The sequence below is a fragment of the Mesoplodon mirus genome, assembly GCF_964341445.2.
Source record: "Mesoplodon mirus genome assembly, chromosome: 1".
Classification (NCBI taxonomy): domain Eukaryota; kingdom Metazoa; phylum Chordata; class Mammalia; order Artiodactyla; family Ziphiidae; genus Mesoplodon; species Mesoplodon mirus.
Window position 1 is genome coordinate 90,372,383 of NC_138976.1, and position 72,089 is coordinate 90,444,471.

At 41.0% G+C, this 72,089-nt stretch overlaps 1 pseudogene across 1 annotated transcript; it reads right to left on the reverse strand.

Annotated features, from left to right (window-relative positions):
• Positions 1 to 23,526: 23,526 nt before the first annotated feature.
• LOC309801831 (3-hydroxyisobutyrate dehydrogenase, mitochondrial-like) lies at positions 23,527 to 34,343 on the reverse strand (annotated as a pseudogene). Its single transcript has 2 exons — positions 34,195 to 34,343; positions 23,527 to 26,339 (listed from the first exon to the last, which is right to left on the reverse strand). The product of its transcript is annotated as a 3-hydroxyisobutyrate dehydrogenase, mitochondrial-like (transcript).
• Positions 34,344 to 72,089: the final 37,746 nt, after the last annotated feature.

Here is a 72,089-nt window from a genome sequence, read left to right on the forward strand (position 1 = left end):
ATCCACCTTTCACCATAGAAGCTAAAGATCTCAAGTACTTGTTTTCTCAGCCTCCTTTGAAACTAGGGCAGTAGCGCAAAAACGGAATTCTATCAGTTGGATGCATATGCCCCAGATTTGCAATTAAAAGCTGCCAGTGAGTGAGTGGAAAACAGCAATTGTAGAATCTATTCTGGTCACACAAAAGAACCCTAGTGGAAGCAATATCCTCTTTCCAGCAGCATCTAACGTTCTGTGTTTGTGAGCTCAGCATTACAATCTGCAGAGTAATCAAGTAATCCAGCAGTAGTGGCAATCTCATCTTCACCACATCAGACCATGAAATAAGTTTAGACATTTCTCCTGGCTGATAGTTTACACCCACGGTTCTCTGACTCTCCAAACCATTCTGTGAGCTACTCTATATCATTGTAATAAATTCATTTTCTTAAAGTTATCTAAGTTATATCATGTTGCTTAAAACCAAGAGTTCTGCTGATACACCAATTAGCATTTAGTAAGCATCTTCAACTGGCCTTATCAGACCCTAAAGGAAACTAGATAAATAGGATACAAACTCTGTTAGTGCATATGCTTGTGGGGGAAACTGTGATGGTGTTAGAGTACACACATATATAGTAAACCATGGGAGTATACCTAAAATTTTGCTTTTCTTATGCTAATTGTGATTTCTACTTTGTGGATTATTTAAGTAAAATGCTTAATTCCTGAACATTTGGATCTATTTTAAAATAATTTTGGTTACTGATTTCTAACTCAACATCTCAATGGTCAGAAAGCATATTTTATTGTATTTCAGTCTTTGAAATATGTTGAGACTTGCTTTTGTACAACCATATAATTAATTTTGTAATATAGTCTATATATATACTTGTTAAAAGTGTGATTTCCATCATTGTTGCGTAGAGCGTTTTATATATTTCAAATTGATCAAGTTTGGTATTTGTGTTAAAAATCTTCCATGGACTTTTGGCTGGTTGTTCTACCTACTACTGAGAGAGTTGTGTTAAAATCTCCCATAATGATTGTGGATTTACATATTTATTCTTCTTTTCCTGTCAATTTTTGCTGTATGAATTTTTAAAAACATTATTGTTTGTATGAAATCTTAGATTTATTACATTGTTTTAGAGAATTGATCTTTTAATCATTATGGTATTTGAAATAAATTCTACAGGTAAGCCATTTGAATAAGATAATTTAACAAGGTTGCTGAATCCAAGGTCAGTATTTTTAAAAATCAATTGTATTTGTACAGACCAACAACAAATAGGATATTCAGAAAACGATGCTCTTGATGGTAATATCTAAAAAGCGAAACACATAAAAATAAATCTAATGAGAGATATGGAGATTTCTATATGCAAAATTATGAAACACTACTGAGAAAAATTAAAGAATACCTAAATAAAGGGATATAGCATGTTCATGGACTGAGGGAATCGACTTATTAGAGAAATCAATACTTCACATATTAATCTCAGTTTCAACATAGTCAAGTCCCATTAATTTGGGGTTTTTTTATTTTTGTTTTTGTGTTTGGCTGTTATATTTGTTGCATATTTGTTTGTTTGGCTTTTGTTTCTTTGTGGAGATTAACAATGGTTTTAAAATCACTGGGAAGTGTGTTCTCCTACAATTTAATACTGCTACTCTCTTCCTCATTGATGCTTAAAATTTCGTATTTAGATATATATTCTCTAACTTTACCTTTCTTTGAACCTCTTAAATCTCACTCCTCACACTTCCCTGGGAGAGGCAGCACCTTAAGGCTTGTAAGCCATTTACATTTCAGTACAAGTTTGATATAAGCTTCCTAGAAGAAGTTTTGGTAGGAGAAGGAGAGAACAGAGATAAGAGGCACCTAAAAGGGCAAAGAAAAAAGAAAATGAGTTCAATAAAGACAACCACAGATTGGAGAAAGACCAGCCTTTTGCTATTTCTCAATCCTTCTTAGAACAGCTCTGTTTATTGACATTCAGAAAAACAGATGACTACAGTATTTCTGCTTATTGATTTACTTTATATTCCAGTATAAGACACTACCAATCAAGCAGTCATCATCTGCTTAATCCAAAGTTTTATTTTAAAATTGTTTTTTATGTTGCTTTTTAAGTTGATATGACATCTGGGTTCTAAAACATGACATTCTGTTCTCTTTTGGATACAGGAAAAGATATTTTGATGTTTGAGACTGTATGATTAATTTTCCAAGTGGTGGAAAGAGTATTGGATTGAGAACAGAGATTTTAATACTTCTTAATATTTAGTATTCAATCATCTATCTTTGGTAAATTGCTTAGCTAAGCAGGCTCATAGTTTTCTCATTTGTAAAATGAAGGGACTAAAATATCTCATGAACAACGTGTTCTCAACCCCTTTAAGGGTACATGACTCTTAGTCACATGTTCATTGGATTACTCCGGAAATTCTTTGTAAGAATAAGACAGTATAATTTTAGATGACACCTTTCTTTTAATAACATCAATTAATTTTTTTCTCAAAAATTTCCAGTTAAGCAGTAGAGATAAATATCTTTTAGATATGGGGATATCAATAAAGTCTGAAGTTTTACTAAGCTTACAGATTTGAAAGTAAAAGGATAAGTATTGTTAATATCAATATTATCATTTAGAAAATGGTTTCTACATCTTTTAGGCTTACTTCAGAAACAAATAATGTTTTAAGTCATCTCCAAATGCTCAAAGGCCAAATAATCTATTCTATATATGACAACCATAATAACACAATACTTTGATTCCTTAAATATGATTTCTAATTCAAACTTACCCCTCATTTATTATTAAAAAGTTCATTCTTTTGATCTAAATTAATTTACTAAAATAGATATAAATTGTCTGTGCTAGATAATATTTTCAAATGTAACTTCCTTGTCTTACAATAACCTCATTTGAGACAGGAATATAATAGATGCATTATTAAAATGCCTGCTCTTTCTACAATCTACTGGTTTTCAAAATGACTTAGTCAATCAGTAAATACTTATATCAAAAGTTACTGAGACCAGGGACTTCCCTGGTGGTCCAGTGGGTAACACTCTGTGCTCCCAATGCAGGGGGCCCGGGTTCAATACCTGGTCAGGGAACTAGATCCTGCATGCATGCTGCAACTAAGAGTCCACATGCTGCAAGTAAGATTCCGCATGCCACAACTAAGTAGTTTGCATGCCACAACTAAGACCCAGTGCAGCCAAATAAATAAATATTTAAAAAAAAGTTACTGAGACTAGTGGTTTTTAAATTGTAGTTCTTGGAGTTTGAGGATTTTGTCAAGGACACTTATGAGTTTATGAAAGAGCGGAGGATACAAATAATCAAAGCCACACTTATTTTGTATTTCATAAAGTTATTGGGATTACATGTAAAATTTTGTTTGAAAGATGGGATATGTTGTATTAAACATTTGGATGTCACTGACTGTACAGACGCTTTTCAAATGTAGAGGTTAATAATAATAGTAATAATGCATATTGAGCATTCATTAAATACCAGGCACTGTTTGAGTGCTTAAGAGGAACTAAGTTATTTCATCCTAACATCAATCCAATGATCATTATCTCAGTTTTACAGACGTGGAAATCAAGGCACAGAAAAATTAAATATCTGTCCCAGTTAGTAAATGAAAGAACAATAATCAAACTCAGGCTGTTTAACTCCAGTACGTTCACTCTTACCCACAACACTAATTCACTTTCTTAGGACCTCCTTGCAATAGAAAAATGGACAATCTTAAAAGTCAGAAAAAAAGAGACAAAATAGACTAAATGAAGTTTCTGATCAGAAAAGCAGCAATACAAAAGTGGTATTAAAAATATTCATCTGGTAATTAAAGTAAAATAAATAACAGGAGAACCTAACTTTGGGTATTTGGGCTCATTCATTTATTAATGAATATTAATTGAGCTAGTTATCATCCTTTGTGATTAGGTTACATTAATGAACAAAGCATAAAGAAAATTCTGCCCCCTTGGGCTTTCTAATGGATTCAGAAACCAGTTACCTTGGCCTAAAGACCTGGCCTAGGAGGATAGCAAGGAGCCTACAGAGTGTTAGTTGAAAAAACATTCAAATTTTTTTGTATCTAAACGCTATGGCAGAGATAGAAGAATGAGAAAATCAGAAAGGGGGACTAGGCTTGGAGAGAAAAATGATTTTGAATAGCTATCTTTCAAGGAATAGCAAGACATCCATTTATGAATATTTAGAAGGCAATTAGCAATACAAAGTTGGGGCTTTAGTGAGAGTACATTACATGGATACCATAGCCATTTCCCACTGAGGTAATAGCCAATCCAATGGCAGGTTTTAGCTGGAAACATAAAATTGAATCAATAGTCTGATAGAGGAGAACCAGCACACAAAATACAGAAGTATGGTGAATTCCCAAAATAATGGAATGGGAAAAATCAAAAAGAAGCACCCAAAGTAACAAACTGATTTGCTAAACATGTAAAAAGAGTAACAGATAGTACATAGTCAACACAATTACAGCAAAAAGATAAGAGTCATCTGTGAGGAGCAAAAAATCAAAAGCAATTGAGATTTTAAAGTAAATGAGACAAGAAAAACCTTTGAATTTGGAAATTATAAAGCCACTACTGATGTGGAAAATAAAATCTTGGTGCAATGTGGAATGAAAGCAGGGTGAAAAGAGAACATAAAGAGTTCGTATATGTCATTTGTTTTGCACATATAGTACAAGGAAGGGGAGGAGTAGACCATTAGGAAGAAGGGCATGCTTCATGTTGGTGGTAACTGCATCAAGAACACTACAGGATTTTGAAACCACAAATCAGCTGATGATTAGAGAAAACTGTACTTAGCTTTGGAAAAGCTGTGCTTCAAATAGCTTACAGAGAGCCCAACTAATTCCTTAGTCTTTCCACTACTATATGCTACTTCCAATAGAGTAATACAAACCTGTCACTGGTTTTTAATAATGCTTGCTCATTTCCCCAGCAGTTTTCTGTTAATCTTCTATCTTTGACTTCCTTGCCTTAGCTTACAGTAACATTTCTATTTATTTATTTATTTATTTTGCGGTACACGGGCCTCTCACTGTTGTGGCCTCTCCCGTTGCGGGGCACAGGCTCCGGACACGCAGGCTCAGCGGCCATGGCTCACAGGCCCAGCCGCTCCGCGGCATGTGGGAGCCTCCCGGACCGGGGCACGAACCCGCGTCCTCTGCATCAGCAGGCGGACTCTCAACCACTGCGCCACCAGGGAAGCCCTTACAGTAACATTTTAATACAGGGACTATAACAATAATGCTGGACTCATTTATAATTCCATCTCTTCAAACACATTTTCCCACATGAAATGTTGTTAGGATTAATTAAAAAGAAAGTAAAGTGACAAATAAGAAAACCCTCTTTTAAAAAGATTTTTTAAAAAACCTTTGCTCTGAAAGGCAGATATGAATCACTGACAGCACACATTTGGGTATTAGCTAGGTATAATAAAGTTCTCACACACTTTCACTCAAGCTTTGTTTCAGTCCAACTGTGCCCTCTACAGTCTTATCAAGTGAATGAAGGTGACTTTAGCTTGAAAGGAATCTGATAAGTCTCTGATACTCAGTCCACACTTTTCAGACAGGAAAGCAATATTTGATTCTATATAAAAATTTCCGGCCTATTTAATTTGGGGGAACTCTCTAAGATAAAAGGTAATTAAATTTAACAAGTGGATACATTTGCTTGGCTGCGTGATGACCACTGGAAAAGAAAATAAAGGTTTTTTTTTTTTTTTTTTGGTGGTACGCGGGCCTCTCACTGTTGTGGCCTCTCCCGTTGCAGAGCACAGTCTCCGGACACCCAGGCTCAGCAGCCATGGCTCACGGGCCCAGCCGCTCCTTCCCGGACCGGGGCACGAACCCATGTCCCCTGCATCGGCAGGCGGACTCTCAACCACTGCGCCACCAGGGAGGCCCCGAAAATAAAGTTTTATATAGTCTAATTGTGTCCTTCGATACTGAAAACTATTATTAGTGACAATGTTGAATTTTACCTGAGCCCTCGAATCCTGGAAAACAGCAAAAGTTAAGATATCTCTCTGCCCTTTGTGTTGTGGAAAACAGCTTATTCCTAAGAACCACCACAGATGCCTCCTCTTGTTTACCTATGGCAATGCCAGACAAAGTTATTCCAAATTGCCATTTTTTTTTGGTCTCATAAATTATCATCTGAAGTGTTTATTCCTACTAATCAATTGGAACAAACTGCTTATTAATCAAACTGTAAAGTTTCACTCCTTCCTCCAGGCTCCAGAACTCTGACTCACTGTCAGACTGAGTCAACATATAATCTCTCCTAAGAACAGGCTGAGCTCAGGGTAAAATATTCTCTGATCTACCATCCACTCAAGCTACTCTTTTATCCCATTTTCCCTCACCCTACCCTTAATACCCTTGTTACTTCCTCTCAAGAGAAGAAAAACCCCTTTTGATTAACCACTGAGAGGCTTGCAGATCGTAGGGTCACAGCCTTCTCCCTAATGCAATAGTTCTCCTCCCCCAATTGCAATAGACCCCTCCTCACACTTACCCTTTTGAGTAAAGTTTCTTCTTACTATGCTGGTATCGTTTGGTTTCTTTTAGTTGACATTGGCAACTGATAGAAGAAGTAAATATTGCTGCATCTGGATATATGTGATAATGGGGGATTGAAAACTCTAAAATTTTTAATTGATTTTTATTGGAGTATAGTTCTTTGACAATGTTGTGTTAGTTTCTTGCTGTACAGCAAAGTGAATCAGTCATACATATACATATATCTGCTCTTTTTTAGATTTCCTTCCCATTTAGGTCACCACAGAGCACTGAGTAGAGTTCCCTGTGATATACAGTAGGTTCTCATTAGCTACCTATTTTATACATAGTAGTTATATATGTCAGTCCCAATCTCCCAATTCATCCCACCCACCCCTTCCCTCCTTGGTAACCGTAAGGTTGTTCTCTACATCTGTGACTCTATTTCTGCTTTGCAAATAAGTACATCTCTACCATTTTTCTAGATTCCACACATAAATGGTACTATATACAATATTTGTTTTTCTCTGTCTGACTTACTTCACTCTGTATGACAATCTCTAGCTCCAACCACATCTCTGCAAATGGCACTATTTCCTTCCTTTTTATGGCTGAGTAATATTCCATTGTATATATGTACCACGTCTTCTTTATCCATTCTTCTGTTGATGGACATTTAGGTTCCTTCCACATGCTGGCTATTATAAATAGTGCTGCAGTGAACACTGGGGTGCATTCATCCTTTCGAATTATGGTTTTCTCTGGATATATGCCTAGGAGTGGGATTGCTAGGTCATATGGTAGCTCTATCTTTAGTTTTTTAAGGAAGCTCCATACTGTTCTCCATAGTGGCTATACCAATTTACAGTTCCACCAGCAGTGTAGGAGGGTTCCCTTTTCTCCACACCCTCTCCAGCATTTATTGTCTGTAGATTTTTTGATGATGGCCATTCTGACTGGTATGAGGTGATACTTCACTGTCATTTTGATTTGCATTTCTCTAATGCTTAGTGATGTTGAGCATCTTTTCATGTGTTTGTTGGCCACCTGTATGTCTTCTTTGGAGAAATGTCTATTTAGGTCTTCCACCCATTTTTTGATTGGGTTGTTTGACTTTTGGATATTGAGCTGAATGAGCTGTTTGTATATTTTGGAGATTAATCCCTTGTCAGTTGCTTTGTTTGCAAATATTTTCTCCCATTCCGAGGGTTGTCTTTTCATTTTGTTTACGGTTTCCTTTGCTGTGCAAAAGCTTTTAAGTTTCATTAGGTCCCATTTATTTATTTTTGTTTTTATTTTCATTACTCTAGGCGGTGGGTCGAAAAAGATCTTGCTGTGGAAAACTGTAAATATTAAATGATTTGGTTCATTCAGTGAATTGTGAGTGTTAATGAATACATTAAACAGTCCACAAAGAGCGAGTCCTTTAAGCATCTGCTGTGTGCTAGGGTTTCCTCTACTAGGCCACAATTAGAAAAATCTGTTTGCTCAAAAAGCACATAGGTCAGTACAGAAGACTAACATAAATCCATCATGAGATGCATTGATAGAAATGTACACAAAGTGCTATGTTTACATTTGATAAAGTCATTTACTATGAGTGCCTAGGGCCTATGGCAAGAAAATGATGTGACCAGAAAAGTTTTAGAGTAAAGGTGATATCTGAGAAGAGCATCAAAGAATAAACACAACTTTGTCAGACGAACAAACTGTGAAGAATCTGTATTTGGCATTGGGAACGAAGTGATCACAAAAAGCCCAAGTAATACCATGGTTCCTCTGGAGAGCAAAAGTAGTTGGAACTGACTCAACTGTAGCTCACATATGTAAGACAACTGAAGGGGAGCTGGAAAGATGAGCAGATACAAAGCAGCACAGCCTTTTACAACTATGAAAGTTGGGGACTCCACAATTCCAGGGGGTACCATTCATAATAATGTCAATGTGAATGACACATGCTGGAGTTGTGTACAGCCCTGAGCAAGACCTCTGAGCAGGTACCAAATTAGTAGAGTATTTTTATGCCAAGTGTGTAAGTTAGGATGCTTTTGGTAGCAAAAAATGGAAACCAAATCTGTCTGTCCTCAACTTTAAGAGGATTTTGGAAAAAACATCAGGGCTCATGTAACAGAGAAGAACCCTATGGGGCCTTCCTAGGATAGACCCCTCCCCCATATCCTCTACTTTAGCTCCTCTCTGAAGTACATAGATCACAGTATTTGATGCACATTTCCTGCTTTACAGATGCTAAAACCCCCACCAAATGGAAGGTTAACTACTTAATGACCATGAGCACATAGCCCCCAGGCCTACTGGAGCCAAAGAATTGATGACCTTAACCGCTGGGACACTGTCCTGTAACCTCACCATCAACCAAACAGAGAACTGTGCACAAACTGATCACATACCTTGGGACTCCCCTCCCTCACCTTGCCTTTAAAAACACTTTGCTGAAACCCATCAGGAAAATGAGGCTTTTTGAGTACTAGCTGTCCCGGACTCTTTGTATGGCGCCTTACAATAAAACACTGCACTTTCTTTCACCACAACCCAGTGTCAGTAGATTGGGTTTACTGCATGTGGATAAGTGGACCCAAGTTTGCTTCAGTGACACTCACAGTACTGCTATGGGGCTTTTGCACAACAATGGAAACCATAAACAAGACGAAAAGACAACCCTCAGAATGGGGGAAAATATTTGCAAATGAAGCAACTGACAAAGGATTCATCTCCAAAATTTGCAAGCAGCACATACAGCTCAATATCAAAAAAAACCAAACAACCCAATCCAAAAATGGGCAGAAGACCTAAATAGACGTTTCTCCAAAGAAGACATACAGATTGCCAACAAACACATGAAAGGATGCTCAGCATCACTAATCATTCGAGAAATGCAAATCAAAACTACAGTGAGGCCGGAATGGCCATCATCAAAAAATCTACAGACAATAAATGCTGGAGAGGGTGTGGAGAAAAGGGAACCCTCCTACACTGTTGGTGGGACTGTAAATTGGTATAGCCACTATGGAGAACAGTATGGAGGTTCCTTAAGAAACTAAAAAGGACAACTACCATACGACCCAGCAATCCCACTACTGGACATATACACTGAGAAAACCATAATTCAAAAAGAGACATGGACCACAATGTTCATTGCAGGTGTATTTACAATAGCCAGGACATGGAAGCAACCTAAATGTCCATCAACAGATGAAATGGATAAAGAAGATGTGGCACATTATATACAATGGAATATTACTCAGCCATAAAAAGAAACGAAATTGAGTTATTTGTAGTGAGGTGGATGGACCTAGAGTCTGTCATACAGAGTGAAGTAAGTCAGAAAGAGAAAAACAAATACTGTATGCTAACAAATATACATGGAATCTAAAAAAAAAAAAAGGTTCTGATGAACCTAGGAGCAGGACAGGAATAAACACAAAGACATAGAGAATGGACTTGAGGACACAAGGAAGGGGGAAGGTTAGGCTGGGACGATGTGAGAGAGTAGCATGGACATGTATACACTACCAAATATAAAATAATAGAGAGCTAGTGGGAAGCAGCCGCATAGCACAGGGAGATCAGCTGGGTGCTTTGTGACCACCTAGAGGCGTGGAATAGGGAGGGTGGGAGGGAGACGCAAGAGGGAGGGTATATGGGGATATATGTATACATATAGCTGATTCACTTTGTTATACAGCAGAAACTAACACACCATTGTAAAGCAATTATACTCCAATAAAGATGTTTAAAAAAAATAAAAAGAAAATAATGGAGGGTTTGTAAAGAAAAGGGAAAAGCCAAAAAGTGCTGGATATAATTGAGGATTTCTGCATTAGACAGTCTGCAGCACTGAAGTACAAGAAAATTGAGTAGGGGGATGAAGATTTAAGAATGTTCAACTTCTTATGAATTTAATTCCTTTCTCCTTTTTTTAATGAGTAATGGTTAAAATTTGAATTCCTTTATTAATTACTTTTGGGTGATTAACTGTGGTTTTTAAAATGCATCTCTGTACAAAGACTCTCTCTGAAATTTATTACGGTGGCCTAAATAAATTAATACATCTTGAAGGTCTTAGTGGTAAATCACCATGTTTAATTCCAAGAGAATTTAAAAGGTAAAGAAAATTAGTTTCAAAAATATTTTCAACAAGTTGAAATTTATGAAAAAATTTGAAAGATGAGCAGCTATGGGCATACCACCTTATTTTAGCTGATGAACTAATGAATATAGACTTCACACATTTTCAAAGTACTGAACTGCCTTTTCTTCTGTAGCAATCCTCAACATATACCAGGTTAAAAAAAACTAAGAATCTTAAATCATGATTTCTTCCCTAAAATCCCCTTTCTACTCATTTATAAATCCTCCTTAACATTATTTTTTCCTAGCGTATTTCTTAGCATTGATTATTTCATGTATTTGATGTACAAATGTACTGAACACTTACAATATGTACAAGATACTTTTTTTTAAAGCTACATATTAGTTGACTCTTTTGTGCTTGGCACTGGAAGATACACTGTTGGAAGATTCAGCCCCTGCACTCAATTTTCTCACAGATTAAAGAAGATTCAGACAAGTAAATCCAGAATTCAACACTCTGCTATAAAAGGTATGAGAAAGGGTTGCCCAGGGGGTTTGGATTGTAAAGAGCAGGAGAAACTATCTTTTCCTGGGTATGGGAGGATTCCTAGAGGAGATGTTACCTGAGAAAAGGAAGATGAAAAGAAATTGTCAGGTGAATAAGGGATATTTTTTAGCTTTTATTTCTATTCAATTCTCACACAAAAAGAAAAACTCAAAAAATAAATGAAGGTATATGACTCTCAGAGCTCCTTAGGCTCTTTGGTATCTATATTTGTAGCTGGAGATACATGTGCCACAATTACGTTCTAAGTTAAGGGAGTCTGCGTGTGTCATGCATCAAGCATGTAGCGCAAGCTCATGTTAATAAAAATAGCCATTCAGGCATAATCAAGGTAGAAAAGCAACAACTCACTACATATTCACTGATACCTTTCCTCTAGTCCCCTCTCCTGTGTTCCTTTCACCCACCCAAATGTTTTGGTGTGTAAGCTTTCCTCTCAAGACAATGGAGTCCACAGCATGGCCATCACAAGTTTGAGTGTTGAACAATAGGTGAGATCCCTAGTGAATAATTATACCCAGTTGGAGAAGACTAAACAGTGCTTGGAGCCAGGTGAGAGAAATAGCGTTTGGCTTATCTGCTCTGAAATAATATGTGAAAGACTCAATCCATAAAGTTTCCATATGGTTGAAAGCAAGTTGAAGAGTGAACCCTGGGTCTTAACATTGTGTGTGTGTGTGTGTGTGTGTGTGTGTGTGTGTGTGTGTGTGTGTGTGTGTGTGTGTGTGTGTGTGTGTGTTCGTTCTGATTCATCAAATGTTAGGGAGAAACATTTTATGATAGAAAGAGCATTGGCCCCAGAGGCAAGGGTTTAAAGTTCTATATCTGTCACTCTCTTGCCAGGAGGCTTTTATAGAAGCTCATTTAATGACTCAGTTAATGCTTTTTTACATTTGAAAAAGAATGAGCCTTTTTCAAACTTTAAAGTTTGATGATTTTATGGTCACTGTTAGTTGCAGCTTTTTAAGACTCCCCATCTAAATAAACTCTTAGGCTCCATGACGTGTGCCCAACCAAGACATGCCAAAGTGGCTTTGAAATCCTGGCCTGCTTTCAGCCAACTTTATCATTTATATCAGCTGATTTGTTACTTGATAAAAATGTTCAGGATAATGCAGTCACTTTTTTAAATGCTGTAGAAAAGAACACTTCAGAAACAGATTAGAACAGCCATGATAATGGACCAGAGTCCTGAGCCATTGAGCTGAGAATTCCATCTCCCCCTGCATGAGAGAGGCAGGTCGTTACCCTCTACAGCATCTGAAGTTGGGGATTTGCTTCCTACCCCCCTAACTCTGGCTAACAGCTTCCCATCGGCTGGCTTACCATCTGTGAATGAATGTGGACCTGCAGATTTATAGTCTCAGTTGGTACCGTGTCTTAGGATGTGGAGGACAGCTTGCTTATTATTCCCTAATGCTGCTTCTTCTCAATCTTAAGAGCTAACTCAAGATTTAGTGAATAATCTATACACACGTTACATGAGCTACTCAGATTCCCTCCCACATCGTGTCTTCCAGACTAAGGAGTTCTTCCAACTGCCTATTCTCAAACCCCTAACCTCAACCTCACCCTCAGCTGAGGACCTGCTTCCTCCGTTGCAATGGAAGGGGGAGGCTTCTGGAAGCCTTCCAGTGCCAAAGGATGCAGGGGAGAGGGGTTCATGCTCCAGTCCAGGAGGATCCCACATGCCGTGGATCGGCTGGGCCCTTGAGCCATGGCTGCTGAGCCTGCACGTCTGGAGGCTGTGATCCGCGGCGGGAGAGGCCACAACAGTGAGAGGCCTGCGTACAGCAGAAAACAAAAACAAAAAGAAAAACAAGAAAGTATTGGGGCAGTAAGACAGGCAGTGGACATGAACAGGCCCTTCATATAAAAACAGAAATACACCAGTCTGAAAACACCACAGAATGAAGGATTCCAACTATGTGACATTCTGGAAAGGGCAAAAATACACACACAGTAACAAGACCAGCAGCTGTCGGGGGCTTGGGGGCACTCGGCGGGTGAACAGGTGGCCCCCAGGGATGTTTCGGGCAGTGAAATGGTTCTGGGTGGCACTGCAGTGGTGGCTGCAGGTCATCACACCTGTCCAAACCTGAACAGTAGGACACAGAGAGTGAGCCTTAATATAAACTACAGACTCCAGGGGAGAATTAGGTGTCAGTGCCGATCCATCACTGAGATGACACGCCACACAGGCGAGAGATGTTACCAAGGGAGGGAACCCAGAGGGACGGGTGTAGGAAACTGCTGTCTGCTCGATTCTCCTGGAACCCTAAAACTGCTCTAAACACTGTCTATCAATTAAAAAGAAGAAACAGCTTCTAAGCACGTGAAAATACTCTCAACCTCATTCACGATTCAGAAAACCCCAAGGGAACGTCCATACTGCTTACCGGGGCCTAGGATGAGCGGGAACACGCCGCGGCCTCGCCCCTTCCTGTCGGGCATCACGCTGGAGCTCAGAGTACCCCTGACTTGACCCACCGCACCCCACCCCACGTTTCATGCCGTCCACAGTCTCTACACATGACATCTTTTGATCAGATGACTCACTGTCCCAATTACAAGGTTTCAGTTTCTCCACAGGATGAAACCAAAACCAGCACAGAGGGGAGGCTCTTCAGTCAACCTCAGGGTCTGCCTGCCTTCACGTCCCGCTCTTCCTGACGGGAGGCCCACATCCTAAGGAAGGAGGTCCTTACCAGCACCTCAGGAGCCTCATCCAGTCCACCTCACGCTGCTCTGAGAGCCTTGCCAACCTCTGCAGCTACCCAAGTCCTGGTCACTTCAGGGCCGTCCCCCTTCCCCGAGTCACTGAGCCACGTGCTCTGACAATGCATTTAAAACCAGGCTCTCGGACTCCCCTGGTGGCACACTGGTTAAGAATCCGCCTGCCAATGGGGGGCACATGGGTTCGAACCCTGGTCCGGGAAGATCCCACATGCTGCAGAGCAACTAAGCCCGTGCACCACAATTACTGAGCCTGCGCTCTAGAGCCCGCGTGCCACAACTACTGAGCCCGGGACCCGCAACTACTGAAGCCCACATGCCTAGAAGCCGTGCTCCGCAATAAGAGAAACCACCGCAATGAGAAGCCCACGCACCGCCACAAAGAGTAGCCCCCGCTCGCCGCAACTAGAGAACAAAGCCCGCACACAGCAACAGAGACCCAACGCAGCCAAAACTGAATAAGTTAAGTAGTAAACAAATAAAAAATTAAAATGAATAAATAAATAAATAAATAAATAAAAGCAGGCTCTGCTTTGTCAGCACTCTGGAGTTCCCTACGTAGCGACGGGCAGGATTCCTGTCCTCTCCTGTAATTACGTCTGTGAAGTGCCTTTCCCGAGGAGAACAGAAGCTCCTGGAAGCAGGGAATTGCTCCTTAAGATCACATGCACAACCTGAAGACATTTGATGTTTATGTTTAAGATAAAAGACACAACACTAGATGGTGTGAAGGGTCCTCGAGGCCAAGGGCCAGGCAAGCAGGACACTTCCTCTGGGGACCCTTCCATCAGCAGAGCAGAAAATGTCCGTGGCCAGAACTGGCACTCAATTCGCTTTGAGCTGAGAAGCACCCATGTAATTACATAGGCTCCCCAAAGAGTAATTACTCCCACATTTAAGAAAGGAGATGACTTTTCAGGCAGGGAAGGCAAGTACAGTCTTCCCAGCTGGCTGGACTGTGTGTGCTGATGGTCACGATGGAGCTGGGCCCCAGAGCTCTGCTCTCCCCTCAAAGCCCCAACCTCACCCTCACCCTCAGCTGAGGAGCTGCTTCCCTAAGAACAGAGAAGCCATCGGAGGGCTTCCCCACCTGCAACCCAGCTCTGCCATCCCCTCCCCACTCCAGGACCCTGGCCAGCAGCTCTCCCCTCCCCCACATGCATCTACTGGATCATTCCCACTGTTATTTCTCCCATCACAACACAACACAACACAACACAACATCCTCCCCGGACCTCAGCTCCTACCCCAGCTACTGTCCAGTTTCTATTTTCCCCGTCACAGCAAAACGTCTTGAAAAAGTTGGGAACAGAACAAACCCAATTCTCCCACTCCTCTCTCCTAAGCCTCTCCGATCAGGATTTTACCTCACAGATCCATCCAAACGCATCATTGGCGAGGTACGACCTCCCCCCAGTGCTGGGCTCGATGGTTAATGGCTCCGCAGAACGGCAACCTCGTTTGTCCAGTCACCCAGGGAACCTCTAAAGTGCTTCCCACATGCAGACAAAACGCTGTGATTAATATTTTAGGAGAAATACTCAGCGTGGAGAATACACTTGAGCTGCTGGAGGAAAGAGGTAGCGGCACAGAAAAAAAGTTTCTGTAACTACAGGAATGAACAGATAAGCTGTTTTAATGGTAGCAAGTATGGGATGAAGGAGAACGAATAAAAACCATTTAGAATACGACATTAACAAGCCTCATACTACAACGTGGTAACAGAGGATGGAGAAGGACTTTAGAATGAACTCATTTTTCTGGGCAGGTGACAGGCTTGATGATGCAACGATGAGCTGCCAGAGACAACAGGACAAGGCAAGAGGCAGGGGAGCTGTAAATAATCATTTCTGGATCTACTGGATCGAGTAATCCGAGGTGCCCTTTGGACAAACTCCATAGAGATGCTGGCAAGTGGCTGGACAGAGGCATCTATCTGGTCCAGGTAGTAGAACTGACAGAGTTGGAGGTGAAAAGCACCAGAGGGTGAGATCAGACGGGTTGAAGAGTCATGAACCAAGGGTGAAAAGACAACACACAAAGTGGGCGGAAGAAAGAATCAGTCAGGAAGACAGCAAGGAGAGATCTGTCACAGAAACCCACATAGCAGACTCTGCAGATGGCAAGGCGACAGTGGTCTGAGGTGACGACTGGCAAATCTCCACTGGTTTGTATGCTGGATGCCAGGTCACCTCAACCAGATCAGGTTCCGTGGAGGGGCAGAACCAAGACCGCAGGCTGCACGATACAATTCAGCTGGGAAACAAGGAATCTTTGCCAGAGACCTCACTGCATGGTGTGTAACGCGAACCTCTGAGATTGTAAGAGACAAAGAGCGAAATTTACTGGAAGGGTGGCAAGGCTGTTCTTCCAGATGATCCTCATTGCATCCCTCGACTGAGCACTGAAAACAATGTACCTATGTGACAACGGTGTTCTACTGAACCGACAAGTTATATGCACTGAGTGCTCCCTGGACAGCACGCTCTCAGCTTACATGAAGCACAAGGAAGGCACCAACATCAACACGTTAGGGGCTGTCGCTCAGGAAGGCTCACGGCCTACAGCAGGATCCTCAGGGAAACCTTTTAACGCCCGAGAACAAAAGTGCTTCGGCAGGACAATGTAAGTCGAGCAAGGGATGGTGTTTTGCCACAAATGTCAAGAATACGAGGCTTGTACTGTGGCTCTAAGAGGATCGTGGGATCTACACGTAGAACTTGCCAGAAACACTTGGTGCTGACCTGCTCCTCTACGCTTTGTCTAACCACATCTTTTACCTACTCCTACTTTCCCATTTTAAATTTTGAACTATTCGCCTCCCAAGGTGTTATCACAAAGGAACAGCAGCAGATAAATACGAAAACAGCAAAACTCACCAGAGGCTGATTCACTTTCCGCTGCTCTTAGAACAACGTGCAGGACTGTGATAGTGGAGGCGGACCTGGAGAAGGAAAACGCAGGCAGTGAAGCTACGACTGAAGCGGCTCGGGGTGCATGAGCACCCGCCCCGTGCTCCACAGGGGACACCTGTGGGAGACCCGTCCTTTCACCTTCAGAAGGGCCTGTGAGAATAAGGAGGGAGCAACCACCCTCAGGTCTGTAACTCCCACGTGACTGTGGTACCTGAGGGGATACATTTTTTTCAGTAGCGAGTGTACACTGAATCCTATTAAAATAAACCTCCGTCATTAAATATGAAATTAAAAAACGCTTATAGTTTCTCTCTTCCAAGCCTGTTAACAACTTAAATCAGAACGTCCACAGGATACCCAGAATAAAGGGACACACTCAGGTGCGTTTCAGTCTTGCAATGATTTGTACAAACTTTACAAACTTAAGTGTGACGCTCAAAAACATCTTTTATTAAAACTGACTTTAAGTGGACAGAACACCTGCCCTAGGAGTTTGGAGTCCTGTGAGCGACCCCACGTGCACACCCGGTGAGGATCTAGGACAAGTCATCTCCCTTCTCAGGCCCAATCGCTTCCTTCCTCGCCCGAGGCAGCAGGACAGAAGCCCTGCAGACTCATCCTGCACCGATTACACTGGGCGACTCCACAGGGCACCACCCAGGGGGACAGCGGACGCTTACATTAGACAACCAAGCTGCTGACGCGCCTTGAGACACACATGCGAGATGCCGAGACGGCGACAGGAGGGGGAGGAGGAGGAGGAGGTGGAGGATCGGGGTTGGACGGAGGGGAGGACGTGGCATGTCCCGGCCGAGCCTGTGGACCCTGCTCCCCCAGGACACCCGGAGCTCACAAGTCCCAGGGGAGCCCCATCAGGAGCAGCAGGCCCTGTCCTCCAGCCCGGCCCCTCCACCTCCGGGAAGCGGTCAAACCCTCCCGGTGGCTCTACTGCGGGCCCTGGGGCGGGCAAAGCCAAGCCCCGGGGCGGGCCAAGCCCCGTTCTCCAAGCCCCGCTCTCCCAAGCCCTGCTCTCCAAGGGCCGCAGGCTCCACAACCGCCTGCAGACCTGCAGACGCAACACCTACCCCGTGGGGACTCGCTCACCGGCCCCGGGCTCCCGAGGCTCCGGTCCGGGGGCTGCTCCTCGGGCGCGCTCCTCTCTCGGGGTCTCTATTTTTTTTTTTTTTTCTTTTGTAGTACGCGGGCCTCTCACTGTTGTGGCCTCTCCCGTTGCGGAGCACAGGCTCCAGACGCGCAGGCCCAGCGGCCATGGCCCATGGGCCCAGCCGCTCCGCGGCATGTGGGATCTTCCCGGACCGGGACACGAACCCGTGTTCCCTGCATCGGCAGGCGGACTCTCAACCACTGCGCCACCAGGGAAGCCCGAGGGTCTCTATTTTTAAAATATTTATAAGTAACCCATTTTGTAGAAAACACCTATCTTTCATCATAAGAATTATGACACTTTATACTTTCATTCCAGCCTAACTTTTATACTCTATTTTCTACCATTTGGCAACTTATACCCTACGCTCTAGTCAAACAAAAATCTTCTTTACAATCACTGAAATATACTGTGTTGGTTCTCAAGTCCAGGATGTTCCTTCTGCCTGGTATGCCCCTGACCTTCTCTCCACGTGGAACATACCTACTGACATTCAAAACCTAATTCCAAGACCCCCTCATTGTTGGCATTCTCTTTAATATCCCCTAGAAGGGTTACTGACTCCGAGTTCTGTTTTACAAATTTATATTTTTATGATTTATTTAATAGCCTATCTCTATTCGATTGTAATGAGTTGTTCATGCATCTCTCACACTCTCTTTTGAGTTCCTCTGGCCTTTATTTTTTCTTTTATCTCTTACCCGTAAGCACAGTGCTTGCCCCATAGTACGTGCTCAACGTGTTGGCTGAGTGAAAAAAGACACCTTTTAGCTCTAATCATTTGTGAAATTTCATTTAAAATGACATCAGATTACCCTTTGTTTCCTAACTTAATTTCTAGTACTATAGAATGTACACTCAGAACACGGTCAGTGGCCTACAGGAACAGTGTTCTCACTGGACTTCATGCATATAGTCAACCCCCTTATAACTTTCTCTGGCATACAACTGCCAGACATGTTATTAAGAAAAAAAAAACAAAAAAAGATGTACCAACCCCTCACCTATTAGAAAACTTCCAGAAGCTCTCCATTCCTTATGGTATCTTTTCTACTTGATTTTTCAAATACCTCTGTCTTACTTAATCTATTCAGAACTGCCTTTTCTACCTTTGGCTTTCATTTTCAATTTCATTCATATCATTATCTGCACTTACCCATAGAACCTAAGCATATTTCAGTGTCTTATGCAAGTTTCCTCACTAGAGGTCAAAGGGGCAAGGACTATTGTGATAAAATATTAAATAAATAGACGATAGAACTTTGTTCTATTCGTCTGGGAAAATTACTACCTGAAACAAAATAATTCTGGAAACTGAAGGGATCAGACCAGTCAGCTTTGTTTACTTCAGACTCAAATCAATGTCTTGTCTTTACCTGAGCTCTGGTTACATTTAGAAAAAAGTACTGTAAATACAGTGAATGAGCAAGGCCACTATCTGAGACATGTCTGGGTCCTTAGTATAGTAACTGGGGGAATGGTAAGCGTTGGTCAAGGTTTGCTGATTGATGACTCAATAGATCTGGTTAAGCCTCACCATCAGAATTCCAGATTTTTTAACAAGCTTCTCAGTCTTTTCAACCCAAAGAAAAAACTAAAGAAAACCAGATGACAAGAATTTCAAATTGTAAAATATCCTGGTTGTCAAATTTAAATAGGGATATCCTGTGCAATGGAGAGGCTGGCTGGTGCCAATTTCACATTTTGTTCTCTAGTGTCCGGACGAAGCCTGCTCTGCCAGTGAGCTGACAGGTCGAGAGCACTCCAGCTTCCACAGACACCCGAGAACTTTCTATTTTTCATGGTGTTCCTGCCTTACCTAAGGGAAGGACTGTATTCACAATGAAAAGAGTTATGATTAATCACCAATAGAGAGATTCTTCCACTTTCTGGGTGCCCACGTTAAAAGTCTGGTATAGTCAACACTCCCTCTAACATAGATCGTGTATTGAAATGAGAAAACTATCACCTAATATGGCCAGAGAGATGAAGGGACTTGGCCCAGCTGAGCCCAGGAGACACCTCTAATTCAAAACCTCAACCATTAACATAGTGATTGTGATCAAGGAGACTTGCAGCACGTAAGAGATTCAAAAAGCATATTAATCCACCTCCGGCAACACTGCCAGTTTAAAAGAACGATTAACCTTCTCTCCCACTTGATTCAACCTGGCTATGTATTATACCACTCTAAATGCTAGCAGACTCTATGCTTATGGCTTCCATTAGGTAGCACTTAGTATACACGAAAACTTTCTTCAAGAAGTAATTACTTTTGAAACCATAAACATTTCAGTTGGGAAAAGAGAAAAAGAAAGGAGGTGCAAGTAAAAGGAACTAGGAAAAAATAAGAAAATACCCTCAAATATAAACATGTTGATTCAAAAAATAATTTAAAGGGGATTTAAACGATACTAGGTGAGCATTATTCTGTTTCTGCTTTAAATAAAGCATTCTGTTTTATTTGTTAGGTGTTGTACTTGTTTAGTATCTAATGTCTGTTAAAAACCTCTCGAAAGAGATGTATTCATTCTGGTATCCTAAGCACCTATCTGGATGAACAGCACAAGCAATGGGAAGTCATGGGGCATAATGGACCTTACAGAGGCTCTGGAATCCATCTCTTACTTATGGTCTTTGAGACTCAGGCTCCTCCTCTATGTAGTGTTCATAAAACTTAGTGGAGATAGAACACTAGGGACACAGAAGGTCAAAGCAGGTATTTACTACGACTTTTCAAATATCTTCCTTTAGGAAAACAAATATATTTTATTTGCAATGAGGCTTTCTTGTGAATTTTATTCTTCTAAAGAAAAATATTTTTAGTAAACAATTGATTCGTTTGCCTCCCTGTGCTACTTTATTGACAATACTCAGGTAGGGGTGGTTTTCTCTCAAGCAGTTAACTCCATGTGATTTGTATTTCAGACCTTCCTAAAAGCATGTTTTCCTGCTCTTTCTTTCCACCCCATCCCAGCTCTACTTAAAATATTGTGATCCTCTATTAAAATGCACAGAACCCTGGGAAAATAAGGAGAAGCAAAATGTTTGTCACTGCCAGCTCTGGTATGCATATATCAGAGAATAAATTATAACTGATGAAGACAGAAATGGGACCCATATCTGTCTGACTTCAGAAACCAGAAGTGTAGCTACTACAAGCTGATGAATTGGAACTCAGATCAAGGCCTAGAGTGGAGAGGAGTCTTCTGATCAGAAGGGGAAAGTAAACAAAGGGCAGCGTTTAATTATTTAATAATAAGTAAGAGAATGACTATGGTGTTTTTACAGAACAGGATATAATATTGAAATGAAACCCCCCAAAGTGACACAGAAACATAATGCAATCCTCTTAAGCTACAACCTTTCCTAAACCAAACCATACCATTCTCTTCACACAGCCTGGAAAGTCAAAAGAATGGGGATACTGATCTGCATCACACTGGCATTAGAAGCAGATCCAGTTTTAATGAAGTTTTACTTCATGGACTGAAGTTTCCCCCCCAAAAGGGTAAGCTTTCTTCTCAAGAAACATCACTGTGTAATAATCAAGGAGCCAGGGATGGTGATATTAATTGTTCTAAGTACAGGGATTTGTTTTGCAGAAAAAAGTACCAATCAGAAAGAGAACTGACCAATAATTACTTAACAAAACTGCTTCAGAAGTAGATTTCTAAATCTACTTTTAGATTAATTGATAGTTAGAAAAATCTTACTAAGTTTATTCATTTAGAGGAAATCTGTGCAAGCCTCTGAAACCAAGAGGTATTGTATCAAAAGAGATAAGGTCACTAGACACTTATGTAAGAGCTACTTCTTCCTCAAATGGCCACCATATAGTCATTTCTATTACATTACCAAGAAGTAACAATGCACCTTTAGGAAACTAGTATGAAAGAAAAACATAATAAAATTTTTTGCAGGTGACTCTTTGATCTCATAGGTGTGTGTTAATTTTCCAAAGTTGGGACTGGATCCCGCCTTTACAAAATGCTCCTTGAAATATCGCATTGAAAATCTTCTCTTTTACTCCTTATTGTAAACACTGTATATGTTTTTAAGAAGACCAATAAAAAATATGGACTATGGGGCCTCCCTGGTGGCGCAGTGGTTGAGAGTCCGCCTGCCGATGCAGGGGACAGGGGTTCGTGCCCCGGTCCAGGAAGATCCCACGTGCCACGGAGCGGCTGGGCCCGTGAGCCAGGGCTGCTGAGCCTGCGCGTGCGGAGCCTGTGCTCTGCAACGGGAAGTGCTACAGCAGTGACAGGCACGCGTACCGCAAAAAAAAAAAAAAAAAAAAGTATATATATATATATATATATATATATATATATACATATATATATATATATACACATATATATATGGGCTATGAAATTATTTTTCCAGTAGTGAAATTATGGAGAATACGACTTGCATTTCTACTGTATTCCTGCAAAAAGAGGAAGTCCTTTTCCACAAAGACTGTCATCAGTGTTAACTCTGGGAGAGAAGTATTTGTAGTTGTCTCATGCTTTGTGGTGACAGACTCTCACTTTTCCCCCTGTCTCTATTGTGGGTAACAGGGCGCACTTTGGGCTGAGAATTCATGCTGTGGTCGGAAAAGAAAGAAACGAAAAATACCCTCATTAACACTGCTCTTTAACAAGTTCATCAAATGGGCCTCAGGCATTCTAAACAGCAGCAATTAAAAAATAACTTTAGATTTCATACATTTCTTCCAGTAGGATGAAAAGCTGAGGTATGTTAACTTTAATTTTATGGTTTGGGTGAATACAGAGTTCGATTACTCCCTGTCAAAGCAGAAATCAGCCTTTTACAGGGAATAAGTGCTAATTAAGCAAAACAGAGTAAGCACGTTATATGAAGTATATTTGTTTCTTTCCTGTGCACTTTGGCTGCACAAGCTCTAACCACAGTTTCCGGAGCGACCATCAGTGCTCCCTAAGAAGGCCAATGCAGTGTTCCGTCCAGTTAGTGGGGTGCAGAGACCAGTCAGAATGCTGATGCTTTCCACAAAGGAGATGGGGCTAGGGAGGCAAATGCAATCAGGGAGTATTATCTCTGTCTTGTGTGCCTGCTACAAAACAGTGTCCTCTCAAGACTACTCTATCCCTTCTTTGCTTTATACGTGTATGTGTAAGTTTGTATATGTAAGCTTTACAAGTCTCTCATTAGAGAAAACTAAAAATGCCCAGGAAAAAGACAAAACTGCTTCAACAGAGAAAGGTCTCTCTGTTCCAGTTGAAGAGGATATAGAGTTAATAACAGGAAATATCCATCCCCTGAAACTGTATGAAACATGGATGCTTCCACAATTTACTCAAGGTCTCACTGACCAGGCTGTAATTTTAATTATTATTTCTTATGATTATGGTAGATTAAAAGTCTCAGTAGTATGCTAAAACTCTTTAACACTTGTTGACCTTTTTTCTTGATAGCTTTCCTCCTGCCAGCCTCCAGCCAACAGTAGCAGTAACAGATATCCAGATCTTAAGAGGATAGAAGTATAATGGTGCACTGAATATGGAAAGGAAGAACCAGTAATGGTTCCTATACATTCATAACGCGAATCAGCATCAAACTAAGGAAAAAAGCTTCCCCAAGAAGAAGTTGACAGCAAATAGTTTCGCCTCTTAATGCACTGAGGAAACAACTTTGAAGTTATCCGTAGCCACCGCTTCTGAAGCGACCAGTAGCTTTGCAACTATTAGTTTACTTGTATTAGATTAATTTATATTAGAGTTTATTTAATGTAATTGCTCACAAATTTTAAACCATTTTGTAGAGTAGTGTTCTGTATCTGTTTAAATGAAATGCTTTCCTAAGCTCAAGATCAGTGTTTTTATGTTGTGTAAATTATGAAATTACTGTGGAATATCTGGTAAACTTGATAGGAAACCCCAGATGTCAGCACTTTGCTGGGCAAGATTTAAAGTGGCCCACACCATTAACCCTCATCAGGAGCAGTAGCAGTGGGCTAAGTCATAAGGGCACGCCCATCCATTACATTCACCCAGGATACTGTGAGTGAGAATCAAAGGGCAGTCAGACAGAGACCTCTATGCTCAGATTCCACTGCCAAAAAATGGCCTAAGTCAGCTCTTGTTGTTGAAGAAAATAACCCTTTAGGAATCAGACTGAATCCTATTTTAAGTTTTAGAGGAGGAAGGATACTATTTAAACATTGATGAAATGTGCCTCTCTTTTTTTATCAGCATAGAAATTTATTTGAATTCAAAATAATATGGTTATATTTAGCATAGTGTAATAATTATCTAAAGCACATATCATCGCTGGCTCTGAAACAGTTCTAAAGATGTCATTCTTTTGAAGTAAAAAATATGCAGTAAAAATGTACAAGGAAGCAAAAATATGAAAAAAACAGTTTGCTGAGTATGGGAAGTTGTTACAAGATGGGCACACCAAGATAATTGTAACAGAGTCCAAATTACATAACATGCAGCAAGGAGTTCTCTTGCTTTAACAACTCCTAGAAAATAAACCAGTAATCTCAATGCAAGAATATCACCACTGGGATAACAGGACAAATTTTCTGAGGCACACAGGTAGTAATTCACTATACTTCCCCTTTCTCTAATACCTTTTCTCACACCAATTTCTTTTCTTTCCTCGAGGATAGATTTTATCCTGTTGAAAACAATTTTAGTTTTATTTGTAAAGTGGAGTAAATAATATCCTGAGTGAAGTAGGCAGCGTTTTAGCTGAAGATGCTCAGGAATCAAACTTTTGAAAAAGGCCAATCAGCTAGCTAGCTAGCAGTTACCATCAGTGGCTTGCAGAAAAAAAAAATTACAGATGATATGTTTGTTAAATAGATAAAAAGAATAAGCAGTTTAAAATGGGTGAAAAATCCCAGGATCTATTGTGACCTAGACCAGAGGTCCCTAACCTTTTTGGAACTAGGGACTGGTTTCCTGGAAGCAAATTTTTCCAGGGAGCGGGGGCGGGGTGTGTGGGGTTCAGGCGGTAATGTGAGCCATAGGGAGCGGCAGATGAAGCTTATAGCTGGCTTGCTTGCAACTCACCTCCTGCTGTGCAGCCCAGTTCCTAAGAGGCTGCGGACTGGTACCCATCCCAGGCCAAGGGGTTGGGGACCCCTGACCTAGACACTCAAAAGCAGACAGTTGACCTTTGATTAAGCCCATTTTCCTGTGGAGTGAGCCATAAGGGGCTCCAAGACACAGTTTGGTTTCAATGTTTCAGTGTTCACAGCCAGAGGGCAAACTCAGAATGTCTCCTCCTCTTGCAAAAACTGGACCACGAATGAGAAGTCTTTTTTTGAGTAGCCCTTCACGCACAACATCCCTGCAGATCTGATGGGCTTGACTGCCCAGAAGGATTGGGCTCTTCGTGCTGCTAGCAGAGACTCATGCTAATCCCAGATCCTTAGCCATGAGTGTTGCTCCAAATCCGCCCTGCTAGTAATCAGCCAGGTGAACTCCATCCATCACCCCAGGTACAGGATTGTAAGTGTCACTTGACCAACATCGTCCTAAGCTCGTATTTAGGATTTTAGCCAAGAGTTTTGGGTCAAGCCCTAACCTGAGTCCCAGATTCATAGCTTCAGCAGTTCCAATCCTACTAACAGCTAACAGCAAGTGTTTGCAGATCTTCGAAGCCTGGCCAGTCCCAACAGCTCCACGATGCACCACATGGGAGCCCATGCACCACAGCAGCTCAACCCCTCCCATCCTAAATGTGAGGTTGCCAGACCGAGCCGTTCCCACACCACCAGAAACAGGGGCATCCGAGAAAACTGCTCCCATTTTCTCAACTTCTTTGGCCAATTCTCTCAAAACCATAGGATCAACAGTACTGGAATCTATTAATAGTCTTTCTTCACTTTTTTTTGAATTCCATTTGCTAGAGTATAAGCTTCTAGCACATTGATGCACTGTAATAATTCTGTCACCTTTTTCGGCTACATCCGCTGCAGAAGACACTACCGGGTTCACTTGCATCTAGAAGCTCTTTGCATGCATCAGGGAACACATCAGCAATAGTGAGTGGCTAGCCATGTTTCAAGAGCTCTTTTGCCATTGGATTCCCCACGTTGCCTACTCCAGTGAATCCAACTGGAGTCTTGGAAGCTACTGACCTAGAACACAGCGCTGCAAGGCTGGCCACCGACGGCTGCTGCAGACGACTCCCTGTACCAGAGGCCGGAGGTGGCTCCACGGAGACGGAAGGAGGCTGACACGTTGCCCGCGCCCCTCCTTCCCACGGTGACCTCCTCGACTCCCGGCTCACCCACTGGCTGCTATAGGGTGCGTGGTGCGGAGGGCCGGCTTGGCTGTGGCGATTCTTAATACCTCTTTGTTACTAGGTTACACATACAATTTCACCTAGTGAGCAATTTAACAGAAGGAATTTTTTTCTACGGCATTTTTGTGGCACAGCAGATAGAAGCGAGGTCACTATTTCTTTGAAAAACTGAACTAAAAATTTAAAGAAAGTCATGATTCATTCTACAAATATGCTGAGTCAAAGAAATGTGGAAATTGATGCAATGGAGGAAGAGCGCTAGACTTCCCTGATGCTCAACTGGGACCTTTCTTCTGGTGTCAGAACATGGTTGTGTAACTCCTTTAATCCCAGTGGATTTTCCAAAAATTCCAGAATCTTCAGATTTTGGTGGCCCCTGTTTACTGCCTTTGCCCCCCCATGCCAAACCCCCACCCCACCCCGCACACATTTATTTTTTACCAGTTGTCCTCCGGGGTGCTTTTCTTTATATAGTTATTGCAGCAGTTTGTTAGACTACTGACCCCAGTGCAAATGCCCCTCCCCCCCCGTTTTCTCACCCTGTGTAGTTTTGTTCCACCTTGACCTGGGTTTGGTCACATGACTTGCTTTGGCCCAATGGCATATCAAGAGCTGAAGCTTGGAGAGTACTCGTGCTTTAGGGCTTGTCCTCATGGAAACCTGACATGTTAGGAAGCCTGGCTAACCTAGTGGAGAATAGGTCCAGGCCACAGCCAGCACCAATGGCCAGACATGTGAAAGCAACCAGCCCCAGTCCAGCAACCAGATGATGGCAGCCTCAGTAGTCACCTCAGGTGAAAGCAAGATAGATCCACCCAGGGGATCCCAGCCCATTCTGCTGATTCACAAATTGTGAGGAGATAAAGTGCCTGCTGTTTTAAACCACCAAGCATAGGAGTAGTTCATCACACAGGAAGAGATATAACTATCTTCACTGTTAGATTCTCTTCCCATTTTATACCATGTTTCCCCTCAAACGACTGTTCCTTTATCCAAGATTCTAGAAAAGAAATAACAACTGATGAGGCGGATAGAGCCTTAACATTTTTTAAAAGCTTTATAAACTTTTTAAATAACTATGTTAATAAAATCAATATTTATTTGATCACAAAATTATTTTCTTCAGTTGCCTTAAGAAGTAATGCAGAATTGTACTAAGTTAATAAATCTGGAGGCTCTAAAAATGTGTTATTCCTTGGATTCAAGTCCTAGTGTACTTTATGTGGGCATTCACGTTTGCAAAGTGATTCCAGGAAATTTGCGATTTCATTTTACAACTTTGGCCTAAGGAGTCTTATGATATTTTACCTGAGAAAAATAATATATTAATTCCACTTTCAGCTATTAAACCCATGGCTTCCTGTATTTTCTAAATTCCCTATCAGTAAAGAAGACTACGTATAGCGTACAAGACTGTCATGATTAGGAGGAAGGTAGTACAGAAAGAACCTGTCAAATTAGGCATTGCCCAGTCATGTCAGTATACTAACGTGGGGAGCCACAGGCAGCTTGAAGCCTGGAAAAAAGACAGATACAATGTAATGATTATCCTAAGGATCCGGATAATGATTCCTATGATTTTGTTTCAAATATTAATGGCAGAGGATTCTGGGGAAATGATGGTGGCTACAGAGAAGATTTTTATCCCTGAATATGCCACCCCTCCCCTAAATACACAAGCCCCCACCCCCACAAAGAAGAAAGAAAAGCATCTAGGATAGCAAGATCAAAAACCCACAGACAACATCTACAACAAGGTGTCCACATTAACTGCAACACACAGCCAGGTAGGAACAAATCAACAACAGGAAAAAGACCTACATATGTGTATCCCAGGGTGTGTGGGAGGAAGATGAGGGAAGGACTCTCTCTCTCTTTCAGGAGAGCCAAAGGTTACTATGGTTCACGAACTCACTGAGATTGAAAAACTCACTGAGAACAGCGGCAGAAACCGGGAGTGAACGTTGCAGGCTCCACTTTGCAGCTGAGTGCAAGAACTTTGAAATGTTCTGAGGATGCCAAGTGTTCTGGGGTCTGTGAAACCTTGACACCTATCAAACCAAAGCACCATTCCAGAACAAATCCCCATACTCAACAAGGACAAGAAAGAGGAGCCCTGGGTAAATGGGCAGAGGAGGGCCGAGGAAGAAGATTTTAGAAATTTTAAGGTCATTTTTTAAAATTATGTTGTGAAAATAATAGAAGATAGTGAGCCCTGGAGTTCTGAAGCTAGAAATTATATTCTGATCTATGATTCCCTCCTAAAGTGGAAACTTATTTCATTTAAAAATGAGTGACAGAAGAGTATTCCACTCACATCCTGTAGAAAATCAGTGAGAAAAAAAAAAGAAAAAAGAAGGCTGAAAACAAAGTTCCAGCAAATCCTGAAAACGTGACAGAAAGACACGTCCACAGAACAAATGAAATTTATTGCCTGATATTACAGAAAAAGTAAAAGAAATTTTAAAAGGAATAGAAACTGGTTTTAAGAAAAACATAAAAGAAATTAGAAAAATTCAGAAATGAAGTGATTGGAGAATAGCAAGATTTGAAAAGGTGAAAAAATTCAGTAAGTAATTTGTTTAAAAAAAATCATGTCCCGAGAGAAGGTTAAACTAGAAGGAACACAAGTTTGAATAAACACAGTGGATAATGCCTCCTTGGAGAAATAGCTGATTTCAAATCCAGCATAAGAAATGAACAAGATGTTCCTGTTACACCTTGTCATACAAGAGAGCTGGGAAGACTTCAAAGACTACTGTGGTTGTGTGGAAAGGACTCAGGAGCCAACTTGAACAGGATCCGTGAACCTAAGAGGGGACAATCTCCGCATCGATATTTATAACAATCTCACTGAAAACAACAACAAAGAAAGAAAATACCTCATTAGTCATCTTCGGAAGCTACTTTGGAGTCAACCTTTCTCTCTCCTGTTTTTTCTTTTTTTGTAAAACTGGTAAATAAAATAAAAGAAACATTTATTCTTCCTTTCCTAATTAAACTGTAACTCAGGGCAACCAAGTAGTTGATGAAATCATCTTCTAGCTAGTAAATGAATAATAATCTCATTAGTAGAATATCACCATTTGGTACCCTTAATAAATTAATGGATCTAGACATTGATCATTAATGGCTGCAATGTCACAGTAAGACAGACACTTTATAGTTCCTTTTGGAATTCATCAATATTATCTATGAAGTAAACTTGACAAAAAATCACACCTGAATTATGTCAGTGCTCTAGATCTATCTACCAACTGACAGTAAATACATGGGCCAAAGGAGCATGATAAATATATAAGCATAAAGGGGATGCAATCAGCATAATCCAGACAGTTGGGAACCCTACTGGATGAATGCTTTGAATTCAATGACAAATACTTGCAAGAAAAATGAGCAAATTGAGTTCTTTTAAACCTATACTTTAAAAGAAATTGTGTTTGGATCAGCAGTCAAATAAATAATGGTTATTAAAATAAAAATACATTTATAGGACAATCAAGGAAACATGAACTGACTGGCTATTTGTTGATATTAAGGAATTATTATTATTTGCGGATGTGTGATAATGACATAGTTGAGCTTAAAAAGGGCAGTTCTTGCATTTTAGAAATATGTATACTGACGTTTTCACTGAGAAAAAGAAACCTGGGATTTGCTTTAAACTTGCTGGGGATGATGGTGGTAGTAGTAAGAGAGGGTGTAGAGAAAATCTATTGGCCTGAAATGGACATTTGATGAGAACAATTGAGGAAAGTTTCTACTTCTTTCTTTTTACTTCTGTAGATGTTTGAAATTTTCCATACTAAAACATGTTTTATAAATGCAGATGGCTTGCAATTTGCTCTTCTGAGCTCTCAGAAGGCAAAAAGCCATTCTTAAATTAGGAGCTTTCTTCTCTAGCCAAGAATTCTAATGATAATTGTGTCCCAACTGGCCAGTGCACTCAGATTGCTCTGAGATCTGTTGGTGGAAAAAAATAAAGAGGCTCTTTAGTCTTAGAAGAAAACAACAAAGAGTAAAGGCTGCTGCTAGGTCTAGGGCAATAGTGTAGTATCAGTATAAGACAAAATATTAGTTTCTTCCAAAATCCACTTGTTACTACTGTGTATACTTTTGCAGCAAAATATCTTTTCTACATTGTCAGCATTAAAGTAAATTTACTATTTAGGGGGCATTTAAATTATCATATGCTCAAAGCCTAGAAAGAATCCCCTAGGCTGAAATGACATTAAATCTTATTTTGGCCATTGTAGTGTATTCTCCAGTCCTACTTGCTTTGTCTATAACTGTCCTAAAAAGGTGTGAGGAGATCTGCCAATATTAATGCCAGGATTCAAAATGAGTTCTTTGCAGCTTGCTTCCTTCAGGATCTTCTGCCCTCAGACCCATGTATTTACTTAATGCCTCAGATTATTGTATATGTCACATCTTTCCAACTAGAAGACAAGCTCCTTTAAGGGCAGTGACTAGTCTCATCAACATCGAATTTACTCCAACACCAGTGCTTTCAAAATGTGTGTTGCTTAGTATATGTCTGACCGTAAGAAGTTACAGAAACAATTCTACTCTAACTAAATAATAATGATACTGCTGCTACTATTTCTACTACTGCTGCTAATAAAATGTATGAAATAGAGTATAAATGGGAAAATAAAGATCACACTGGAAATCCCAGACTATAAAATGAATGATCCCAAAGCCACTGGCCAATCCATCGACTGTAAACAGTTACTTGTGAATTGGTCAACATTTAAATGCATAATTGAGAGAAGGGTTAAAACAAATTTTATTACCAAAAAACACAATTTTTATACCTACAATTTTTGAGCTCAACTAACCTGTAGTTTTAACAGAAATAGATGAGATTCCAAGTATTCATTCAGGTTCCTAAATGATCCATTCCCTCTCTTTCCTTATGAAACAATCAGTTATAACTCTAATCATTTGTCAAGGATTCACCAATCTCTACTTCCTTTATTTTCCAAGGTTTGGTATCATTACAAAATTAAGTCCTTTGGCGGAATTTAATAGTGTCAAAATCCCTCATCAATATTATTCACTGGGATAAAATAATATGAAAATTTTAAAAACACTGACTATGTGCTGAGAAATGATCCTTCAGTGATTCACTCAAGGTGGAGACTAGCATTCAGGCTACACCTGAGGTAGAACTTGAATTCCAAAGTGGACCTTTAAACCACAGCTCATCTTCTCTTTGTAAAACCATCAGAAATAAGCCTGTTGCCTGACCTTTGAGATTCTGCAAAGAGACCATATTTACATCTTTTGTCTCTTTTAACTTCCCTAGTCCCCTTCTCTACTTTCAGAATAGTGATTCCCAGATAAGTACAATGAGTTCAAACAGTGTGGTTAAAGGGGTAATTAGTCTGCTCTGCAGCCAAGTTACTCACAGAATAAATAAGTTGACTTTCACAGTTGTTAGTTTCTTCCTGGGCTTTGTTTAGAGGGGTCTCAGCTCAAGCAAGCAGCCTGTCAGCAGCCTGAAATAACTCTGTAGAAATCTAATGGCATATATGTAAAATATGTCTATGAAACCTTTTATGCAATCTTAGATGCATCATTTTACTACTTCTTTAGGCCTGGAAAAGGATATTCAGCTACAAAAGGACAGAAAAGAAAATGTGTATAATGCCTCATGCCTGCCTCACACCCTAGAACCTTATTTTACCCGTTTCATCAGAAAATGATGTATACTGTAAGAAACATTTTTAAAATTATTTGATCAAATATTTAAGTGCACTAAGCCTCTGTATTTCTTAAAGCAAATATAGTTACCTTTCTGTCCCTTTCTAAAAGAAAGCAATAGATACAGTTCTTTTTTCTTAAGACTCAGGGTTTATGGATATTAATTATTACACTATATTGACACCCAGACATGTTTATAGGAGGCTTTTGAGACATACAGAGCTATTTATTCCCATACCAAATGGCACTTCTTTTTCCTCTGCCTTCTGCTTGTATTTTTTCTGTTGTGATTATATCCTACTGAGGCTGCTACATGTCTTTGTTTGATTTGAGGTTCTAAAAGTAAGACTGTATAGTCTCCTTTTTACAGAAGAATAATGGGTTTTATGACTGTTTGCCTTCAGAAGCCTCCTTTTCCACTCATTCTCATTTCATATCTATGGTGAGGTGTCTAAAACAGATGAGTTAGTTCTGAACTGGTGACATATAAATCAATTATTATTTGATTCATATTCAAAGCAGCTCCTCCTAAAATAGTGGCCTTCCTGTCTGTGGGATGTAGTCTAACCTACTGCCTGGATCTACACCCACCAACATCCATATTTTGTCTATTGTTACCTTGGACACTTGTAGGAACTGAGTGGGTTTCTGTTTCTATAGTGTCCATTGACAGACAAATGAATAAAGAAAATATGGCACATATGTAGAATGGAATGTTATTCAGCCTTAAAAAATAAGGGAATCTTGCCATCTGCAACAACTTGGATGAACCTTGAGGGCATTATGCTAAGTGAAATACGTCAGAGAGAGAAAGACAAACACTGCATAATCTCACTTTTACGTGTAATCTAAAAAAGCTGCTCTCACAGAAACCGAGTAGAATGGTGGCCGTCAAGGGCTGGGGAGTGGAGGAAATGGGGAGTTGTTGGTCAAAGGGGATAACCTTCCAGTTATAAGATGAATAAATCCTGGGAGTCTGATGTACAGCATGGTGACTATAGTTAACAACACTCTATTGCATACTCAGAAGTTTCTGAGATAGTAGATCTTACATGTTCTCATCACACACACACACACACACACACACACAAAACGTAATTAATTGTGTAAGGTCATGGATGTGTTAACTAACCTTATTGTGGTAATCATTTTGCAATATATACATGTATCAAATTATGATGCTGTACACCTTAAACTTATACAGTGTTATATGTCAATTACATCTCAATAAAACTGGAAAGAAGAAAAAGATTCAAATGGAGAAGGGTGAGGCTGGTAGAAAAAAGCCACTGCCTTGAGCAGTACCGAGGTGGGCGGAAAGCCATGGGGCTCTATTAGCACTGCTGGGGAGGCTCTGTTCCCACGTGTGGGGAGGGGGTAGGACAGCACAGCTGTGATCCTTATTGCAGACCCTAGGCAGCCTCAGGCAACTTTTCAAAGTTAGATGCTGAAAACCAATAAATGAAATTATAAGGAACAATTACATAAATGTCTTTATTCTACTTCTGGTCCTCTTGGCAACTTTTTCCATCTAAAAGCTGCGCCCTGCAGTTCTCAAAGCAGGAACATTAACATGGATCAGAAGTTTCCAAACTTTTCATCATCAACCCCTACACCAAAAGAAAAGTTGAATAGTATATGAAGTATCTTGTGTGTTTTTAATATTTATCAAGAGAACATTTAACGGTTAGCTACTATGTGCCAAGAGAAAATAAAAATAAGACACAGACTTTAAATGCAGACTTTGTTCCGGTATTCTTCTTCCTTTTAACTTCAGTATAAGAACTATTGAGCTATTTGCTGTCCCAGTAAGGGGATAAGCAGACGATTACAGAATCCTGTGATCTCTTCCCAAGTTTGCAACTATAGGGTTGGTCCTATAACTTTGTATTTTGATTTAAGGGGAAACTAAAAGAACTTCCTGTCCCAAAGTAACTCTGCTTTGCGGAGACTGGAGGTGCCGTGCAACTGACTTAAGATACTGTTTATTTGTTTAAACAGTTAAATAAGTAGTTTCTATTTAACAAGTGAGCACAAATTTTCACAACAGTACCTACCCCATGACATAACTCAGACGAAAACTCTGAGGGAAAGGAAAACTAGATGGGCAAAAAGTCCAGGTTCCATCCACTGTACATGGGATATTGATAGGCTTGTAAAACTTACAGAGGTACCTGGGGGTACCCAGGAACCCTGGGTATTTAGTATACAGATCAGCAAAGGATGGTGGAAAATAAGATGACACCAGGTCAGGGGACAAATTAAGCAGGTGAAGCTGGTCCTTTATATTCTTTTCCCTTCTGATACACCACTGCTCGTTCATGTCCAGAATATGTTCTGTATCCTCAGTAGACCTACACACACACACACACACACACGTGTGTAGCACACAAACATGCACGCATGCATGCATGTACACATACATGGAGTCCCCAGTCTTCTCAGTTAAAATTCAGCTTGTAGTAACTAAAGAAAATTTATAATGCCCTATATTTTATAGATTTTTAAAATACTTGCACTTTAATAGAAAACTTTTAATGTCTGAAAATCCCTTCTGACGAAGGAAGTTATTTCTGATATTGGAGGTTGACAGTTTCACAGAGAAAACTTCAGGAGCACAGAGACATGCCTGACCCTCTCCCCACGCACCATCTGGGGAGAATTCACCAACACAGAGGCTCAATCCCTCTGCTAAGTCAAAATCAAGTATACCAACATCATTATTTCACAGAGAATACCCTACCTCATGTTAGGCATTCATATGTATTTTATTTGTTGAAGAGAGGAAGAAGATATAAAGGAGGAAATCATCCGAAATTACAGAGTACACCATTTAAGTCAATATAGATATTTAAATTTAAGGTAAAATTAAATGATAATTTGAAATTATATGTGGAGTTTTATTTACTAAAGAATATTTTGCAAAGTTCAACTCCTATTTGAACTTATATTTCCAGAGAAGGTATTTGGTCCAAATGAAGAATACCTTCAATTATTGTTCTTTTATTGCAAGCAAAAAAGGATTTATACTTCTTTTCATGAAATATGGTTGTTTGACAACAGAAGGATAAATATTTTATATTTTTAGAAACAACAGTCAGGCTACTGATATCCTTAATTAGTTTTAATAAATCTGAATGCTTCTTATCATCTACTCTTTAGCTTGTACCTGAGGAGTCGAATACCTCCGGGAAGATATGTGCTCCAGACCCGTAAATATGCAGTTCACAGAGCCCACCACCAGAGGGCAATAAAGAAGTCAAATCTTGAAATCATGGAGTGAAAATAGTGGGAGTTTAAATAAAAGCAACATTTCACAGTATGCTTTTCTGACCAACGTTATATCTAATAACTTAATGGATTGTATGTACATGGATTCTGAAAAGTCAGCAGCACACTTCACTGGTCAATTTCTATGATAAGGGGAACGTAATTGGAGTGTAGAAAAACAGTATACTTACATCTTAAAATTCCACCCCTACAGAATCTACTACTCACTATTGAAAAATGGTAAGAATAGCTTTCTGTGTCTCAGTCACCAGTTAACATTTTCAAGAGTACAATTTATCTTCCTATGATGCTCAAATACACAGGAAAAATGCATATCTAGGACAATGGATAAACTCTATATGACATGTGAAAATAATTCTTCAAATGGAAAAAGTAAAAGATCTACAAGGAACAGTTTTATATGCATTAGTGTGGATATATACATAAAGAGGCTCTAAGAAACATAAAAATCACTTCCAGGAAATAATTTTAGGTAGAAGAGAATTAACATGGATGAGGAAGAAAAGAGAGCTGGTTTTAAGATAGTTTCATTTACTTGGTTTTTTGTGTGTTTATTTATTTGTTTTATTTATTTGGTCTTTGGAATATAAGGAAACAGTGGCTTTCACATCCGTATCCCAGTGGAACAAAGGGACTGAGGTCTATACTGGAGCCCAGCCATTGTTTGACTATCTTGTAATAATACTGGTGAAATACAGCCAAATCATTTGAACTACAAGCATCGTCTCTGACAATAATCTTAAGACATCAACATTATAAATTAAAGAAAGGAAAGAGAGAATACTGTTTTCTTTAGAGAGAAAATACAGATTCTGGATCAAATCAATAATGTCAGCAAACCTCTTGGGTATAAAATATTCTGCTGCCTATCATTTAGATCATGCCTCTAGAAGAGGGAAACTGGGTGATAATTTCCCCAGATTTTATATTTAATTCAAATATTTTAGGTAAGAGGCATCTCTAGTAAAACAATGTATCATTGATTTTTTCCAATAGGATAGCTCACAGGAGTTCCTCTTTCCTTCTCAAATACATATGGGGAAATGGAGGTGGGTGTGGGTTAGAGGAACTATCTAAACAGAGCATAGTAATCTACAGTTTGTTTTTTAAAAATAGAAATTTCTATTTAAATTGTTTCCAGAGACAGGAACACACAGAGACAATTCCATGTGACAACAGTGGAAGAGACCAGAGTGATGCAGCTGCAAGTCAAAAAATGCCAACACCAGTGATTGATGGCCACCACCAGAATCTGGTTAAGACAAAGAAGGATCCTCCCCTTGAGGCGTCAGAAAGAACATGGCCCTCTCAACACTCTGAGTTTGATCTTCTGGCCTCTAGAGCTGTGATAAAATACATTTCTGTTCTTTTAAGTTAACAAGTTTGTGGTATCTTGTTATGTATGGTAGCCCTAGAGATAACAGTATTTGATTCCTGAGATGGCAACTGTATTCTGACTATGTAATGACTATTCCAAGATGATCAACAGACACAAAGATAAAGAAAGGCAAAACTGAGACTAAGCCCAGTTCTTTTTATTCCCAGAATAATAAATGATTTTTTAATTAATTTAGATCTCTTTGTCTAACCCCTCTGCTTTTCAAAAGACTGTGTGACCAATCAAGTATTAATATGTTATACTTTCATTTTAACTCATCTCAAATTATTTCTAATTCCCCTTATGAGCTCTTACTTGACCCATGAATTATTTAGGAATATATTGTTTAATTTCCATTTGTGATTTTCAACAAATTTCTTTCTGTTAACGATTCCTTATTGCATTCTGTTGTCATCTGAGAGCACTCTTTGTATTGTTTATATCCTTTAAAATGTACTGAAATTTGTTTTATGGCCTAGCATATAGTATATCCATGTGCATTTGAAAAGAATGTATATTCTGATGCTGTTGGGTGGAACGTTTTATAGATGGCTGTTAGGTCTAGTTGACTGATAATGTTGTGCAAGTTTTTTTATTTTCTTGTTGATTTTCTGTCTGTTCTGCTATTGAAAGAAAGGTATTAAAGTATCCAACTATTATTGTAGAACTGTCTGTTTCTCTTTTCCATTGTCTCGATTTTGCTTCATTGTATTTTGAAGTTCTGTTGTTAGGTGCATATAAGTTTATAATTGTTATACATTCTAGATGGTATAATCATTTTATGAGTTTAAAATATCTTTGTCTCTAGTAAAAATTTTCGTCTTAAAATATATTTTTTTCTGATATTTTCTTAGCCACTCCAGTTTTGTTGTTGTTGTCTTGGTTTGTTTTGTTGTTACTGTTATGGTATATCTATTCCAACCCTTTTACACTTCACCTATATATTTTCTTGACTCTAAAGTGGGTCACCTTCTTGTTGATGTTATATACATATGTAACTGTATATTACATTCAAAAATTACATATATAGTAACAAATTATGGCAGACTTTGAACTGGACCTTTTTTTTTTTTTTTGGTACGCGGGCCTCTCACTGTTGTGGCCTCTCCTGTTGCAGAGCACAGGCTCCGGACGTGCAGGCTCAGCGGCCATGGCTCACGGGCCTAGCCGCTCCGCGGCATGTGGGATCTTCCCAAACCGGGGCACGAACCTGTGTCCTCTGCATCGGCAGGCGGACTCTCAGCCACTGCACCACCAGGGAAGCCCTGAACTTCACCTTTAAATGAGTATGATTTAGACAGTAGAGCTTCCCTACCAAATGCAAATAACTCACTTGAACTCTCTTTTTTGTAAAGGACAGACCAATTCTTCCAAGGGGAATTCTTGAACTCATTAGATATGTGATATTCATTATAATTAGTTGCATTTAACACCACAGAAAGGACTTGGTCAAAGGCTATTTTACTCTTTTCTTCCTCACTGGATGATTAGCTAGGTTCATTTTTAAATGGAAGATATACTCTAGATATTTAAATGTAGGGGATCTCTTCCTTTCAAATCTCAGAAAGAAAGGTGTGCTTCAGCTTCCCTGCAGAAAGCTCTAGTATCTTGCCCCCCTTTTGGAAGAGGAACGAATCCTTCTTTCTCTATTCTTCTTTGTCTTCTTCCCTTCATCAGCAATGAGCCTCTTTATCATTTTTGTCAGCCCAAAGAATAATTTTTCTCTTTCCAGGCCATTCAAAAATTGTACACTAAAAAGTAAACGGAAAGAGCTTTATTTATAAAAATAAAACAGCTACGGCATTAGTTCTTAAGGAGTATAAAACTTTGATCCCTCATTCCAACAAAAAGTCTTGTTAGCATTTAGGGTTCAATGAGAGGCAATACACAAAAATGTTTTGGTGACTCATTTGACATCTTTACTCATAGGTTTGAATTCATAATGGTGAATATCAGACATATTTGTGTTAGGCAATTAAAATTAAATTATATCTAGACGTATTTTAAATTACCACATTAACATTAGCAAGTAATCTTAGAACTCATCTTGAAAGTAAAAGGTACTTTTATACTTTATAATGAAAAAATCAATAAAATGTGCCTTTATGCAGAGAAAATGTAATTATAATACCAATTAATGTTAACTGGTCACTTTTTTATTGAAGTAGAGTTGACATACAATATTATGTTAGTTTCAAGTGTTCAACATAGTGATCCAACATCTAAATACATTTGAATTGGTCACCATGATAAGTCTAGTAACCATATATCACCATACAAAATTATTACAGTATTATTGACTATATTCCTTATGTGGTAGAGTGCATCCCCAAGACATTTATTTTATAACTGGAAATTTGTACCACTTAATCCCCTTCACCTGTTTCTCTCAGTCCCCTATCCCCCTTCCCCTCTAGTAATCACCAGTTTGTTCTCTGTATCTACAAGTTTGTTTCTCTTTGGTTTTCTTTGTTTTATTTTTTAGATTTCACATATAAGTGAAATCATACAGTATTTGTTCTTATCTGTCTGACTTATTTCACTTAGCACACCTAGTACTCTAGGTCAATCCATGTTGTTGCAAGTGAAGATATTTCATTCTTTTTTAGGACTAAGTAATATTTCATTATATATATGTGTGTATATATACACATCTTCTTTATCCATTCATCTATTTATGGACACTAGTTTCTTCCATATCTTGGCTATTATAAGTAACGCTCAAATGAACAGAGGAGTGCATACATCCTTTCTTATTAGTGTTTTTCTTTTCTTTGGATAGATACTCAGAAGTTGAATTGTTGGATCATATTGTAATTCTATTTTTAACATTTGGGGGAACCTCTGTACTGTTTTCCATAGTGGCTGCACCAATTTACATTCCCACTAACAGTGCACAAGGGTTCCCTTTTTGATGATGGCCATTCTGACAGGTGTAAGGTGATATCTCACTGTGGTTTTGATTTGCATTTCCCAGATGATTAGTGATTTTGAGCATCTTTTCATGTGTCTTTTGGTCATTTGTATGTATTCCCAAAGCAATGTAACCCCTATCAAAATACCAATGGCATTTTTCACAGAATTAGAACAAATAATCCTAAAATTTGTATAGAATCATCCAAACAAACAAACAAACAACCTCCAATAACCAAAGCTATATTGAGAAAGGAAAACAAAGCTGGTGGTATGACATGCACTGATCTCAGACTATACTACAAAGCTATAGTAATCAAAACGTTATGGTATTAGCATAACAACAGACACATAGGTCAGTGGAATAGAATAGGGAGCCCAGAAATGAACCCACAGTTATGTGATCAATTCATCTACAACAAAGGAGGCAAGTACATACAATGAAATAAAGACAATAAATGGTGTTAGGAAAATTGGACAACTACTTGTAAAAGAGTGAAACTGAATTATTTCCTTATACCATACATAAAAATAAATTTAAAATGGATTAAAGACTCACATTTAAGACCTGAAACCATAAAACCCCTAGGAAAAATACATTGACATCCATCTTAGCAATATTTTTGTGGGGTCTATCTCCTCAGGCATGGCCAACAGAAGTAAAATTAAACAAGTGTCATTATATCAAACTGAAAAGCTTTTGCAGAGAGGAGAAAACCATCACAAAATGAAAAGGTAACTTACTGAATGGAAGATTTTTTCAAATGATATATCTGATAAGGAGTTAATATCCAAATTATCTAAAGAAATCATACAATTTAATATCAAAAACCCCCAGATATTCCAATTTAAAAATGGGCAGAGAACCTGAACTGGTTACTTTTTAAAGTGTTTGATACAGTACTTAGATGCGTTCTTTCTTCATTAGCCTTGAATATCAATACTCTTAACATCTCTGTTTATAAATGAAGAAATTAAGGAATGGAGAGATAAATGACTTGTCTAAGGTACAAAGCTTATTACAAAAAAGATTATACTAAACCAGACCTCTGATTCAGATTCCTATACTTTAATCATTATGGCTTACTGCAGAAGATTAGAGACAGAATTTGACATTGAAAGCTTAGATTCCAGTTTTTAATGAGACTTCTTCACCATGCCTTTATGTCTAAGGGAAAAAATTCTGGTCTGTACTGCCATTAATGGTAATACTGCTTTAGAGAATTGTTCTGGAGGGAAAGGATATTATTCAAATTTATTTTTAAAGTTTTTTTTTTTTTGGTTTGACTTTGTTTCTTAATTTTCTCATGCTAGGATGGGAGGGCAAACAAAACCTAAACTAACAATACCAACTATACGTGTGTGTGTGAGTGTGCCTGTACTTATAAGTATGAAAATACAACTTACAAGAAAAGGCAAGGCCAGAATCTATAAGGCTAAGGATTTTGACTTTATCTTAGATGCAAGAGAAAGCAATTAAATGAAAAGATAGTTGTGTAGATACTAGGCTGTTCAAGTAGAGCAAAGGAGAAATGGTAGTGGCTAAGATGGTGGCAATGAAGATGAACAGAAACATTATAAATGTGACGAGAGAGAGAGAGATGAGATTCCAGAGGACCTAATGATGCAGTCTATGCAGAAAGTGAAGAAAAGGAAGGAATTGAGGACCATTCCCAGGTTTTTGCATTGAGTTACTTCTTGTGTGAATCATGGCACCATTCACTGAGCAAGAAAAGATTTGCAGGATGGGACAGTTTGGAAGAAGGAATAATTGAAGTTTCATTTTAGACATCTTAGCTGTAGAGACGTCAAGCAGTGTTCCTCATATTTCTCCAATGAAAAGAATCACCTGGGGAATCTTAGTGCACATATGGATTATCACCTTTTCTGCTAGAACTTCTGGTTTGGTAGTCTGAGTTGAACACAAAGTACTGGATTTTCTCACACTGCAGAAGAAAAAAAAACACACTGAAGGAGGTGGGAAAGAGCTAACCTAAGTAACTTTGGAAAATAGCATTTTAATCTACTGTAATTAACCATGCACAATATATACTGAAAAGCTAAAGACAAAAAGAAATGTACACAAATATTGAACTTGTTAGTAAATTTATTTTTCACACGTGTACAGGTTAATGATTTTTAAATATTTTATGTGTATTCCAGAATTGAGCAAATGAATAAATAGACTGCAAATAATGAGAATCAGGTTTCTAATTGTTAAAGAAAAGAGCTACAAATAAGGAAAGGGTAAGGGAGGCTAGAATAAACCCTGTGGTGTTGGATTGGAATCAAGGTATCAATTTGAATTCATATATCAATTTGAAGTTATATATATATGTAGATAGACAGATGATAGATAATGTGTGTGTATACACACACACCCAGATAGATAATATGAAAATAGAGATACTTGGATATTTTTATGTATTCGTATATATATTTTTAGCTCTCTCTGCTGAAAACACAATGAGGTAGCTTGGATAGCGATAAATCCACCTCATACCAAGATCCTGGTTTCTGAATACCATTATTAATGCAAGAAACAAGAACTCCATGGAGAAATGACTGATTCAAGGCTGAGACAGAGGAAAGTACAAGATGGGTCTGGAGCATTTTGTGGTGTCAGAAAGTAAGATATTACTCCAAAAATTGTATGGCCATGTAGGAAAAATATAGGAGACAGCTGGAAGGAGTACCAGTGACCAAATATGGAACACTTTGAGAAACAAAACTATTAATGATAGTAATAAATTTTAACCCGTAGAATAAAATAAATATCCACAAGTTCACACTGATGTATGTATATATATAAACAAATAACCAGATAAATACATAAATGAAGAAGAAGAACAGCTCTTTCTTATACTCAAATTAGAGTTAATAAATGTAGAGGGAATGATGGGAATAGAAAATGAACAATCATCAAACACCACAGTAAAGGATGGAGTCAAAAATTATTGATGGATGCTAAAATTAGTATGGGAAAATTAAACAAGAAGCAGAATATTTGAACAATCTCAAATAATTACAAAGGGAAAAATAGTGATTTTGCAGCTATCATTATAACTAAGTCATCAACTTTAGCATCCCCAGTAGTGAGACACACAGATTTGTTTGCACCTCTAATATGTACTGAAAATGGCATATCTCTCCTGAAGTGTTCTTGTCAAGAAATACATATCCTCAGTCTAACCATGAGAAAATATCAAACAAATCCTATTTGAGAAAAATTCTACAAAATGACTGGCTAGGATTTTCCATTAGTTCAAGGTCATAACAGACAAAAAAAGACTGAGGAACTATCCTAGATTAGAGAAGAATGGGGAGATATGACAAGCAAATGCAATAAGGGATCCTAGAATTGAATCTGGACCACAAGACAATAGGCAATATTTGAATACGAGTCTATAAATCATTAGTAGCATTGTCACAATGTAAACTTTCTGCTTTCAATAATTATACTCTAGTAATATAAAATGTTAACATTTGGGGAAGCTGAGTAAAGGGTATATGGGAACTCATACTGCTATGTTTGAAGTTTTTTGATAAATAAGATTTGATAACACAGTTTTATAAAATCTTAGTTTGGACATTTCTGAACCTCTTTTTTGTTTCCTTATGGAAGAAAGCTGCTTGTTTAGGGTTAATACTAATTCAGTGGGGGTAAGATTTACACAGGACCAACCCTAACAATAATAGTGTGTGGCACAGGAAACAACTTTAAATGGCCATTTCAAGGAACAATATACTTAAGTGTATACAATGAGTAAAATGGATGAACTACACAAATTAATGAGTTGAAAAACCATAGAATCATAGAATTTTCTCACTGTAAAGGCTCTTACTTTCATAACTTTTCAGAACTTTTCCGTTCCTATGGGTAAATACCAAAGAGCAGGATTACTAGATCACTGTATGGTAAAAGTACGTTTATTTTGTAAGAAACTGCTAAGTATCCCGCTAGCCATAAATGAGAATTCCAATTGTTCTGCATCATCACCAACTTCAGTATTTCAGTTTTGGGATTTTAGCCATTTAAATAGGTGTGTAGTGGTATCTCATTATTGTTCTAATTCAAAATTCACTGATGACATGGAATGTGTAGCATCTTTTCATATGCTTATTTGCCATGTGTCTATTTTCTTTGTTTAACCATAGTAGTTTTGTTGGTTTTTTTTTTAACCAAGGCCTGCTAACTCTTGTCCTCCTGTGTCTATTTATGTTGCCTTTTTTCTCTCTTTCTTCTTTTTTTGAACTTTTGATCATTTAGTCTTTTTCCTGGTTATGTCCAATTATTTTTTTTTTGAAATTAATTTGTGCTTTAATGATAAAGTTGAGGAAGGTAGAGCCATTATGTTCTTTTTGGTAACTATTGGGTATTTGTGAATAAATTAGAAGCTGGTGTTTGTATCAGAAGTCAGAAAAGATTGTCAAACCAAATTATAGGCCAATGCTAATAAACCAATTCTTAGGTTTGCTTCTGGATTTTTAGCTTTTCATATTATACAACAGTTAATCATCCAAATATTTTAAATTTCACTCTTGGATTAATTCAGATCCTCTGCAATCTATATCTTATTCCAGAATCAGTTTTACTGGAATATGATTTGGTATTTTGCAATGAGACACCATGGTGAGATTGTATATCTCTAGGAGGAATATTGCTGAAGGTATTATTTACCACAGCAGGCAGTATCTCCTTCATGCAGGCCTAGGGGAGTAATTTTTCTTTGGCTTCAGGGCCTAAGTTGAATTTTTTCTGAGCAACTGGAACATTTTGATTCTATGGGCATTGGAGATATTATAATTGTTTGTGATTCTTTTTTTGCTTTGGCTGTGTATCAACTTAGAATGTTTTTAGCCACAATTACTGACAATAGCTTAAGTAGGTTTTTCTTTTTCTTTTTACATAGCAAGAAGGCTGAAAATAAGTAACTGCTGGGATTGGCTCCACATCTCATCTGGGAACCAGTGTCTCTGAATTTCCTTCAGACACTGGATGAACTACATGTCTAGCTGTAGATCTCAAATGTTGTTGTGCATTGGAATCATCTAAAGGGCTGATAAAGCAGACAGAGGCCCAGGCTCCTTGAAGAATAGAGCCTAGGCCTTTTATGTGGTCACTAAATTCCTCAGGTGATTCTAATATTGACCAAAGCTTGAGAACCACTGCTCTAGCGGAAGGGAGAAACAGGCAAAATTCACTCCTTTCACAGGCTCTGTCTTCTTAGCTAGAAAAAACAATTTCAGAGTCAATCCAGCTTACCTCCTCTTATTCCTCCTCTAAGGAAAGCTGGGGAAGGACCTAACTTTTCAGAGATCAGAGAACTCTGTCTGCTAGCAAACCCAAAATTTGGTGTTAAGGAAGAAGCAAGTTGTTGGATGGGCAAAGGACAGTAGTTTGGGGCCAGAATTGCTAGTTATTATACAGGAACTTATTTTATATGTCTTTATTTGGTAACTTTATTCTGAATTAGTTTTGCTTTCCTATGCCCCTCTGATTTTTCTATTAAAAATTAGTTGTATGAATTTATGTGATCTATCAAATTGTTTTTGAAATATGTGAGTATGGCGATTATGATAAAATTCTTGTACCCTATGTTCAAGGATCACTACTTTCCTCATTATCAACAGAAGGATCCAGGGGTGGTGATTTTCTTCTGCTTAGTTGCCTCGAGGCTATAACGAGGAGAATGCTTGCATGCTCCATTTTCTACTTTCATGCTCTTTGTCATGAAGCAGGCTGATTGGGTGATTCATAGAATCCAAGTTAAGCTGAGACTCCCCCTTGATTAGGTACAACTTGGGATTTGCTTCTCCTGGCAATTTTCTTTTTTATTATTATTATTTTTTTTAATTTTTATTTTTTTTAATTTTTGCTTTATAACAAATTTAATCAGTTATACATATACATATGTTTCCATATCCCCTCCCTTTTGCGTCTCCCTCCCACCCTCCCTATCCCACCCCTCCAGGCGGTCACAAAGCACCAAACTGATCTCCCTGTGCTATGAGGCTGCTTCCCACTAGCTATCTACCTTACATTTGGTAGTGTATATATGTCCATGCCGCTCTTTCACTTTGTCACAGCTTACCCTTCCCCCTCCCCATATCCTCAAGTCCATTCTCTAGTAGGTCTGTGTCTTTATTCCTGTCTTACCCCTATGTTCTTCATGACATTTTTTTTTCTTAAATTCCATATATATGTGTTAGCATACAGTATTTGTCTTTCTCTTTCTGACTTACTTCACTCTGTATGACAGACTCTAGATCTATCCACCTCATTACAAATAGCTCAATTTTATTTCTTTTTATGGCTGAGTAATATTCCATTGTATATATGTGCCACATCTTCTTTATCCATTCATCCGATGATGGACACTTAGGTTGTTTCCATCTCCGGGCTATTGTAAATAGGGCTGCTATGAACATTTTGGTACATGTCTCTTTTTGAATTATGGTTTTCTCAGGGTATATGCCCAGTAGTGGGATTGCTGGGTCATATGGTAGTTCTATTTGTAGTTTTTTAAGGAACCTCCATACCGTTCTCCATAGCGGCTGTACCAATTCGCATTCCCACCAGCAGTGCAAGAGTGTTCCCTTTTTTCCACACCCTCTCCAGCATTTATTGTTTCTAGATTTTTTGATGATGGCCATTCTGACTGGTGTGAGATGATATCTCATTGTAGTTTTAATTTGCATTTCTCTAATGAGTAAAGATGTTGAGCATCCTTTCATGTGTTTGTTGGCAGTCTGTATATCTTCTGTGGAGAAATGTCTATTTAGGTCTTCTGCCCATTTTTGGAATTGGTTGCTTGTTTTTTTGTTATTGAGCTGCATGAGCTTCTTATAAATTTTGGAGATTAATCCTTTGTCAGTTGCTTCATTTGCAAATATTTTCTCCCATTCTGAGGGTTGTCTTTTGGTCTTGTTTATGGTTTCCTTTGTTGTGCAAAAGCTTTTAAGTTTCATTAGGTCCCATGTGTTTATTTTTGTCTTTATTTCCATTTCTCTAGGAGGTGGGTCAAAAAGGATCTTGCTGTGATTTATGTCATTGAGTGTTCTGCCTATGTTTTCCTCTAAGAGTGTGATAGTGTCTGGCCTTACATTTAGGTCTTTAATCCATTTTGAGCTTATTTTTGTGTATGGTGTTAGGGAGTGATCTAATCTCATACTTTTACATGTCCCTATCCAGTTTTCCCAGCACCACTTATTGAAGAGACTGTCCTTTCTCCACTGTACATTCCTGCCTCCTTTATCAAAGATAAGGTGACCATATGTCCATGCATTTAACTCTGGGCTTTCTATCCTGTTCCATTGATCTATCTTTCTGTTTTTGTGCCAGTACCATACTGTCCTGATTACTGTAGCTTTGTAGTATAGTCTGAAGTCTGGGAGCCTGATTCCTCCAGCTCCATTTTTCGTTCTCAAGATTGCTTTGGCTATTCGGGGTCTTTTGTGTTTCCATACAAATTGTGAAATTTTTTGTTCTAGTTCTGTGAAAAATGCCAGTGGTAGTTTGATAGGGATTGCATTGAATCTGTAGATTGCTTTGGGTAGTAGAGTCATTTTCACAATGTTGATTCTTCCAATCCAAGAACATGGTACATCTCTCCATCTATTTGTATCATCTTTAATTTCTTTCATCAGTGTCTTATAATTTTCTGCATACAGGTCTTTTGTCTCCTTAGGTAGGTTTATTCCTAGATATTTTATTCTTTTTGTTGCGATGGTTAATGGGAGTGTTTCCTTGATTTCACTTTCAGATTTTTCATCATTAGTATATAGGAATGCCAGAGATTTCTGTGCATTAATGTTGTATCCTGCTACTTTACCAAATTCATTGATTAGCTCTAGTAGTTTTCTGGTAGCATCTTTAGGATTCTCTATGTATAGTATCATGTCATCTGCAAACAGTGACAGCTTTACTTCTTCTTTTCCAATTTGGATTCCTTTTATTTCCTTTTCTTCTCTGATTGCTGTGGCTAAAACTTCCAAAACTAGGTTGAATAAGAGTGGTGAGAGTGGGCAACCTTGTCTAGTTCCTGATCTTAGTAGAAATGGTTTCAGTTTTTCACCATTGAGGACGATGCTGGCTGTGGGTTTGTCCTATATGGCCTTTATTATGTTGAGGAAAGTTCCCTCTATGCCTACTTTCTGCAGGGTTTTTATCATAAATGGGTGTTGAATTTTGTCGAAAGCTTTCTCTGCATCTATTGAGATGACTATATGTTTTTTCTCCTTCAATTTGTTAATATGGTGTATCACGTTGATTGATTTGAGTATATTGAAGAATCCTTGCATTCCTGGAATAAACCCCACTTGATCATGGTGTATGATCCTTTTAATGTGCTGTTGGATTCTGTTGCTAGTATTTTGTTGAGGATTTTTGCATCTATGTTCATCAGTGATATTGGCCTGTAGTTTTCTTTCTTTGTGACATCCTTGTCTGGTTTTGGTATCAAGGTGATGGTGGCCTCGTAGAATGAGTTTGGGAGTGTTCCTCCCTCTGCTATATTTTGGAAGAGTTTGAGAAGGATAGGTGTTAGCTCTTCTCTAAATGCTTGATAGAATTCGCCTGTGAAGCCATCTGGTCCTGGGCTTTTGTTTGTTGGAAGATTTTTTATCACAGTTTCAATTTCAGTGCTTGTGATTGGTCTGTTCATATTTTCTATTTCTTCCTGGTTCAGTCTCGGCAGGTTGTGCATTTCTAAGAATTTGTCCATTTCTTCCAGGTTGTCCATTTTATTGGCATAGAGTTGCTTATAGTAATCTCTCATGATCTTTTGTATTTCTGCAGTGTCAGTTGTTACTTCTCCTTTTTCATTTCTAATTCTATTGATTTGAGTCTTCTCCCTTTTTTTCTTGATGAGTCTGGCTAATGGTTTATCAATTTTGTTTATCTTCTCAAAGAACCAGCTTTTAGTTTTATTGATCTTTGCTATCGTTTCCTTCATTTCTTTCTCATTTATTTCTGATCTGATTTTTATGATTTCTTTCCTTCTGCTAACTTTGGGATGTTTTTGTTCTTCCTTCTCTAATTGCTTTAGGTGCAAGGTTAGGTTGTTTATTCGAGATGTTTCCTGTTTCTTAAGGTGGTATTGTATTGCTATAAACTTCCCTCTTAGAACTGCTTTTGCTGCATCCCATAGGTTTTGGGTCGTCGTGTCTCCATTGTCATTTGTTTCTAGGTATTTTTTAATTTCCTCTTTGATTTCTTCAGTGATCACTTCGTTATTAAGTAGTGTACTGTTTAGCCTCCATGTGTTTGTATTTTTTACAGCTCTTTTCCTGTAATTGATATCTAGTCTCATAGCATTGTGGTCGGAAAAGATACTTGATACAATTTCAGTTTTCTTAAATTTACCAAGGCTTGATTTGTGACCCAAGATATGATCTATCCTGGAGAATGTTCCATGAGCACTTGAGAAAAATGTGTATTCTGTTGTTTTTGGATGGAATGTCCTTTAAATATCAATTAAGTCCATCTTGTTTAATGTATCATTTAAAGCTTGTGTTTCCTTATTTATTTTCATTTTGGATGATCTGTCCATTGGTGAAAGTGGGGTGTTAAAGTCCCCTACTATGATTGTGTTACTGTCGATTTCTCCTTTTATGGCTGTTAGTATTTGCCTTATGTATTGAGGTGCTCCTATGTTGGGTGCATAAATATTTACAATTGTTATATCTTCTTCTTGGATCGATCCCTTGATCATTAGGTAGTGTCCTTCTTTGTCTCTTCTAGTAGTCTTTCTTTTAAAGTCTATTTTGTCTGATATGAGAATTGCTACTCCAGCTTTCTTTTGGTTTCCATTTGCATGGAATATCTTTTTCCATCCCCTTACTTTCAGTCTGTATGTGTCTCTAGGTCTGAAGTGGGTCTCTTGTAGACAGCATATATATGGGTCTTGTTTTTGTATCCATTCAGCCAATCTGTATCTTTTGGTGGGAGCATTTAGTCCATTTACATTTAAGGTAATTATCGATATGTATGTTCCTATTCCCATTTTCTTAATTGTTTTGGGTTCGTTATTGTAGGTCTTTTACTTCTGTTGTGTTTCTTGCCTAGAAAAGTTCCTTTAGCATTTGTTGTAAAGCTGGTTTGGTGGTGCTGAACTCTCTCAGCTTTTGCTTGTCTGTAAACGTTTTAATTTCTCCATCAAATCTGAATGAGATCCTTGCTGGGTAGAGTAATCTTGGTTGCAGGTTTTTCTCCTTCATCACTTTAATTATGTCCTGCCACTCCCTTCTGGCTTGTAGAGTTTCTGCTGAGAGATCAGCTGTTATCCTGATGGGGATTCCCTTGTGTGTTATTTGTTGTTTTTGCCTTGCTGCTTTTAATATGATTTCTTTGTGTTTAATTTTTGACAGTTTGATTAATATGTGCCTTGGCGTATTTCTCCTTGGATTTATTCTGTATGGGACTCTCTGTGCCTCCTGGACTTGATTAACTATTTCCTTTCCCATATTAGGGAAGTTTTCAACTATAATCTCTTCAAATATTTTCTCAGTCCCTTTCTTTTTCTCTTCTTCTTCTGGAACCCCTATAATTCGAATGTTGGTGCGTTTAATGTTGTCCCAGAGGTCTCTGAGACTGTCCTCTGTTCTTTTCATTCTTTTTTCTTTATTTTGCTCTGCATCAGTTATTTCCACTATTTTATCTTCCACCTCACTTATCCGTTCTTCTGCCTCAGTTATTCTGCTATTGATCCCATCTAGAGTATTTTTTATTTCATTTATTGTGTTTTTAATTGATGCTTGATTCATCTTTAGTTCTTCTAGGTCCTTGTTAACTGTTTCTTGCATTTTGTCTATTCTATTTCCAAGATTTTGGATCTGGGAAATAGAATCTTGGATCATCTTTACCATCATTATTCTGAATTCTTTTTCAGGTAGACTGCCTATTACCTCTTCATTTGTTAGATCTGGTGGGTTTTTATCTTGCTCCTTCTCCTGCTGTGTGTTTTTCTGCCTTCTCATTTTGCTTATGTTACTGTGTTTGGGGTCTCCTTTTTGCAGGCTGCAGGTTCATAGTTCCCGTTGTTTTTGGTGTCTGTCCCCAGTGGCTAAGGTTGGTTTAGTGGGTTGTGTAGGCTTCCTGGTGGAGGGGACTAGTGCCTGTGTTCTGGTGGATGAGGCTGGATCTTGTCTTTCTGGTGGGCAGGTCCACGTCTGGTGGTGTGTTTTGGGGTGTCTGCGGACTTTTTATGATTTTAGGCCACCTCTCTGCTAATGGGTGGCGTTGTGTTCCTGTCTTGCTAGTTGTTTGGCATAGGGTGTCCAGCACTGTAGCTTGCTGGTCGTTGGGTGAAGCTGGGTGCTGGTGTTGAAATGGAGATCTCTGGAAGATTTTTGCCGTTTGATATTATGTGGAGCTGGGAGGTCTCTTGTGGACCAGTGTCCTGAAGTTGGCTCTCCCACCTCAGAGGCACAGCACTGACTCCGGGCTCCTCAATTTGGGATGATGTGTTGTCTATTCATGTATTCCACAGATGCAGGGTACATCAAGTTGATTGTGGAGCTTTAATCCGCTGCTTCTGAGGCTGCTGGGAGAGGTTTCCCTTTCTCTTCTTTGTTCTCACAGCTCCTGGGTCTCAGCTTTGGATTTGGCCCCGCCTCTGCGTGTAGGTCGCCGGAGGGCGTCTGTTCTTCGCTCAGACAGGACAGGGTTAAAGGAGCAGCCGCTTCGGGACTCTGGCTCACTCAGGCCGGGAGGGAGGGAGGGGCACGGAGTGCGGGGCGAGCCTGCAGCGGCAGAGGTCGGCGTGACGTTGCACCAGCCCGAGGCACGCCGTGCGTTCTCCCAGGGAAGCCGCCCCTGGATCCCGGGACCCCGGCAGTGGCGGGCTGCACAGGCTCCCGGAAGGGCGGTGTGGGCAGTGACCTGCGCTCGCACACAGGCTTCTTGGCGGCAGCAGCAGCAGCCCCAGCGTCCCACGCCCGTCACTGGGCTCCGCGCTTTCAGTCGCGACTCGCGCCCGTCTGTGGAGCCCCTTTAAGCAGCGCTCTTAATCCCCTCTCCTCGCGCACCAGGAAACCAAGAGGGAAGAAAAAGTCTCTTGCCTCTTCGGCAGCTCTAGAGTTTTCCCGAACTCCCTCCCGGCTAGCTGTGGCACATTAGTCCCCTTAAGGCTGAGTTCTCGCCGCCAGCCCCAGTCCTCTCTCTGCGCTCTGACCGAAGCCCGAGCCTCAGCTTCCAGCGCTGCGCGCCCCGGCGGGCGAGCAGACAAGCCTCTCGGGCTGATGAGTGCCACTCGGCACCGATCCTCTGTGCGGGAATCTCTCCGCTTTGCCCTACCCAGGTATGTGGGGAGTTTCTTGCCTTTTGGGAGGTCTGGGGTCTTCTGCCAGCGTTCAGTAGGTGTTCTGTAGGAGTTGTTCTACGTGTAGCTGTATTTCTGGTGTATCCGTGGGGAGGAAGGTGATCTCCGCGTCTTACTCTTCCGACATCTTACCCGGAAGTCCCAATTATTTTTTATACTAAAATTGGGCTTAACTTATTTTAGGAAACTATAAAGATACCTCCACATTCTGGATGTTGTTATCTTTCTCTTGAAAAGATTTACTTTGGCCCATGGCAGACAGTTACTATAGGGACTGGTAACCTTAGTCCATTCTCAGTTTGAGCTCATTCAAAGCCATTTTTCAGTCTGTGTGAAGGTTGGTCTATTTCTGTCTTGTCCTTCCCTACGGGTGTTGCCCTTTGGGATTACCATGTGAAAGTTTGGATTCTCCCTATTCCCAACTACCCCTGTATTTGTTACACTTTAAATGGAATGGTTCCCACAGCCCTGTGAGACTAAAGATACACTTAGCTTGTCATTCCATTAGTTGTTGCCTTTAGCTTGAGCTGTTGCCCTTTGGCTTCTGTGGTTACAGTCTTTTGAACTCCTTGGCTTTTCAGCTCCTAGGCTGTATGAGTTGAATCAGCAAATGCCCCAAGGAGAAAAGCTGCACCAAATGTCAAGCTTGCATCTGTGTTTCCCTTCTCTCCACAACTTGGCCCACATGTCTTGGTGTCTCTCTAACATTCAGATGCCAGCGAACAGATGTTTTCTTACTTTGTCCAGCTTTTCTAAAATTTCTGTAGACTTCACCTGATCTTATGTTATTATTGAACTATCATCTCAATTACCCCTAGGAAGAAAATTTACAATTTTATGTTTTATTTTTTATTTTCTATATTACCTCAGTTTCTGTAGAGACCTTTTACCTCACTGTTCGGTCTAGTTCCTGTGTTAGCAGTAAGATGGAGATAAGGTGGAGGCTAAGAATACTGGGGGGAAATCACTGATGAATGATATGTCTCGTTCTTTTTGTTTTTCCTCTCCTTATTTATTACTCTGGCAGCCTACACCTGCCTTTCTTCATTTGACCCAGTTGCCCAAATAAGAAACCCACTCTGGTAAAGACCTGACTTTACTCTCATAAATGTCTGCATGTTAGGATTAGCTAGATGATGAACACCATGCCAGAGTTCTTTGTGTGAGACTTTTGCAGACTTTTGTTAGCCCTTTAGTTTGCCTCTTGCCAACGCTGCTCAGATTGTTGAGGTTTTCTAAGATTCTGTAGGTCAAACCTCTCTACCTGCATACCAGATGAGCCCTTCTCTCTTTCCTGACCTCACTTGTGGAAGGTTAGCCCTCGGTTCTTCTTTTTCCCATCCAATCATAATTGTTCATGAATTCCAAAAGGCCCTCCAAGTATCTGTCGTCCCTTTCTCTCTTCTCTTTTCTATCAACACTGTTAAATATTAACCATATATTTGCATACCTCTTTCTTACTTACAGTGGAATATTGGAAGGCTCGATCATTAAGTGTGAGTCCCACCAAACTAGGACTCATACAACACTCTCCTCCAGGCCAAAACTTTTCATATCCACTGGGTTTTTCTTATACTATCTTATATGTAGCTAAATTTGTAATGATTTAGTTAATTCCTGAGTTATGTGACAAGAAATCAGTCAAATTAGCACTACAGAAGTGCAGCTTAGACCTAGGGACCAGAAACAAGGACCACAAAAACCTGTTAACCAGTAAGTTTCACTTGTACTTCATGTTTAACAACTGCTGAGGGTGAATGGGAAGTGAGGGAAAAAGAGTTTAACTTCATATCACAGAAACTTGCGCTAAAATGAAGAGGAAAATGACCCAGTTCCTGGTTCAAGTCACTGTAATCTGCTTCAATAAATAATAACAGCACACAAGGAAAACAAACACTATATGATAGGAACAATGGATAATTAAATACCAGATCAGGGAGGACAGATTACACTTGCTATGGGATTTCATTAAAGAAGGATTCCAAAAAGTACTGGCTTCTTCTGAGAAGACCTCTCAGAACAGGTAGCATTTAAACTGAGTCTTGAACAAGTATATAGAGGGTAGGGGACAGGCATTCCGGGCAGGGAACAGGCACAGTGTCAGGAATGGCACAAAGGGCTTATGGAATAGGGGACAAAACTGGCTGAACACAGGAGTGCTACGTGTTGGGGAATATGGGGGAAGGCTGGCTGAGGTTGGTTAAATGAAACATAATTAGACGGAAGAGAAAGTAGGTGGAAAGACACATGGAAGACTGTGGAAAGCCCCTGAAGATGGAGGTCGGCATAATAATATGAAGAACTCAGTGGTACTTTGACACTGTATGAATGTCTAGGTTTAAAAAATCAGGAAAACACAATAAAACAATAAACTACTGATAGAATGATATGTAACCAGAGGCCAGATACCAAAGAATACACACTGTGTCTTTCCATGTATGTCATATATGGTGATAGAGGTCAGCTTAGGTGTTGCCCTGGGAGAGTATGGAACACAAAGAAGTAACAGAGAACCGTGTAGGGTGTTAGAAATATTTTATAATATCTTGATCTGGTGTTGCATACATGGGTGCATAGAGATGTAAAAATTCAGTTATTAGCAATGCAGTTAACCTACTAGAGTTTTTTTTTAATGTATGCGTACATTAAAAAAAATCTAGTAGGTTAATTAGGCTGTCAGTTGTATGAAGTAAACTTTGGTCAAGGAATAGCCAAGGTAGTAATGCAGTAATAAGTTATAAATGTACTCACTGTGCTCTAGAATGTCACAATTGGAATACAAGAAATATGTGTAAGAAAAAACAAATATTCAACATTGATGGTTGGATGAGCTGAATAAGTTAGATCACTCTACTTTCAATTTAAGAACTTGGCCAGTGTTTGGATACCTCTGAACAAAGAAAAAAAAGAAATACAATTTTTATTATGCATATGCTATGTATCAATCCCTGACGTATATTTTGACACATATAAACATGGGAAATATTACACCTTGTAACTGAGACAATGAAGATGAGTGAGGTAGCTGGTTTTGACACTAGAGGCTGAGAAAACCATCAGCTCATAATCGTAAGAAGTCTGAAGCCGGAGGAAAAGAATCAAGAGAAAATAGTGGTAAGTGCCAGGAGCGTCTGGAAACTACATCAGAGATGAAGACTCCAGGACTGTTGAGCTTTCTAAGAGTCCCAATAACTCAGGTAAAAACAGAGGGCTTAAAACTGAATCCTGGGGATATATGTATGCATATAGCTGATTCACTTTGTTATACAGCAGAAACTAACACAACACTGTAAAGCAATTAAACTCCAATAAAGATGTAAAAAAAAAACCTGACTCCTGCAAAGTAACAATTGTTACGACAAACAGTAATGAATTATAAGAAAAATAATCACATGCCTGTCCCAACAGAGAAATATCCTAAGCTCCATCTCACCATTTCTCCGATTGGCCTTTCACAAAATACAGTCCCATCAGCTGAATATAGGTTTGTCAAGTAACTGTGAGTAAGACTGAATTAAACAAAAATAAATCAATTCCTTCCTCCAAAACTTTTCAGAGTATGTAATGTAACAAAGTGAAACTTGAATTTCATGTCAGGATGTAGAGTACAGCTCTTCCCAAATGCTTCTGTCTTGTAACTACATTAACATCATCTAAAACCAGTGTTCTGCAGGACAGAGATTGTGAAACGCTGCTCTCATCATGTAAGATATCAAGTCTTTCTGAAAATCCATTCTTCCTTCTGCCCTTTCTCGTGTTGTCCCTGTCACCTGGAATGTCTGTCCTAAGCTCCATCTGCCAAAACCCTACCCATTTTTAGGATCCAAGAGATAATAAAAGGCTTACATTACTGAAAGGCAGAGAAAGAAATCCCTTCCTAGGGATCTACATTTCCTTACTAGGGAAAAGAAAAATTGTAAAGTATACCACAGTGACCTTAAGTCTATGAATGTAACTATGCTGTGATACTTTGAGTTCTGTAAAAGTCAATGTGCTACAATATACATGGATATGAATGTTTGATCTCTTACAAGTAGAACTTGCTGATAACTTTCATCATGAGCAAGGTTAATGATTAAGGGAGCCATTGTATTTGGCTCAGCCCTTATAACTAGGGAATATTAAAATTGGAAAGGTCCCTAGATATTAGCAAATCTATCCACCTCATATTCGAAGTAAGGAAACTGAGACCTTCAGAGATTGGATATTTATATTAACAAAGGAAAAGGATATAAGATTGGCAGAACTACCTTTTAGATTAAGAATTTTGAGATTTTTATAGACTACTAGGACATAATGTCCACTGATATTGAGACAATGTGTTTCTTAGTCATCATTTTCTATTGCACTGACCAAGCGAGGTGGCAGTCAGTAGTTGTACAAAGGGAAAAAGAAAACTTTAGAAACTCCCAATTTATATACACAGGGAAATTCATCATTCATGTTATTTAAGCTAACTGGATGCAGTTTATCAGCTACATTGAGGAATGGTGAAGTGAAGTGTCGATACAATTAACATGTTAGTTTGTGTCATGACCTCCCTGTTGTTCAAGTGAGTTAACGGTTAGCACTCAACTAGGCACTTAAGAGTCCATTATAAATCTGGACTAAACGTTTATTTGTGGCGTCTTTATTCTTCTTTGGTGCCCTTAGGCAGAATTAGCCCTCTTATGTTTTGATAAATTCAAGTATTAAACAGGGCTAAGGTTTCACAAGTTCTTTGGCCTAAACATGGGGGTAAGGGAGACCAATGAGCTGGAGTACTTCTAGATTTAAGAATGGTCAGATTGAGGAAGAAGAGTCTTATGCCAGAGGTCAAAGAAGACTGATTATAATTACCTATTTTTTAAAATTCCAACACTTTTCAATGTTCTAAAGTTACCAAGAAGTACATGGGTATGCTAGGAAGTAACGGACTCAAGCAAGAATATTCTGTAAGAGTTTGTGGATGGCAAAGAAGAGGAAAGGAAGGTAGAGACAATCCTAGAAAAGGTTTTGGTTGGCCATAATAATGAAGTCAGAAGGAGAAGAAGAAGAAGAAGAAGAATGACACATGCAATGGGAAAGAGAAAGCAAGAATAGAGAAGCAAAAGGGAGAGTAGAAAAATGAGACAAATTTGGAGAAAGAAATGAGGAAGAAAACTGGGTGAAAGAAGGAAGCACTGATGGTAGACCACTTGACACTCAAACATTAACACGATGCACATTTAAGATGTGCCATCAATGGCCATGGTCATTACCCTCAAATAGTTTACAGTATGTGTTTCAGAGACATTTATAAATTGAAAATGCCATTAAAATAAGTGCCAGGGTATAAGTATTCATGGAATTGTATGGGAGAATAAAAAGTCCCCCGTCAAAGAGCCTTCTGAGACATCAGAAAAAAAGGAAAAACCTAAAAAGCATAAGACTCTTCCTATTTTCATTTCCAATGATACATCCCAATCTTGATGATCAATCAGCGATTTAAATATCAACTATAAACCCAGTATTTTATGAGCTGCTATGCAGTATACTATACTAGAGCAATAGAACAGAGAGGACCTCAAACCCTCTGTTCCCTCAAATTGAAAGGCACGCTTCCTGACCCCTCCAGACCACTACTGGACACAGGGAACACACACTAATGTTTCAGGACCCCAACCAGCAGTCACCTGCTTTGTGATTACTTCCATGACACACCCCCACTAACACCACTGACTTTCCTGCTCCTACGGGACATGACACATATTTCCTATTTTAACACATACCACAGTGCGTTATGATTGCAGGTAGATGTTCTAACAACTTAAAAGAGAATGATGACTTTTTTGCTCTTTACATCTTGTTATTTCCCTACTCATAATATTTCTTGAAGAGAAACCATAAAAATATAAACAAACACAAAAAACAGATAATATACAAAACGTGTGCTTTGCACCTTAACACAAACTTAAGTAAAATGAATTCTGACAGTATCCGGCATGACAAACTTCCATGGTACAAATGAGAATGGACCAAGGTTTGAGCAGGTACAGGAGACAATCCAGGCATGAACACCACCAAGGAAAGGTAGACAGGAAGTAACATGGTGTGTAGGAAATCACGAGACCAGTCTGATGGGAAGAGACTTAAACAAGACTAAAATTCACTTTCTAAACCTCCATCTCCAATTGGACAATTCACAAGACACAGGTGCACCAAAGTGGCCAAATATTCAATCCCTTTAAAGGGGAGGAACAGTTTAAAATTTTATAAATTTAGTTTGCCCAAAAGCAACTGTCAAATGTTGGCAGGACACAATGAAGGCTTACCTTTGTTAACATAGTTAAGTCTCTCTCTCACACAACTAGACCACTTGGCTCCACGTTCCTTAGCGCACCTGACGCACTTACACAGCATTGATAAGCTTTACACAACTGGAAGGTCACATCTTTCTTATTGCAGGAACACAACATCTGAAAACTTTATTTCTAACAGCAGCTAAAGCAAAACTATTGTAAAAGGAGTCATTTAAACCATACATTTTATCACCTTTAAAAAGCATCTGCTCTGTGCTAAGGATTAGAAATGACTCCTGTCCTTAAAGCCTCATTAAGGAGGAAGATCTATAAAGTCAAAATTTCAATCACATGACATAAAGCACAGAAGTGCCTATGGAGGCCAAAAGTTATATCTAAGTGACGGCTTCATGATAACCCTGGAGTACAGTCTGGAAAGATGAGGCTATGCAGAGTTGGAGTAGGAGGTGCATTAACTGCACAGGGAGCACCTGTGCAAATACACTCATGCCTGACACCTGCTGGGCACTGTAAATACTGCAGGTGGGGATGACTAAAGACCAGCGGTCCAAGTGTGAGAAGAGACAGAAATAAAAATAGAGATGTTGGCCCAAGCAAGCCTGGGAGAGAGCATGGCTTGTATCCCACAAGTGATGAGGCCTGGGGCTACCACTGGCTGAGTAAGGGTGCCTCCGCTGATGAGAAAAAGGCGCCCCGCAGCTGAAGAACCAATTAGATAAAGAGAGTGATCACAAAAAGCTCCCCTTCCTCAGGGCAAAGAGCCCCAGGAGGCTTGGCAAAGCACAGTTCAGACTACAGGCCTCTGTGCAGAGCACACGCTGGGCGGCTAGTATGCACTAACTCTGTGTGGGCAAGCCATTAGCAGCATTATTTTAGGCATATCTTGTCATGTTAGAAGATCACTCAACCCGGGTAGGCAGATGAACTTAGAGGAACTGAGACCAGGGGCCGCGAAACCACCCAGGAGTTTCTACCATAGTCTGGGCAAAATGTAATGTGGATGAAGAAGCAAATTTAGGAGGAGGCCAAAATTTACAAGCTAGACCCACTGGATGAAAGTCATAAACAAAGTTCAGTGAAGGAATTCTGAAGAGAATGGGCTCTGCATTTTTCTTACAATCAATGTAAAATATTAGGCAAAATTAAGTACAGTGGCTTTTAAGGTCCCTTCCAGCTCTAATTTCTTTTGATTTCTAACTTATTACTCTGGTTAAGTAAAGTCCCTTCAGAGGTACAGAACAGTTCTTATACCTGAATGGGATGCAAAGAATAATCTGACTTCTCTTCACCAGGGAATGAGTTGAACTGGCCTTGCAGAAGAGGTAACACATGGTGAGAACCCCAGATCCTAGAAAAGGGCCAGGCACACGATAAGTATTCAGCTTTTTGAAAACAAATGAACAATCATTTCCTCTCCTAGATCTTCACACCCTTTCTCTGCTGGCTGCTTTCTTTCAGCTTATAAACTTCCTCAGTATACCCACTTAAAAAGCCCTCAGACCTATGATTCTTTGGATCTTCTTGTGGGTAACCTAAGTCTCTCCCATGCCTTCAAACACCTCTCCTCCCCAAAAGCCCAGATCTGAACCTTGGGCCCAGACCTGTCTACCAGGCCCCTCTAAAGCACTGAAGATGAAGTAAGATCCTCTCCCCACCCCCAATACCTTCCTACTGTGCTCTGTAACTCTCAAAAAGATGCAGCTGTAAACTGTCACCCACGCTTGCTGCTCTCCCTTTTCTAACTGGTCACCAGGCCCCACCCATTCTCTCTCAGATCTCCAAAATCCAGTCCCAACATTTTATAACTTAAGTGAGACCCTTAGATTACAATTCACCCTGCACCTAATCAACTGCCTTCCACACAGAGGTCCGAGTGAGCCTCTAAACCAGAAATCCGTCTCACTGTTCTTTAGTGTTTCCCTCAGCCTTCAGGATAAACATCCAAACTTCTGACAGGACAAACAAGGCCCTTTCTGCTGGGCCCCACTAGGTTTCCAGTATCAACTCTCATTTCTTTCCCAAACCCTGAGTTCCACTCCTGTACCTTAGTAAGGAAGGCCTCGTGTGTCCAGGCCCTGGCAGGACCTGGCTTTCTGGTGGTGGGCGGTTCTGCAGTGGAGAGCGTCTTTCCCTTGCTGGCCAGACCTCGCTTGGCAGGGTGCGGGGTGTGCTGCCTGCCTGGCCGGGCGCTCTTTCTGCCGGTCAGCAACCGTTCCTGGTGTGTTTGCCATATTTTCTTTGCCATATTTTCTTATATTTCTCAAACTTTGACACACACTGCTCCCTCCTGCCACCCCAGGAGCTTCTACATATCCTTAGAAAGGATGGCACCTCCTCCAAGAAGCCTACCCTGAACTTTCCCTTCCAAGATTCTGTGCTCTGCAAAGGGGAAAGGTGGGGGGGGGAGGGATACATTAGGAGTTTGGGATTAACACAGACACACGACTCTGTATAAAACAGATAATCAACAAGGACCGACTGCACAGCACAGGGAACTCTACTCCATAGCCTGGAACAAACTGTACGGGAAAAAAACCTGAAAAAGAATGGATACATGAACAACTAAACCACTTTGCTGTACACCTGAAACTAACACAACATTGTACATCAACTAACCTCCAATATAAAGTAATAATTAAATTTAAAAAAAGATTCTGTGCTCTGTAGCACCAGAACTCACTTCTTCCAGAGCACTGATTACTGTGCTTGTGTCCACCTGCCGCCCAGTAGAAGGGGAGATTACCTAGGGCGGAAGCATCGTCTCCAGCAGCCCTTGGTTCTGACAACTCATTCAAGTGCCAGGCTACTTTACACACATAACCTGCTTAATTAATTCTAAGAACCCACAGAAAGAGTGGTTTTTAATGTCATTTTACAAGTGTGGGGATTGCAGTTCAAAAGTAACCTGCCCAGGCCACAGAGAGCATAAGCCCTGGAATTCAAATCCTAAGCTGCCTTCACACCAGTGCCCTTTCCACTATATGATATGACTACTGAAAAACAGAATTTTTTTTCCTGAGCCCTGTTTTAATGGAAAGGAAATGAAGCTGGGATATACCAATTTCCTAATCGCTTTGGCGTGTACGAGGCAAAGTCGTTCAACAGACCAGGTAATATCTGTGGAACAATTAACGATGCTCCAAACTGTCCTAAGTGTCCTACATTGTAGGGTCTACAAGCATTAACACAGTGCGACCTTGTAACCTCCAGAGAGAGTGAGTCCTGTTCAGCCCATGCTACAGATGAGAACACTGAGACCTAGAAGCCTTAGAGCACTCGGCCAGGGTCACCGAGCCGGCAGGAGTCCTAGGCCGCATGCCCCATCTAGCGCACGCACACCCGAGCACTGGGCACTGGTTCTAGTGCCCACCCTCCACCTTGTACCATCTAAAACCCCGCTTCGCAGTGCCCACACGAGAGCCCCTGGAAGCGGGAAGTACAAAGCTGTCTCAGCTGTCTCAAACAGATGAACCAGTTTGCAGGGCAGAAGTTGAGACACAGATGTAGAGAACAAACGTATGGACACCAAGGGAGGAAAGCCGCAGGGGGGGTGGGGATGGTGGTGTGCTGAACTGGGCAACTCGGATTGACGTGTATACACTGATGTGTATAAAATTGATGACTAATAAGAACATGCTGTATAAAAAAATAAAATAAAATTCAAAAATCAAAAAAAAAAAAAGAATACTGTCTACTGTCCTCCGCGCCCCCTGGAACACTCACTGTAAATATCCAGGAGGTGCTTGCAGAATGAATGAATCAATGAACAAACAAGCTCACTCATTTCAAACGTGCAGTCACATGCGAAATCTGACCTTCTGAGAAGTTAAGCTTCTGGAAGGAGCCCATTTTCTTAATGTATTCAGCATCGAGTCATCACAAAATATGAACTCTTATAAAGTACTGGCCCCTCACTTCCCATGAGAAAGTAAAATTCCTCAGCAGGGAAATGGGAGGGTAGCAGACATTACCCGCAAAGCTTTAGGAAGGCTGCGGCTCACTGAGCGCGTCACTAGGGCCCCTGACCGCCTGCCTGGTAGTAGGACAGACACACCAGGAACGGTTGCTGACCGGCAGAAAGAGCGCCCGGCCAGGCAGGCAGCACACCCCGCACCCTGCCAAGCGAGGTCTGGCCAGCAAGGGAAAGACGCTCTCCACTGCAGAACCGCCCACCACCAGAAAGCCAGGTCCTGCCAGGGCCTGGACACACGAGGCCTTCCTTACAAGGGTTACAGATCTGTGGCCTTGCTCTGCCTCGAATAAAAGACAGTAACGGGGACAACGTAACCATCTCCAGATGAACGTTCAACTTCGTTTCAAGTGCCTGGGTGCTGGGTCACAGTGGATTTCTAAACTCTTCCAATATTCAAAAATACCAATTCCTAAGATGCAGAAGAGTTGTTAAACATACACTTAGCACAGACCCCAGTCCCACTCCTGAGTATTTTCTCAAGTGAGGTAAAAACCCAAGTTCACATGGAAACCTGCCCTGGGATGTTTACAGCAGCTTTATCCCTGATCCTCTCAAAACTGGAAACATCCCACAAGTCCTGCCACCCGCAGGCGAATGGACAAACGGAAAATGGAATACAACACAGCCAGAAAAAGGAGTGGCTTCTCATACCCGCAACAACAGGGATGACGGACTTCCCTGGTGGTCCAGTGGCTAAGACTCCACACTCCCAATGCAGGGGGCCCGGGGTCCATCCCTGCTCAGGGAACTAGATCCCCCACGCCGCAACTAAAACATACTGCGCACGGCAATGAAGATCCCATGTGCCGCAACTAAGACCCAGCACAGCCAAGTAAATAACTAACTAAATAAATAGTTAAAACAACAACAAAAAAAAAACAAACCCGGGAGGAATCTCGCATAGCTTTTGCTGAGCCAAAGCAGCCAGAATCAAAAAGCTACATGCTGTTGTTCCGTTTATCTGACTTTCTGGAAAAGCCAAAACCTTAGCGACGGAGAGGAGATTAGTGGCCAAGAGGCTAGAGGCACCCTGGCGCCAAAGGGCAGCAAATGGGATGACAGGATTGCTCTGCCGCCTGATGGCGATCAAAACTCCTACAACTGTGCACTACAAGTGAACTATGCTTCACGGCTACTAAGGACACACAAATTAGTACATTTTGAAAAATGTGCCGGCCAGCCATCCCCTGCATGACAAATGCAGTAAGAGGGGCGGGGAGGCGAGGCAAGTGGATCAGCTGGAGTTCTGAAGGTTCTCCCCACTTTCAGTTTCCCTCCCCTGGCATGTCTCCCCGCCCGGCCCACTGCTGCTCAGGCCGCCCACCCGGGCCGCCTGGAGTTACCCAACCGGAAAAGCCAGAGCCCAGGCTCAGCCGCGCCTCCAGGCACAGGAAGGGCAAAAATAGAAAGCGCCAGTGCGCAGTGGAGGGCTGGAAACCCTCGGACCTCAGATAACTGCGGAGAACCGGGGCTCGGAGTCAACATCGGCTCCAGGCGGTCCCAGCGTCCCGACCCCGGCCGCGACACGCTTTCCACAAAACTGACACACACGCGCGGGTCGCGCGGGCTTCCCCGCCGGGTCGCCTGGAGGCCGGTCCCCCGCAAGCTGAGCGCACGAAAGGGCGCCCCAAAGGCGCCGGCCCAAGGCGCCCGCTGCGCTTTCCCTCCGGAAGGTGGGCTGCGGGGCCCAAGCGTAAACCCTGAGACAAGGTACACGCGCACCACGCCGCCACAGGGGACGAGAGGCCGGACGCCCACCTGGCCGGGCACCCTGCACTTCTGGAATCACCGGACTTGTGTGTAAATTTCCCTTTGGCGTGTCATTTTCCAAAGGCCACTCAAGATCAGGGGACAGCACGCCTCCTCTCCAAGTGTCCTGCCAGCCCACCCACTCAAGATCAGAGGGACAAAATGCCTAACTAAAACAAAACAAAACAGAAACACAAAAAACTGGAGAGAGGGAGGAAAGGGTGCCCTCAAAAAAAAAAAAAAAAAAAAAAAAACCTAAGCACGTTGACAGCGCTAAGAATAAAGTACCAGGCAAAAGAAACCCTACATGTCAAAGCCTAAAGTACAGAAGGGCAAGCCCGCCGGCAGTCCAGGCCCGGGGAGACCGGGGTCCCCAGCCCTGCAGAGCCAACCGCAGACCGGCTCGGGCGCCCCTCAGAAGCGCGGGGTCCCCGCGGCCGAGTCTGCGCCCCCGGCCGGCGCCGGCTCCCCTCTGCCCACCCTGCGCGCGGGGGCTGGAAACGGCCGCGGAGAACCACGGCGGGGCGGGAAGGGGGGCTCCAAAGAAGGTCTGGCGACTCGAGTCGCTCCGTTTCTCGGTGGGCTCAGCGCGCGCCGTGCGGGAAGAGAGGCGGGGGTCCGGGAGGAGGGGACGGGTGGCACTTACGTAGACCGGCAGCGGCCACGGGCAGACGGCGGGCTCGGCCCCCACGAGCGATTCCAGCCTCAGCTCCAGCTTCTCCCCCACGTCTTCGCGCGCCGCCCCCGCACCATGCTAGTCTGGCGGTTGGGGGAGGGGGGCGGGGCAAACAGGCAGGCGGGCGGTGAGGGGAGGGGGCCTGGCCTGGGCCTCAGCCGCCGCCGCCGCGCTCCCGTCCGGCCCCCGGTTCCCTCTTTGTGGTCACAGGCCCCGGGCCTCCAGCGCTGCTGCGAACTCAGGCCTGCGTGAGGCGAGCACAATGAGCCGGGGACCGGGCCGAATGATTCGCGGCGCGCGCGGCCCACCCTGTGGACACGCCCGCTCTCACGCACGCACGCACGCACGTCTTCGGCTGCCCCCAGCCACACCCACCGGCCCGAAGTGGGGACCCGAGGAGACCCCTCGGGGCCTGGGGTGGCGGGTTCGACTCCCGCCCTTGACGTACCGTGACACCCCCCCACACCCCCAATAAGAAGACTATAATTCCTCATTAAATATGACAGCTGGAATCCCGGCTTCTGTTCACAAAAATGCCGTGTATTTAGCCTATGCTAGGCACCAGAACGCGGACGCTCAGTACTGGCAAAAAAGGAAATGCCCTGCCCTCACGGCACTGCCATTTTAATTGGAATAGTAGGGACAATGTTCAAGGGAGAAAATAAGGTGTCATCATCGCCACGGGGATGGTTAATCTCATGTGCGCACTGCGTGGGGCCCCGGCAACCACAAACATTATTCCAGATGTGGCCAGGAAGGTATTTTTCAGAAGAGATTTAACACTGAAATTGGTCCACTTTGCGTAAAGGAGACTGTCAATGCCGCGGCGTGAGTGGGCCTCGTCCATCAGTTGAAGGACTGGAGAGAAAAATGAGGTTCCCTAGAAAGAGGGAACTGTTCCTCCAATGGCCTTGGGACATCAGCTCTTCCCTGTGTCTCCAGCCCAGAGTCCTGCCCGAACTTGCCTGCCTCACAGTCACATGAGTCAAATCCTTAAAACAAAACTATATATGTAAAAATACTGAATATATACAAGCCTATTAATTTGTATATGTGTGTATACATATTATATATATGTATACACATGTTTATATGTGCGTGCATTTGTATTATATGTGTAAGTACTATATACAGTATACATACAAGCCTATATATTTGTGTGTATATATTGTATACATGTATGTATGTGTATATATATAGTATACATATTATAAATGTGAACATGCTGTATATATACACACACCCATATATTGATATATGGGTGTGTGTATATATACAGTATATGTACACTGTACGTATGTATGTATACAGTGTATATTTATATATAGGTGTGTATATATGTTGTATACCTGTATGTGTATATGTTGCATAGGTATTATATGTATATATGTATATACTATATATAGACACACTTGCATATGTATTTATATGTGTATGTACATGCGCATATTTACATATAGGTGTGTATGTGTGTGTATACATTGTGTATATGTATGTGTATATCTTATATATATGATATATATGTATATATACGATGAATTTATATGTACAGTACATATATATTTTTATGCTACATGCTTTTATATGTAGGTGTATATATGTGTCTATATGTATGTACGTGTATTGCATATATTATATATGTATGTATACTGTATATATACACATCTAAATATCTTTGTATGTGTGTATATATGTATGATATATATGTACCTAGGTGTGTCTATTGCATGTTATATGTATGTGTACATACTGTATATATACAAACTATGCATTTTATATGTGTGTATGTATAGTGTATATGTATACGTGTATTGTATGTGTGTATACATACTGTATATATACAAACGATGCATTTTATATACGTGTGTATATATGTATGTGTGTATTGCATATACTATGTGTGTATATGTCTGTATGCATACTGCATATATACACAGCTGTATATTTTTGTATGCGTGTACATATGTATGTGTGTGTGTGTATATACACACACACACCCTATGGATTCTATTTGTCTGGAGAAGCCTCACTGATACGGACACTTATGACAATTGAGCACCTGCCCTTTGCCAGCCAGGGAGCCAAACGCTTGTCTTTTCGGTGTCTCCCTTAAGTGTCACAAGTCCCGGGAGGGAAGGTGATGCCGCTCCTACCAGTTGAGGTGCCTCAGGGTCAGAGAGGTGCACAGGGCGGGGGGCTGGAGCCTGGTGGAGCCCAGGTGGAGTTCCAGCAGCAGTACAGCCTAGCAGTGCCACTTCCCCAGGTGCTTCTCACAAAGACGCCGAGGGAGAGACGGGGCCTGAAGGAGGGGATGAGGAAGCTTCCGTGGGTCCGCAAGCCCAGACCAAGGCTGACTCGTCAAGGGTGTTAGAGGTCAGGACTGTGGTTACCCTGGGGGTGGGGTTACACAGAGCCATTCCCATTCTGAAAAAGTATGCATTCTGCTCTTGTTTGTATGTTTACCCCCCACCCCCAATCTTTTAAAAACAGATTCTCTTGGCTGCTGGGAGCACACACGGGGAAGTTGTGTGTGAGGGGGTGTGATCCAGGGGACAGAGAGGATAAGCCCCCCACTCGTAGGGCCAGGAGTGGCTCAGCTTTGTGAGCTAAGGATGGCCCGCGAGGTCCCAGAGAGAAGGGTCCCTACTCCGTCCGTGCTCCGTGCACCCCATTCCCAGCCTGAGAAGCCCAGAACTACCCACACACACACACACCAGGGAGGAGAGCCAGTCACCCTGGCTCACAAGCTGCGGCTCCAAGGCTCCGGGCACTAGGAGCTATTTTCAGCTTTCATGCCCTAGGACATGGCCAGAGCTATTGTCTCCAGAAACTCTCTGTCTCTCGCCCGCCCTCCCTCCCTCCCTCCCTCCTCCGCCTCTTCCCCTCCCGCTCCAGCTGTCCTGCCCTCCACCCTGCATTTCTACACAGGATGGCTCACAGACAGCTGCTCCCCATGTCCACCCGCCACCTTTCGATGGATGTCAAAGCAAGCCCTGGGGACTTCCTTGGAGGTCCAGCGATTAAGACCGAGTTTCCACTGCAGGGGGCGCGGGTTCGATCCCTGGTCAGGGAAATAAAATCCCACATGCCGCACAGCACGGCCAAAAAAATAAATGAATAAAAAATAACGTTAGAGTGATGAAACAGCCTTAGTGGTGCAAGAATGGGATGTAAAGCTCTATGGTATAGAATAAAGGTCCAGAAAGAGATATATGAGAACTTGATATGACAGAAAGTGGGGAAATTAAGGAGCTTTCAATAAATGGCATTTGGACAATTGCATACCCATGTGGGAAAAAGTAAACTAGAAAAAAAAAAAAAGCAAGCCCTGGTCAGGTGTGACCTTGGGCCCAGGGCCATTGGCACACATTGTCGTGTGGGATGTTCTTCCTTAGACTCCTCCCTCCCTCCTGTGTCACTTTCCCTGCCAGGTAAAGAACTCTGCCTGGTCAGTAAGACCCTAGAGGTCCTTGGCCACTGCTATTGCAGTTGGAATTGTTACTGTTTACATAGGGTGACCAACACCTGCCCCCAGTTTGCCCAGGACCGCTCAGGTTTGAGCGCTGGAACTGTGGGGAAACCCTCATTCCTGGGGAACCCCAGAAGGCTGGTCAGCCTATTTAGGACGGATCTTTCACTTGATCTCCCAACCCCCGAGAGCCAGAAAGGGAATCTCCCCCCTCCTTCCATGGTAACCTTCATTCATTCATCCACTCATCCCTTATTCAACTCCTTTATTCAGCAAGTATTTATGAAGCATCTACTACACATCAGACACTCCTCTAGGTGCTGGGGACAGTAAACTGAGAAGGTGTGATTGATTACATGGGGATGATGTCTCGGAGACCACTGCAGGGCAGGGGAGGTGGGAGAGGGAAGGGGCAGTTCTAAATGCAGGCTCTGACGGGATTGGGGCAGACCTTGCCCTGGGCCAGGCTGGTTGCTTCAACACAGCTGTCTTCACCCAGGGCCATCCTGCCCCCGCCTCCCCCAGGTTTTTGGTGATGTCTGGGAAAATCTGTGGTGGTCACAACTGGGGTGGAGAGGCCCCTGGAATCAAATGGGTGGGGCCAGGGATGCTGCTGAACCCCACACAGTGCCCAGGAGGGGCCCCCAGCAGAGGATGACCCGCCCCAAATAACCCCAGTGCCGTGGGGGAGACCCTGCACTAATATTATTCAGACCCGCTGGTGCCCCTAGATTCCTGCACAGGCAGGGACTCTAACCGGGTCACCTCTGTATCCCGAGGTGACCTAGAGTGGGGCAGCCAGGAGGGCTGAGTATCAGGGGTGAAATGACAAATCTCTGTGCCCACTCTCCCCGCCACACCCCAGGGTCGATGGCCTCTATCTCCTCCCTGTGCAGGTAGCTTTTCCCTGAGCCATTTCTTCTTGTCAAGGTCCCTGTCACAGGTTGGGTTCCCCGAAGATGACATTGAGAGCAAGGATTGCAGTGCAGCTGGTTGATGTGAGACGTGCAGAGAACAGATACAGCTGCCATAGGGTCCCACAATTCCACTCCTGGGCATAGACCCAGAGAAAACTCTAATTCAAAAATATACATACAACCCTGGGATTTCCCTAGTGGTCCAGTGGTTAAGACTCCGTGGTTCCAGTGCAGGGAGCATGGGTTCCATCTCTGGCCAGGGATCTAAGATCCCACATGCCGTGTGACAAAAAAAAAAGAAAGAAAGAAAGAGAGAAAGAAAGAAAAGATACATGCACTCCAATGTTCATTGCAGCACTATTTACAATAGCCAAGACGTGGAAACTACCTAAATGTCCACTGATGGATGAATGGATAAAGAAGATGTGGTACATATATACAATGGAATATTATTCAGCCATAAAAAGAATGAAATAATGCTATTTGCAGCAACGTCATGGATGGACCTAGAGATTATCATACTAAGTGAAGTAAGTCAGAAGAGAAAGACAAATATATGATCTCACTTATATGTGAAATCTAAAATACGGCACAAATGAACTTGTCTACAAAACAAAAACAGACTCACAGACACAGAGAACAGACTGATACGGGTTTGGGTCTCTCAGGGCCTTGGCTGTTTTATCAGTTTATCAAGCCTCTCATGAACCATGCTGAGTCTGAAGAGTTACTACGATACAATTTGATTTTACAGCACTATCCCCAAAATTTAAAAACAATCTCAAAAGCAAGCCAATCCCCCACTCCTAGAAGAGTGAAACTAGGCACATTTTTGTTCCCAGAATCCAGTACAGAATTTGACCAAAGAACGTAGCAGAAACTCAATGGCATTTGAGAGAAAGAGAAAGTCTCTTTGGTTTTAGCCTCACTAGGATGTCCATTAGTCTATGCCATTTCTTTGAAATTTCTGACCTGCGAACTTCGAACCAGGAGGAATCTTTTAGCCTGACGTTGATTTGTCACTATGAATTTGCCATGTGCAGTGCACAGCCCTGAGCATCTATCACACGTGGACTCTTGAGCTATCCTTCCTGTTTGATGACCTTGTGGTTCATACTGCAGTACTGAACTAATTATGGGTTCTGTCTAGTGACATTACACCTCCAGTTCTGAGGCGTAGATTTGACAGTCCTATGCCGCCATGGCCATGTTCACTGCCTTCTGCTATGGAACTGCCTAGACCAAAGGCAGCTGCCTTTAAGAGAACATTTCTTTCTCCAACATAATTGACAAATCCAGTGTCAGCTTGGGTCCACATGTAAGGGGAGTCACTTGAGCCTACGGTAGACCATATGTGTCAATGCCGACAAGTTCTATAAAACATGTTTTCCTTACAATTGAGTCTTTGTCTCAGTCAAGCCTGCTTGGGAAAAACTGTACCTGAAGGGTACAGTTGGCTGTGGCTGCTATTGCAGCAGCTGGCTGATGGACAGCTGCCTGAGACTTTTCTGCCCTGTAAACTGCACACTCTCAAGTCAAGTGCCAGGTATACTAAAGACCACCCAGGTGCCTTATTCATTCCACTCCAGGTATTGCTCAGTCACCTGCAACTCCCTAATGCCCCTTTTCTTTATGTCAGACCTTTACTTAAGTGGCTCTAAAGAAACAGCCACTTTCCCACACCATAAGCTGCAGCCATCAGCCAAAATCAAAGTATCTTACGGCTGGTATAGTGGGTTGGATGGTGGCCCCCAAAAGGATATATCCATGTCCTCATCCTTGACGGTTACCTCATTTGAAAAAAAAAGGTTTTTGCAAATGTCATTAAGGATCTTGAGATGGGATTTCCATCCTATATTATCTGGATGGGTCCTAAATACAATGACAATTGTCCTTATTATATAAGAAGGGCAGAGGGACATTTGAGACACACAAAAGAGAAGATACAGACACCGAAAGGGGGTGATGTGAAGACAGAGACAAAAACTGAGTGATGTGGCCTCAAGCCAAGGAAGCTGGCAACCACCAGAAGCTGAAAGAGGCAAGGGATAGAATCTCCCCTAAAGCATCTGTAGGGAGAGCAGCCTTGCTGACACCTTGATATCAGACTTCTGACCTCTACAACTGTGAGATAGTAAATTTCTATTGTGTTAAGCGTCCAAGTTTGTGGTAGTCTGTTACAATAAGCACGGGAGAATAATACAGCATGTCTTAAACCTTTTCTAGGCTTCAGCAGTTTACTGCACAAACTTAAATATTTTCAAACAGTCAAAGGTCCCAACATCCCACCATACATTAAAGACCAAGGCACTGGAATACCTTCCTTGGCAGTACCAAAATATTTTCCACATGGACATTTTCCTCTCCAAAATGTCTGCTCCTTTTTATTTCTCAGTGTTCCCAGGTAATGCACCAAATGTTAGGGTCTTTTAATTACCTTTCAGCAGCTACAATGCCTTAATTCCATTTGGTTTGGCATAAATTAGAAAATAAGAGAAAAGATGGAGGGCCGAATATTCCTGTTACTGTTGATAACCCTGGCTTGAGAATCCAGTTTGAATGAAATGATCACATAACTGAACCCCAGAATGGGGCAGATTTACTAACTAGTAATACACAGAATGAGAGAAACAGAAGACACTTACTCACACTCTCAAGGGAGAGAACAGAATTAGTCAAGGCAAGCATGCACGCTTAATTCTTTTCAAGCTTTCAATATAAGTCACTTGATCACCCTGGGGCAGAGTCAGTAAAGAAGCAGCGCTAATAGGACCCTACGAGCTCTCTTGACAGGACTAAAACATCAGGAGCAGGAAAGGAACATTCCCTCACTCCCCACCACCACCACCCCCAGCAGTAAAAAATGATCATCCACATTGACAATGTAAAAGAAATCAGAAGCTACGTTAACTCTGATTTACTCTTAGTATACCAAAAGCTTATCAGGAGCCTTGTGCAAAAGCATCTTGATTGGGCTTCTCTGGTGGCGCAGTGGTCCGGGAAGATCCCACATGCCTCGGAGCGGCTGGGCCCGTGAGCCGTGGTTGCTAAGCCTGCACGTCCGGAGCCTGTGCTCCGCAATGGGAGAGGCCACAACAG